Genomic DNA, 71,256 nt, shown 5'->3' on the forward strand with positions numbered 1-71,256 from the left:
AGCAAGTGTTTGTTTGGCTGGAGTATTCGATGGGAATATTGGGGGGGGTGGGGAGAGGGGAATATTATGAAAAACTTGGTTTTGACAAAGTGGAATGGAAGACTAGTGGAAAGGACACATCAAATATAACAGATTCTTATTTGAGAGGATGGGGTAGGGAGGGAATGTATATAGGACAGTAGCAGAAAATTATGAGCAGAAAATTAATTAGTTTGGTTAGAGACATGTTGAGCTGATAAAAGTAGAGGGCATTCAGAAGGGGCCGTCCAGCAAGGAGACGGAGATGAATCAGGGTAAGAACTCACAAGGGAAATGCGGGCACTAAGTTAAGATTTGGATTTGGGACTCAGCAGAATGGTTGTGACAGCTGAAGTCAGGGACATGAATGAGTTTCCTGAGTGACTTGATAGAAGCCGGGACCAAGAATGGCTCTCTCATAGCACAGTATCTTCACCAGAGGAAGAAGACTCAGCAAATAAGACTGACAAGAAGTGGACAGAGGAGAATTTGACAAATGTAATTTTAAAAACACAGAGAACGGGTGAGATTAAAAACTACAGAGAGGTCAAGTAAATTAATAGCATAAAAGATTTTTCTTCTTTAAATTAGGACATCACTGGCCACTTCAAAAAGGGCAGAACCAGGTTTCCCTGGTGGCGCAGTGGTTGAGAACCTGCCTGTCAATGCAGGGGACATGGGTTCGAGCCCTGGTCTGGGAAGATCCCACATGCCGCGGAGCAACTGGGCCCGTGAGCCACAATTACTGAGCTTGCGAGTCTGGAGCCTGTGCTCCGCAACAGGAGAGGCCGTGATAGTGAGAGGCCCGCGCACCGCGATGAAGAGTGGCCCCCGCTTGCCACAACTAGAGAAAGCCCTCGCACAGAAACGAAGACCCAACACAGCCATAAATAAATAAATAAATAAATACATTTTAAAAAAGGGCAGAACTTTTGGAGTGATAGAGGCGGCTAGGTGCTTCACATCCTTATCAACCCTTGGTATCATTGGGGGTTTGTTGGAACTTGATATGTAGGAGTTATTTATATATGCTGGATATACTTTGTCAGGTGTATTACAAACTCTGTGGGTTGCCCTCTGACTCTCTGGTATATTTTGATGGTAGAAGTTCCTAATATTAATGTAGCCCAATTAATCAATTTCCTTTATGCATAATGCTTTTTGTGTCCTATTTACCAGTTCTTTGTCTACCAAGGTCAGGAAGATATTCTCCTCTGCTATCTTCTAGAAGCAAAGGGAGGCCCCAGAAGGACTGCCATACAGCATATCTAGCCAGGAACCAATCAGACTAGAAGAAAAGGAAAAGGGCCCCAAAAGATCTGTCTTCAAGAGGAAAAGAAAATAGTACTAATAGAAGAGAATACCTGACTATGGTTGAACAAACGGAAAACAAAGAGCACTTACAGTCCTGTGGGAAACTTGTCAATTTCAGAAAGAACAAAAAGTTGCACAGGAAAGAAAATGTAATCATAACACACTACTAGTTAGCAGGGAATAAAAGTCCTAAGTTAAACACTGAATATAAATTTAACAACAACAAATAATAGATATCACTATACTAGAAGAATAGAAAGGAGGAGCTAAAAGTAATTCATGGAGTTAAGAGTACAAAATCCTCATCTTCCATAATAGCAAGTTAATAGATAATTAATAAAGTCAATAAATAAAGATGTAACAGAATATGTTTCTCTTTTTTTTTTTTTTTTTTTAAGATGGAGGTAAATACCAAAAGAAACTACTTAAAGAGTTTGGGGAGATCAACTTAGGGGTGAGGTGGAATGGGATAGGAAAATGTCACTTTTCCTTCTGAGCTCTGTATATTATTTGAAATTTTGAACTATGTGTATGTATTAATTGGATAACAAAAGAATTAATTTTTCCAAATGAGGCAGGGTAAAGATAGGGGGTTATGAACTTGAAGCAAATGGAAACAACAATTCAGTGACCTTCTAGACTTTTTCTATCATATGAAATGATTATTTTTTCTTTCTTTAAACATTGTATCTTAGGCTCTAGATTAGATCTTGAAATGAAGGACAACTGAGTCAAAATGATATATATCACAGGCAAACTACTGACCCAGACATTGTAAATCATTTCTAGGAATAGCTAGTAACTCAAATTGAATCCAAAGAACACTTCACACATAAGTACATGACAGAATGAGCTCATTTTTTATTTTAAAAAGGAGGGGTGTTCAACTGTGTATATTTTATGTGTGTGTGTGTGTGTGTACACATCTGGGAAGACTATAAACCCTGACTATAACATATATATACTTTTTATTTAAAATTTTATTCATGATCATATTCTTAATCACAATATATTTAACTGCAAAACAACCTGTCTTAGAATAATACAGTATGAGATGCATGTGACCAACAGTACAAATACAGTAATTATAATACTCAAATCTTAGGTTCATAGACATTTAATGTATTAGATGTGTATGACAATTAAAAAAAAAAAAATCCTGTCTTGAAAACTTTATAGAAGCACTTCTCCTTTCATCAAATATAAGGCTCACATGAGCCTATAACAAAACTTAATACTGTTCATGTGTCAAAGGACAAGGCTAAGCAATAAGTTATTCTTTTAAAAATATCTATGAACCAGAACAATTTTCTTTTTGAGTTTGAGAAGCCAAAGACTATTAAGGAATATTTAAAGGCTGAATAGAATCAACAAAGGTAAATAAGGAGTTTGGGAAGAAAGAAATAGCTCAATATTAACAATGCAGTATATCTGCCAGGTTCCTGTGCTCAGCCAGATCAGTCTGAACATCTTGAAAACATGAATTTTGAGTTTAGTAAAGTGTCATACAGTACCTAGTTACATCAGATACCTGATGAAAGTGCTTTTCTGAAACTGTTTCTTCTCTTTTATATATGGACTTTAAAGAAATCCAAACAAATACTGCAATGCAGTGTTTTGAAAAACATATAAACTGCAGAAATGCCCACAATAATAAATGATATCAGGAGGTACAGTAATTGAAATGTATCAGGAGGTATAGGTACAGTTAATTGAAATGGCGTAGTAATGTGAAATGTTAAAAGGAATGGTAATGTGAAATATAAAAAGGATGACTAGATAATTTCTACTTCCAAACCTGAAGTAAAATTACAGAATGATGAGCTCATTACTTTATGTAGCAACTAGGAATTGCTACCTTTAAAATATTCATTCTTTCAATGCTTATTTTTGGATTGCCTACTATTTAACAGGTACCATGTTTGGTGCTACACTGATGAATAAAACAAGGTTCTCTGCAAAGAAAGAAACCTTGGTCTAGGAAGTACTCATTATATACTTCTTACAAATTTAGTTAAGTATGGTTTTTGGAACTAAAGAAAAAAATTTTTCCAAAAAGTTAACTTTCTAATTAAGAATGCACACGCACATAAATAGTTCAGTCAAAATTTCAGAGGCTCATAAATACTTAGAAACTCTAAATTGCTAATTGACTATTTCAGTTGATGTGATACCTGTCTCATCAACTGCCTGCATATTTTTCCCAAACTACATTCTTAACACGCACAAATTTTTAAAACAACGAAACAAACATTTCAGCCATTCTTGCATACCTACTCTTAGTAAAATACAGAACAAGTTGCAATTTTTAATCTGGACATCGAAGACAATTTAAACCAATCATATTATTCAAGTGAAACAGATGTCCTGAATTTTGTAACACCACCAGCAAACCTGGAGAGATGCAACTGTGACTGAATGTGTGAAGCTGTTAGAATTAATCTTCATCATCTCTTTGAAGAGGTATTATCTGAATTTCTTTGGCTATCCTTTCTCCTATTGTTTTATTGCTTGAAGCAATTATTCTTCGTGACATCAAATCAAATGGTCCACCTAAAATCAAATATGGAACATGGTTATATCCTGTACAAAAATAATTCCTATAAAACTCGCATAGCAATATGTACTATGGTCAATCATAACATTTTAATACCTTCGACTATCTTTAAAAAGATCTATGTTGTCACATAACCATAATGTTTAAGCTTTGATAATACATAAATGAGTTTCTAAGCACCTTCTTATAGTAAATACCGGTTGTGGAGGGAACTGGTATCTCAATCACACTAGGCTGGAAAATGTCATCTTTTCTCTATTTCACCTTTTGTGTGTTCTATTTCTTCTTTTTATTACTCTTATTACCTCTTTAATGTTTGGGAATCTATGGACAGAAAATCTGACTCCAATGCATTTTCACACCACTCTCCTTCCCATTTCCTTAATTCTTTGCTGCCTTTCTCCCAGACCACTGATGAATTATTTTAACCCAGGTTCAATCTTACTTTTAAAAATCTCACCACCAGCACAGAGGAAATATGCAGCCCCTCTAGGCTCAAGGCAGAAAGTGATGGTGGATGAAGTCCATGTTCAACCACCACCATGGTCACCATTCAAAGAACTCTTGGTACAATTCTCAGATTCAGTGACCTTCTAGACTTTTTCTATAGCCTCTGAAGAGTTCCTGATACTCATATTTGAAGAGGCTAAGCCATTTATCATTATTAATCCCATGCTACCATTAGCTTCTTATCCTTGCCTCTATCTCCCAATGTTTGTTATTTTGATTGCATAGAAAATTACATGGCTTTTTTTGCCTTAAGAGCTGAGGTATAATATGTACCAAACATTAAAGGAAAAAACCCATATAGAGAGGAAGGTCCAACAGATACGGAAAGAAAAATGCTTTACCATCCCATAATTTTACCTGTTACATCCAAGAGTACTCCACCAGCTTCAGTCACAATAATGCCAGCACCTGCTACATCCCAGCAGTGAATTCCCATTTCATAATATGCATCTGCAACTCCAGCTGCCACAAGGCACATATTAAGAGCTGCTGTTCCAACACCTCGGATCCTAACAAATAATATTTTAAAAATAAGATAGAAAAAGAAATTATTTCAAATAAGGCATTCCTCCTTAACTTCAGTTTCTTTTAAGTGTTGACTGATGCAACAGTCATGATGCACTATATAAATGACAAAACTAATCCTTATGAAACAATCATTTGTAATATAAACTTTAAAACAAGGATATTTTGGGGAAAAAAACTGAAGAAAATGCTATAATTCTACTATCATGGCATGCATGTATATTCATTGTGGTCTAAACCCAGGGACAAGAGCCCCACAATACACGTAGTTTGTAGAAGGGTGAAAATGTACTCCCGGTCATCCCCAACTGCATGGGCATCAGTACACGTGACCAAAGACATAACAGCACTGGTGGGCTCTGCTTAGATCTAGGCCTGCCTGGAAAGATTATTTCAGGTTTGCTTTCTCACAGTAGCTTTTCCTTGGAAATATATCAAGTTAAGGTAAGTACAGACATTACTTTATTAGCCATTATAATAATAACTGATTCAGGAAAGAATCAACAATAAATGCTAAAATGAGTGGATGAATGATATTTACGTATCAAAGTATCTCCCTATAAGATACATAATAATTACAATGGGAAAGATAGCAAGATCATTACCAAGTGATCAAAGTTAGTATTCAATAATGGGACAAAAAGGTACCACGTGCCTCCTGATATAATGCACTAAGAAGGAAATAACAGTACTTCTGTAGCATTCCTGCCCAAAATGCATAACCCAAATCTAATCATGAGGAAACCCAACAAATTCAAATCAACAGGCATACTATAAAATAATTACCCTACGTTTTTCAAAAATGTCTAGGTCAGAAAAGATAGACTAAGCAACTGCTCCAGATTAAAAGAAATTGATGAGAAATGGCACCTAAACACAGTGTATGATCCTGGATTAGATCTTGGATTAGAATTCTTTCAAAATACGAATTAAGTCACTATATTAGATAATGTATCAAACTTAATTGCCTGATTTTAGTAATTGTGGTTATGTTAGAGAATGTCCCTTTTATCAAAAATATACACACTGAAATGTTTACGAAAAAGAGGTCATCATGTCTGTAAGTTACTACTTTCAAATGGGTTTTCCTCAAGCTTCTTTTTTAGCTGTTTAAACCTCTGAAAATAAAGCAGTCAGGTCTGTTCACTGAGTTCCTTCACTATTTATTTTTAAAGAAATAAGGGGATTCCACATATGAGTGATAGCATATGATATGTGGAATCTAATTTTTAAAAATGGAACAAATGAACTTACTTACAAAACAGAAACAGACTTACAGATATAGAAAACAAGCCATGGTTACCAAAGGGGAGACACAGGGGGGAGGGATAAATCAGGAGCTTGGGATGAACATACACACACTGGGATGAACATACACACACTACTATATGTAAGACAGATAACCAACAAGGACCTACTGTATAGCACAGGAAACTCTACTCAATATTCTGGGATAACCTATATGAGAAAAGAATCTAAAAAAGGATGAATATATGTATATGTATAACTGAATCACTTTGCTGTACACCTGAACTAACAAAACATTGTAAATTAACTATACCCCAATTAAATTAAAATTTTAAAAAAAAGAAATAATGGGAAATTGATGACTAATGTGGTATTTGTTTTGTTTCTTAAAAATAGAAAAAGTATTACACCTGAGTACATCCTTCATGCCAAAGCAATTTTTTTTTTTTAAAAAAGGATCAGAATTACATGATGCCCTTGATTTCAAATACATTTTACTGCCTATATTCTTACTATATATCAAATTTAAGAAAGAACTAGCAACCTCAATAAACTTCCATAGGTGTTTGACTGCTTTCCAAATATATAAACCCAAATTAACTTTAGTGGCTTTTTTTAGTTTATAAATAATGGTGTATTTTCCTCCTTTTCTCAAGGGATATGTGATAGTTCATATCTCATGTCATAGAAAGAAAATACCAAGATCATTCACAAATTATCTCTTGGTATTCTATTCAAATATAGAACCCTAGGCTGGAAGAACAATGCTATAGGCATTGTTCTTCCAGCACAGCATATAGGCTATGCTTCTGTCTACTTTTGATGTATATCAATGGCTCTCGGTCAAGAGGTCTTTTGATCAGAAAGCATATTCTTTTATGGACAAATATTACAAAATATTATTAATTACCAAATAATTGAGGCTGTGGTCTAGATTTTGCATTTGTGTCCTGAATTCTATGTTAGTCTGTTCCTCCTATACAGCTAGGATGGTACAGAGTAAAAAAGACTATCTTCAGAATCACAAAGATTTGAGTTTGCTCCCCTGCTCAGTTGCTTAAAAACTATAATTTTGAAAAAGTTCCTTCTTCAAGTTTTAGCTTTCTTGTCATCAAAATGGAGACACCAACTTACCTTGGCTATGGCTGCAGGGATTAGAAACAACATACGTAAAGCACCTAGCAGAGGGCCTAGCATATAAAAGGGCCTCAAAAAATAGTAGCTATATTTATGAAGAAATGATTCCCTAAAGCATGATACCAGAAAACATCATTAAAGTAAACAAATACAGTGCATTTCATTAAACAAATCCCAAAAAATTACACAAAGGAAATTGACCCATAATGATTTACTTTGCCTCATAAATGTCATTTATAATTAATATATAATTATACTTCAATTTAAAATAAAAAGAGGTGGTATCTCTTGGGACAAAGTGAAGGAAAAGCAGGAGCTAAGAGTGAAAAAATTAAAGATCCTGAGAAATGAAAGAGAAACAAGACATGCCAATCCTCACCTCCCACTACCACTTAACAGAAATTCATAACAGAACCTACACAGAAGGGCAGAACTGACAGGATAAGGAGCTCTGAAACCAGGAACCCGGATCTCAAAGTGAACAGAAATAGAAAAAGTAGACACATCCACACAAATCTACTCTGAAACATCAGACATTGCTAATAAAAGTGGGGTTTTTTTGACTCATAAAGTGTCTCTGCAAAAAATTAAGCACAGAAATGAACAAAACAAAATAAAACAAGGAAAAAATAAAACAAGAGATAACTGAACTCAGAAAAGAAGTGGGAGAAAAAAGACAAAATTCTATCAGGAATGAAGACTAAATCGCAAGGTTCCCTAAAGAGAACTGATGCAAATGAAAACTTAATAAAGGGCAGTGAGGAAAAGCAATAAAAGAAAGAAGTAAAACGGGTTGGAGAGAAAGTGGTTAAAAGGGAAGAAGCAAAGAAGATTTAATGTTCTTGCTGGTGTCTCTGAAGAAGAAAATGAAAACAGCAGAAGTGAAGTAATATTTAAAACTAAAACTCAAGAAAACTTTCCAGGAAAAAAAAAAAAAAAAAAGATATGAATCTACCTGTTATAGGGAGACAACATCCCCGAATGAGCAATTCCAAGATATACCCTTATAAAAGTGTCAGCCATGGAAGATTAAAAGAAAAAAAAATTTTCTCAGAGCCTCCAAGTAAAACATGAAATAATTTAAAAGCCAATAAGATTAAATTGGCATCAGATTTCTCATAACATACAAAGCAAGGCAACAGTGTAATAGCATTTTTTTTTTAATTTGGGTTTTTAATTAATTTATTTATTTTAGTTTTGGCTGTGTTGGGTCTTCGTTGCTGCGCACGGGCTTTCTCTAGCTGCAGTGAGTGGGGGCTACTCTTCGTTGCAGTGCACAGGCTTCTCATTGCGGTGGCTTCTCTTGTTGTGGAGCAGGGGCTCCAGGCACGTGGGCTTCAGTAGTTGTGGCACATGGGCTTAGTTGCTCCACGGCATGTGGGATCTTCCTGGATCAGGGCTCAAACCCGTGTGCCCTGCATTGGCAGGCAGATTCTTAACCACTGCGCCACCAGGGAAGCCCTGTAATAGCATTTTTAAGAAATATACTTCAGGACTTCCCTGGTGGCGCAGTGGTTAAGAATCCGTCTGCCAACACAGGGGACATAGGTTTGATCTGTGATCCGGGAAGATTCACATGCCTTGGAGCAACTAAGCCTGTGTGCCACAACTACTGAGCCTGCACTCTAGAGCTCACGTGCCACAACTACTGAAGCCCGCGCGCCTAGAGCCCGTGCTCTGCAACAAGAGAAGCCACCGCAGTGAGAAGCTCACACACCGCAACGAAGAGTAGCCCCCACTCACCGCAACTAGAGAAAGCCCACGGAGCAATAAATAAATAAATAAATAAATAATAAATTTCTAAAAAAAAAAAAAAAAGAAATGTACTTTATACTTTCTTTCACTAAGGATGTTCTATCCAGCCAAGCTTTCCCTTCACGTTTCAAGACCACAGAAAAACTGTTTGGAATGTGCCAGATCTCATGGAATACTGTGTGCATGTGCCCTTCTCAAGGAATCTACTAAGAGATGAGCTTCATCTAATCTAAAGGTGATTGGTGTTAAATCAAAAACAAACAGAGACCAGCCTTGAAAATTCCCTGAGCAGACAAAACCAGTTTAGTCATGCAAACAAAGCTTAATTTAGCATATTTTGCAAAACTAACTCAACCTGGGTCATTTCTTGCTTATGCTTCTGGAAATGACAAGCAAAACTTAAGTTGTTTCTCAAGGTTGATATGAGGTAGCCACTAATCAATTCCCTATCATTTAAAAAATTCTATCATAGCCAAACACTGTGAAGAATAAATAGTCACTGCTTTCTCACTTTATAAGCTGCTTTATAACAATATATGCCTGAGCCTCATTTCATGTTTTGGTCAGGGTGTTCCTGGTTTACAAACTGTCTTTTTGGTGTGTGAACAATAAACCTTTACTAATCATACTTCAGTGATTCACTGGTTTTAATTCTGTTATTTATGAACTTTTGACACCAGGAAAATTTCATGGAAGGACTGTGAGCATTTTATAAAGTCAAAAACTAAGACCACAGGATGGGACCGTGGGTGAAAGAATATGTAATAATAATATGTCTGACAAAGTAGAAAGAACGCAACTTAAAAAACTGGATGAAAAGGGAGAGAAAAAGGGGAAAGTAGAGTAAAATCACTGAATGTTATATAGGCAACAGGCAGAAGCCAAAACGTTCTGGAGCCTTTACAGAGAGTAAATGGTCAAGTAAGAAAAGAGAATATTAAGAGCATTATAAAGAGTTTTAATATAAAAGAAACCCATTAGAATAAAATTGAACCTTTCATAAATTTCTATTTCTAAAAAGAAAAAAAGCAGAGAGGATACACCAAATAAATACAGTAACTATAACATAATATACAAAGTAATTACAATGTAAGATAATACAACAGAATTGAGACCAAACAAAACGGTCATATCAATAAATGAATAAGCCTAACTTTTTTGTTTTTTTTTTTTTTTAGAGAAATATGCTCACTCTTTTTTTTTTTTTTTTTTTAAAGTATTTGTTTTTATTTATTTATTTATGGCTGTGTTGGGTCTTCGTTTCTGTGCGAGGGCTTTCTCTAGTTGTGGCAAGCGGGGGCCACTCTTCATCGTGGTGCGCGGGCCTCTCACTATTGCGGCCTCTCTTGTTGCGGAGCACAGGCTCCAGGCGCGCAGGCTCAGTAATTGTGGCTCACGGGCCCAGCCGCTCCGCGGCACATGGGATCTTCCCAGACCAGGGCTCGAACCCGTATCCCCTGCATTGGCAGGCAGATTCTCAACCACTGCGCCACCAGGGAAGCCCAGCCTAACTTTTTTATCAAAAGAAAAAAGATTTTCAAATTGATTATAAAGCAAAACTCCACTCTATGCTGCCTTCAAGAGATGCACTTAAAACTCAGTGATTCAAAAGGACTAAAAATAAGAGTGGACAAAGATTTACCAGGCACAATTCTGATGTCAAAGTAGATTTCAAGTCCAAACATCAAAGTACAATACAGAATGTACTTTTTTTTCAGTGCATATGGAAATTCCACAAAAACTGATCATATACTGGGCACAAAGAAGACATAAAGTTCCATAATATATATTTATTACAATGTAATAAAACTGCAAATTAAAAATGAAATTATAAAAGCAAAAAGTCATTTCCTCGTGGAAATTTAAGAACACAACTCTTGGGTGAAAAGGGAAATACAAACAGAAGTAACAAATTTTGTGAAAAATAATTGCAATGAAAACACATCAGAATCTATGGGATACATTTAAAGCAGTGATCAGATAAAAATTCATAGCCTAAATACTTACATCAATAAAAATCAAAGCATAAAAATAAATTCTCTACTTAAAAAGGAACAGAAAAAAAGGAAACAACAAAATGAACAAAAAGAAAGCACAATGATGAAAATAATAAAGCAGAGGAGAAAAACAGTAGACCAGATTAATAAGCAAAATCCTGGTTCTTTGAAAAAACATAAAATAGACAAACCACCAAGTAACTTAATCAAGATGTTTTAAAAAGAAGAAGAAAGCACAAATATACAAAATAAGAAATGATAAGGGGGAAATAACTACTGATACAGAGAGGCCAGAAATAAACTATAAGATTCTACCTTGTGTACCTCTATGCAAATAACTTGAAAACTTAGAGGAGGTGGGTAATTACTTAGGCTGTGGAAATGTTCTGGATTAAAGGTGGCAAAACAGACATGGCAACTAAACATAATACTGACCCTAGACTGAATCTTGCACTGGAGGAAAAAAAATGCTATAAAAGACATTATTAGATCAACTGACAAAGCTATATATGTATGGATGGTAGACTAGATAAAGAGCAAATTCATGAAGTCAATAATTGTACTGTGGTTATAAAAGAGAGCATCCTTATTCTCAGGAAATAACAAACTGAAGTATTTAGGGGTAAAGAGCCATGATCTAAATAATTTACCATGAAATAGTTCAGGGAAAAAAAGGAGTATATTTACACAAACACACACACACACATACACAGAGAGAGAGAGAGAGAGAGAGAGAGAGACAGAGAAAAGAAGGAATGATAAAATGATAATGCAAACAGGGTACAATGTTAACAATAGGTGAATCTGGATAAACTGTATATTACTGTTTCTTGTAGTTTTTTACTTCTGAAAATTTTGTTAAATTTGAAATTATTTTCAAATAAAACTTTTAAAAATTACATTATAAAATTAGAATTACGGTACTGATCCCATGTCTATTAATTAAAAATTTCATTTCTAAAGAAAAATTCATTCCTTAGAATGTCAAATTATCTGTAATGTTAACATAGAATGTTCAACTTTAGGTAGAAAGTGAAAAGAGCTTACCCATGGATGGGAAGGCAAAGAAGCCTTTCCATATTAGAAAGAATAATTCTCACAGTCTCTGGTGTTCTGGAAGAGCCCAGCTCTGTCACCAAGAGTGATTTGGTAACATCTAAAAGAAAATGTTTTAAATAATCATTAGAGTTTATTAATAAGAATTCTGATAAAAAATTTGACACTTGTAACTCAGAACAAATTGGATATTTTTATTCCTCTTCCTAGTTGTATCATATTTGTTTCTTTCTAAGGCTTTAAATATTAAAATTCTTATCAATTTATTATCTCTTTTAGTTATTTTATCATCACTTTTATAACCATCAAAAAGAGTCTAGCTCCTTAGACCACCCCCTCAAAAATACAGAATATAACCAATCTGCCTGCATGCATGATACATTTAGTGGGAAACGAGCAAACACCTTACACATTTTTTTTAAAAGTGGAATTTAGAAATTAAATAATTTATATATAGATTTGAAACAAGACGAAAATTAAAATTAAATGGTAGCACTGTTGGCAGAAATGTAAATTGGTGCAGCCATTATGGAAAACAGTATGGAGGTTCCTCAAAAAACTAAAAATGGAGTTGCTGTATGATCCAGCAATCCTACTCCTGGGCATATATCCAGATAAAACTAGAATTTGAAAAGATACATGCATCCCTATGTTCATGGCAGCACTATTTACAATAGCCAAGAAGCGGAAACAACCTAAATGTCCATCAACAGATTAATGGATAAAGAAGATGTGGTATATACATACAATGGAATATTACTCAGCCATAAAAAAGAATGAAATAATGCCATTTGCAGCTACACGGATGGACCTAGAGATTATGATACTAAGCGAAGTAAATCAGAAAGAGAAAGATACCACATGATATCACTTATATGTGGAATCTAAAACATGACACAAATGAACATATCTACAAAACAGAAACAGACTCAGATATAGAGAATAGACTTGTGGTTGCCAAGGGGGATGGAAGGATTGGGAGTTTGGGACTAGCAGATGCAAACTATTATATACAGAATGCATAAACAACAAGGCTTACTGTACAGCACAGGGAACTATATTCAATATCTTGTGATAAACCATAATGGAAAAGAATATGAAAAAGAATATATATATGTATAACTGAATGTTGGGTTAGTTTCTGCTATACAGCAAAGTGATCCAGTTATACATATATATGTATTCTTTTTCATATTCTTTTCCATTATGGCTTATCACAGGATACTGAATATAGTTTCCTGTGCTATACAGTAGAACCTTGTTGTTTATGCATCCTATATATAATAGTTTTATGCCTCATTTTTAATGATTCCCAACTTGAAGTGCCTTTTCCCCCTCAATTTACTAATAACTGGGCCCAATGGCATCAGAACAAAGGAATTCTACAAAGAATTTGAGATGCAGTGGCTGAAGCAATAAAACATGAATGCCATGAGGGCAGAGAGTCATTTTTACTCATCTTCCTCCCCAGCCCCTGACAAAATGCAAGCCTCCAGTGTCTTCTGCTCCATCACACTTGCTTCCCCTGCTTCCACTACCACATCCAAAATTGTGGTCACAATTAAAAAGTACAGAGAAAACAGACACAATTTATGAATCAGTTAACACTTGGAGAGCTCTACAGGTTAACATTCAAAAACAATAGCATACGAATATATAATATCAGTCACACCAAAAATTAGAGGATAAACCTACCTTCTTGGCGTGAAACCTGTAGTTTTTGACCATTACAAAAGGCACCTTTTCCTTTCCGGCCAGTATACATCTTATCCTCCATGCAACTGTATACGATTCCAAATTCCATCTGCAGGAGGAAAACAAGTTTTCTTTACCAAACCTGAGTATTCTTTCTCATTTCATCCATACTTTTTCTAAGAAAGTAACAAGAAAATCTGGTATACTAATAATGTTTTCAAAGGGCTAAAACGTGGGATATTTAAAATGCTAATTCCCAGCTTAGTCAGAGGAAAGAAGTCATCAGACCTAAACACTTGACTCCTGTCTCATCCATTTCTAAATGTAAGGGCACCCACCTTGACCTCTCTCCTTCCTGCCTCAGATGAAGACAGATCGTTCCTGTTTTCTAGGGTGAATCCTTCCTCCTGTGTTATACTTCTCTGAAAACCTGCCCCATCAACTGATCCCTCCTCTCTTGGACTTTCATCCCGGTACTTCTCGCCAAATTTCTTCCTGCCTCGCAAAACCTTCAAAACATTACCTTCTCCTTTTCTCTTCACTGCCAAAGAGTGGTCTAGACTTTGCATCTCCCATTCTCTTACTACATTACGATTTGGCTTCTTCCCTGATCACGCATCTCCTGCAACTCCTTGCAAAGAGATCATCAAAGCACTCTTGCTGATCAAATGCCTTCTCTGAAGATTTGGAGACTGCTGACCGCCATCAGTTAATCCCATACTCTGTGTTCCTGGCAGTATTCTCCTAGTCCTACCACACTCACTGATCTGTCTTGGTGTCACATTTTCTTATGACCTTCTTCTCTGCCTAACCCCTAAAAGTTGTGTTCCCCAGGGTTTTTCATTCTTCCATTTCCCTTTTAGCTCTCTCGATTCTTACAGGTTTGTTCTTTCCAGTCCACAAATTCAACTACCTCTCTAACTGTGGCTCCCACCAACCCCATCTTCACAGGTCAGAAGCTGTGCTTCAGAACCTAGGCTTGCAGAAACCTCAACTGAGGAGGTCAAATTCACTCACTAGCTGATCACTCATGCCTCATTCCTTTCCCATTAGTCACTTCCTTCCAATTTTATCTTGAAAACACTTCCTGATTTTTGGCATTTCCTCAGCCATTTTCCCCACCTCCATCTGAGTTCAGTATCACCTGCCCCTCTGGTGTGACCTCTACGTTGCTGGAATTATCTGTCACTCTGCACTTTAAAACCTCTACTGGTTTCCTACCACCTAAAAACAAAATCTAAATGTTCTGACATGGACAGGCCACGGTGCCTCACGGCAAGACCACAGCTAACTCACCTCATTGGTTCTGCTCCTGCCATTTCCAGAGTTTTGCTCACAATGAACATCTCACCGTTCCCCACACACATCATGCTCTTCTCCAAACTGTTCTTTCTGATTAAAATGCTTTCCTTTTCTTCTTTATCTGGCAAACCCCTAATTTGCTATGACCCAACTCACATGACCAAATTCTAAGACCCCTTCCATTTAGTATGAAGATTTCCCCAAACCACTCTTGGCAGAATTGGTTACACCCTCTTCATGTTCTCATAGTATTTTTTTTTTTCATAGTTCCACTACATATTACCTTCATCTGTTCACACATGTAACTTTTGCACTGAACTGGGAGTTCAACAGCCCAGGGCTGATTAAACGAGAAATGCTCACCTATCTCCCTTTGAATGTTCTCACTGATTAACACAATCCTGTGCCTAAGATTTCATTTGCACTAATTTGTGTTTTTATTTTCAGAGATTTCTTAACTCTCTTGTGTACATGCTGATCAAATATATCGCAAGCCTCTTGAAGACAGTTATGTAAGATGTTAGTAAACATCATTCGTGTTTTGATCAATCAAATACCCAAACAGCACGGAAATGCAACAGGTAGAGACTGTACTCTACTGGGCTTTTGATACAGCAAGTGTTCAGGTTCCTGAACATAGTCTGCATTTTCTAACCATGTTTGGCCCCTACCACTTCCTGGTGTTTCCCTTCACAATGCCCACTAAAGCATTCCTAGCTCAAAGCACACCTCGCCCATTAAGCATTTTAGACCCTACATCAATGCCTATCTTATCTGACTCTATCATATATATAATGGTGATTAAATACTGAATCATATTTCAGTTACTTGTGTGTATTTTTTCCTTATAAAATCTTCTCAGAAAACATTACATTTTCTTCACTGGAAAAAGTATCATGACAAGTTTAACAGTTCTGGAGTTTACTTCAAAATAATGCAGCTACATAAATTGAATAGAGACAAACCTAAATTTATTACGGAGACACATTTACTCTTTCTCAGAAAATGACAGCAAGGCATTTTAACAACCATAAATTTCAACAACATACCTTTTTATTTACAACAAAGCCAACTGAAACAGCTACAAAAGGAAATCTTTAAAAAAAAAACACACACACATAAATTTATCAAAATAGAACTTATTTTCAACAAACATGTTTTTTCATAATAAAACTGCTTACAAATTTTTTCATATGAACAGTCTTATCCCTCCTCCCCCAGAACTGTGTGTACAGTATGCAACCCTTTGTGTAAATCGTAGGGGATGGGGAGGGTAGAATATACAGATGCATACATACAGGATGCTTCTACAGGCATGAGACATCTCTGAAAGGATTCACAAGAAGCTGATAACAATGGTCACCTCCAGAGATGGGCCCTGAGAGCTGGGCTCAGAAGTGGGAAGGCCACTTGGCACTGTATGCCATTTCATACCGTTTAAATGTAGAATTCCATGAATATAGTTTCAATTTTAACAAAAATGGGATCATACTATACACTGTATTATAATCTTCTCTATGTTATATAATATTATGAGCATCTTTCAACATTAACATTCCATCACATATCGATTCTACATCTTAGCTTTATGGCTTTAACAATTCTATTAGTAAAGATACACACAGCTACGTGGTAACTTCAAATATAACAACTATGTGTCATCCCACCAAACTAGGCTACTCATTTGAACTCTCACTGGCAATTCCATCAGGCTCTCTTCTAAATATCCTGAGTTATATACTTACTTTGTATATATATTCTACATATACTTCTCAGTATATACTGAATTATATACTTACTTTGTGCCAGGCACTAGAGTAAGTTCTTATATAAATGTACAACTCATTGAGTCCCATCAACAAGCAATTCTATGAGGCAGGTACCATTAATGTGCCCATTTTATAGAATGAAAAAAAAAACTGAGGCTTAGAAAGGTTAGGCAACTTGCTCAAGGTCACAAGTTCACACATCCTAAAACCCATGCTCTTTTTAACAGTTTTTTCCTCCTGGATTGAACCCATTCTATATAGACAACAATCCAGTATTGAGTTAGTTATTTCCTTAATTGATCTCAAAGCAGCAATGTTGCTTGCATACAGTTTTATGTGATTTCAACAGTGAGAAAAAGAATGGTGAACAGGGCACTTCCCCGCACAGGGCAAGTCTACAACATTAATAGTTCATCACCTCTTCCATAGCCGATGAACATTATGCATAATACACTTATAAACTACTCTACAAATTACACAATTCTCTAAAGTATATATGTTTGTGAACAAAATATCCAACAGTCCATTCAGTTAACGCACAAACAGGAATTACAATATTTAAAAATTTAAAACATACCCATGTACAAAGTTAGTTGTTCCATCAATAGGGTCAATGATCCACGTAGGGCTGTCAGTTAAAATACTTTTTTCCCCAGCTGCCACAGATTCCTCACCGATGAAACTGAAAACAAAAAAAAATAACAAACTCAGAATCTTTACATTGCTTTCAACAATTTTCAAACCTTAAGCTACCCAGGGTCTACCATAAAACATAACAAAAGTCTGTACACTACACTTTTCTATTGTTTTTCCTGCAGACCGATGAAAGTGAGAAAGTTTTACTTCCCCCAGAACAAAGTCATGTGAAAAAATAACAGAATCCGAAATTCTCAAATGGAATGCCAGGATAAGTGAAGGCACACATGCTGAAAAGTGAATTTGTTGCAGATGAGAACTTACTAAGGGAATGTGGAGGTTTTAAAAATAAGTCCACAGATTCTCTCATACTCCCCTCTTCAAGAGGTAGAGCCTAACACCCTTTGCCTTGAGTGTGAATTTGGACTTAGTGACTCGTTTCTAACCAATAGAACAAAGTGGAAGTGACAACGTGCAACTTGGAAGACTCGTTCACAAAATGGCAGTGAGGTTTCCATCTTATTCACTCTATTTCTTCCTCTGTCCCCTTCTCTCTGTCGCTCTGGGGGGAAGCCGGCCACCATGCTATCAGCTGCTCTGTGGAGAGGCCCAGATGGTAAGGAACTGAGCGGAGCTGCCGCAGACCACCCATGAGGAACTGAAGTCACCAACAATCACATAAGTGAATGGACCCTTCAGCCCCAGTGGAGCCTGAGGTGACCCACAGTTTGACTATAACTTTACGAGACCCTGGCAAGAACAATGCAACCGAGCTACTCCCATATTCCTGACCCTAGAAAACTGTAAGATAATAAATGTTTGCTGTCTAGAGCTGCTAAGTTTTTAGGGTAACTTGCTATACAGCAATAGATAATATACAGAACGTTAAATAAGTCAATGAGAAAGCAAATCACCCACCAAAATTACTGTGTCTACATGCTTTCCTAAAACACGCTACACAGTAAATCTCAGGTGAATTCTGTAAATGGTGTCTGAGTTCACTGGATTTCTTCCTTCCGTTGCTACTTTCTTTTTTATTTATGTCCTTTATTCAATACTGAACAGTCCTAAAAATCATTATCATAATTTTCTTGTATCTCTTCTCCTCTTGGCTATAAACTTTTTCATTGAGAAGACATATATTTAGCTTTAAACATTTTTTTTCTCCTCAGTGACTAAAATACCAGGAATGGCCAATGGCATGATCACGAAGAAGCAGAGAATGACAATGTTAAACCTTTAAAATGATGACAATATTTTGGTTATATTTCTGTGCCTATAAAGAAAGCCCTGATTTTAGTATTTTCTCTCAAACTCCTTAAAGCTACCCTGACTTTAGCACCTAAAAAAGTTTGCAATATAGAGAATAAAACTGAACTTTTAAATCTTGTCTATGCCAGACACTTGTCACGTCAACTTCCCAGCATCCAAACACTCCTCTTACTATAAAGGAATCCAAATAGCCCCTGTTCACTGCTCCCTGGAAGTGTGAGCTTAGGCAAACAACCTGAGTTCAGCTAGCAGATGTTCTTGCCCAGGATTTGTAATCTTGAGCTAACGGGGTAAAAATATCCAAAGTGAGCAGAGTCAGGAGTGAGGCTACCAGCAGCATCTGAAGCAATGGCTCTGAACCCTAACCCTAACCCTAACCCAATCCTAACCAGCTCTGCCTTCCTCCCTGGTTCCCACCTGAGCCCTGCTCTCAGGGCTCCTGAGCTGCCCAACACCCTCCAAATAAATTCCTGTTCAGCTTAAATTAAGTATAGTCAATTACTGAGTCTAAAATCAAAATTTCTGTCTAGTACTATTGACTCCAACCTAGATTTCACTTTTATCACAAGAAATTGAAATAAGAAATACCTGTGAGACGGATACTTTTCCTTTATGGAAGAGATAAGCATTTTTTCAACTTTTTGGTCAGTAGCAGTTACCAAATCAACTGGAGAACTTTTGATCATAATATCCATTTCATTTTTTAGGGCTTCACGAGCCATCTAAAAAAGATTTTTTGGTAAGCAAATAGGAAAAGCGTAAGTCATTTTAAATCAAACTAAAAGATGAAATACAGAAATGGTTTGAAACATTCAATCTGTCTTAAATGATATTCTTAAATATTTCTTACCACAGTGTAAATAAAATAAATCCTTAGGGGTTATGACCTTCTGGCTATAAAATCATAGAATCTTATATCCTATTTCAGATTCACAACTGTCATCACAAAAAGTTTAATGACAAAATTAAAGTATCACTCCACTAAAGTTTAATAAAATGAAAACAAATACAGATGAATCAAAGTACATGTTTTGTTTAACAAGGCAACCACACGCTGGCTGTCCACATCCAACACATCATGGCTGAAAAGATTTCAGTTCATACCTCTCCAGCTTGTCTTGCTAGGGTTACTGCATAATCCATGCATTCCTGCCAAGGATCAGCCATCTTCTGAACAGATTTAACACATACAAAGATACAGCAGTTACAAATCTCTAAAAATCTTAATCATAGACTAGTTCGTTCACAAGAACACCTCAATTTGCAAAATACTTTTATTCAGGATTCACCCTCTACCTGATTCTAGAGTTCAGTTTTTTTCAGTATTCACTCACAGGTCCATTAAGAAACACTTTTTACCTAAATTACTTCACTTCTATTGTAGAAACACTTTCATAACAAAAAGTATTCTATAAAAGTGTCTCCCAAAGTGCCCATACCATACGACATTTTAAAAAACAGCATTGGTCTAGGGAATGGAGAAGAAAGGACACAAGAAATATCTTAAAAGACAGGTGCATGTTTGGGTTAAGAATAAAGTGAAAATTAGAGAAAGAACACAGGGAACACAGACAGTTTTCAGTATCTGCAGTTTTGGCATCCGTGCATTCCACTAACCACAGATAGAAATTAAAGAAGCTTTGAAGGGAAGGAGCAAATGGCACAGGTACTAATTGAATGTCAGGTAGTTCAGTACTTTATACATGTGAATTTATTTTTAATGAGGTTGTAAAGATGAAGAACTTAAAGCTCAGTGATTATAAATAATTTGCCCAAGGTTTTATTAGACAGATGACCCAGTCAGAATTCATTCGAACTCAATTCTGAATGTAAAGTCCACTGCTCTTTCTATCATAACATTCTGAGGAAAGAAAATTCCAGGACTAAAAAAATAACAATAAAGTAAAAAAGGAATTTCCCCAAGTTTCAGAGAGGGAAAAAAAAAACAACACATTTTTGTCTTCTGAACTGTCCAGCTTTCCACTGACTTCTGAAGAGAAGACTAAAATAACTCACCACTGGCTTGACCACACTCTAAAACCTGTACCCAGGACAGTGAAGCTTTTCAAGCTGTCAGACTCAGAAAAATGTGGATCATTTATAAAGCAACCCTAATTTTGCCATCTTTATATTTGAGAATAACTTACAGAGTTTCACCTTGAAGACTGGTCGGAAATCCCAATCATGGTGCTCACAGTATAGGAATGGGGAGGGGAGGAGAGGGAGGGGAAGAGAAGGGAGGACAAGGGACAGATACTTTGAGCTGTTTCTGCTAGTTGCTTCTTCTTCTTGATATGAGCATTTAAATAATTTTAAAAGGAAGCCACTTTTTGAGTTATAGGAGTAACTGCTTAGAGCACTTCAAGAATTGTTTCCAAACTTTTTTTTTTTTCATTCTTACTTACTCCCATTCCTTTCTTCTAGGCTTAAACAGAACTAGATGTTCTCAATAGCCAGAAACTTTGCTTAAGCCATTCATATCTCCCTCTACTAACAGCACTGATATCTCCTACCAATTTTTCCAGGCTCATTTCAAAAGCTACCCTTTCTTCTAGCGATTCTCCACCCAGAAGTCATAATCTGTTTAACCGTTCAAGAGTTATGTGCTGAATATCTATTATATGCTGTGCAATGCATCACAGTGAGGAAAAACAGGCAGAGTTCACACTTACTCTCTAGTGGGTAGTCAGATATTAATCAAAAAAAAAAAAATCACAGACCACATGCAACATCACAAATGTAATAAAGGCTAAGCAGAAGTGCAATGAGAAGCATGTAACAGGGGAACTCTGACCTGGTCATAGGTACCAGATACGGTTTCCCTAAGAACATGGTTCAACCAAGATTTGATGGACAAGAGAATAGGTATTAATTAACTCAACTGCAGGACTCCTGGTATGTGAAGAGCAACCGAAAGGCCTAAGTGTGACAGCTCAGAAATCAAGAGAAATGGGGGAGGGGTGAGGCTGGGGGATAGTAGGGATCATCCCCAGCAAGGCCTTAGAGGTAAGATTTTGATTTGAGAGCCATGAGGAATCATTACATCGTGGCTGCTGAACAGAATGGATTAGAGGGTGGAGGGAAGAGTAGACAGTGGGGATATTTGCTTTGGGAGGTAAAGCTGAGGGCACTTAGCAATAGATTGGATATGGAGTATGAGGGAGAGGAAGAGTCTAATGATGCCCAGATATCTCACATTGGCAACTTAATGGATAATGGTGACATTTACTGAAACAGGGAGCAATAGAAAAGAGTCAAATTTGGGATCTGGGTAGGAGGTGGGGAGAACAAAAGTTTAATTAGTAGATGATGAGGAACCTTTGTGAAACCAAAAGGAGATGTCAATTAGGCAGCTGACTGTATGGATCCTGACCTCAGAGGAGAGGTATGGCCTGCAGATATAAATATGCAAGTCATCTGAGTAGGCAACAACTGAGTCCTGAGTCTGAATGACATTCCTTAGGAGGGAACATGCCGTGAGAAGCTCAGAGGGCACCCAAGCCTGGAAGACCCCATAAAACTTTGTACATCGCTCTTAGGGCACTCAGGAATGTTTTCCTTACATTTCGGTCATTTGTGTGCATGCCTTATCTTTCCAACCAGTTTTGAGTATTATCTCAAAAAGGAACAGATTTTGTTCACCTTCACTTTCTCAAAGACAAACACGTGAAACATTTTCAACTTCTTCTGTCCTGGTTACCACCCTCCCTGCGGTGGGAGCCATGCCACCTTCCGGCCACCTGTCCCCAGCAGCGGGACTGCGGACAGCACGGGATCGGGGGCTTACACCGGGACTGCACGCCCCTGGAAGTATGCCAGGTCTCTCTGAGCTTCTTTGGAATCGGTAAAATGAAAAAGAGGGAATTATTCTACACAAGCTGCCGCAAAGGTTCAGCGAGATCCCGGGGGCGAAACCGCTACACACGCAGGGACCGTTCCTGGTGTCACTCGGCCGTGGCTCAGGACAAAACCGCAGGGGTGAAGGCGCCCCAACTGCGGCCTCTGTCCCTGGCCGCCATCCCGCACCGCTGACCGAGCCCACCCACTCCAAACCACTCCGGAGAGCCGCCCGCGCCCGCAGCGCCCGACAAGCCCGCCCAAGGGCTGGTGCGGGATCGCAGGAAGGAAGGTCTCACCTCGGGATGGAGGGCTTGAGGCTCGCTAGGATACCAGCCGGATCCGACGCTGGGCTCTTCTGGAGGGAGAGGTGGTTCAGGCTGGTTACGCCTCCGACAGGAAGTCCCGCCCCTGCAGCCCCGCCCACGGGGCTCGGCTTCTTCTGGCCCCGCCCCACAACGCAGCACAGCCCTCCAACCCCCAACTCCCTGCCCCACCCCCAGCCCCAAGCTGCGCTGGTGATCGCTTCCTGACCCCTCCCCTTCTGCCTAGTCCTTCCAGATCTGGCCCTTTCTTTTTCGTCTGTGGTTTTTCTGACTTTCTTTCTCCTGCCTGTACATTCTTCTGTAATTTTTAAAAAATTCCTTTCCTCTATTTTGCCCATCCCTTACGTCTTCCATTCCTTCCAATTTTCCTGTTTCCCTTTCTTTGTCCCTGTCTTTTATTCCATACTACTCTTTTGGCAAAACACGAACTGGAGATAGGACTCTAGCTTTGCAACTTTTATTTGTTAAAACTATGCTGGGTAGACCTACACTATATACATATTGTAGGGGTTCATAACGGAGCGTCCCCCAAATGTTCCATTTTTGCATGAGGATTATTTTGAGCTAAAGGCAACTGAGACCTGGTGAGTGCAAGAGAAAATACTCTCCCTCCCTTAACTACCTAGAAGAATTTAAACTGGAAATTTTTCTCAGAAAAGAGTTATTACTGGAGATATGCTTTATCTAAAGGGCCCCATCTATATGGTAGGGCAAATATCTAATTACCAAACATCTGCTTTTCTTCTTATCATCCTCCTGTCCTTGGAAGCCCCAGGCCCCCATCTCATTCCTTAGCTCAGGATGGCATGTAGTCCTCATTTTACTTTTCTGCCTCTGACCCTCTCATGTATGTGGGGTCTGTCTCCCCCTTATGTGTGTGGGATTCTCATATGTATAAAATTAAATTTGATTTTCTCCTGTTGAATCTGTCTCATGTCAATTTAATTCTTAGACCAGCCAGAACTTAGAAGGTTTCCTAGAGGAAAGTTTTCTTCCTCCCCAACAATATACACTATAGTAAACCTATGATAGGTAGACAGACAGACATCTATTGGCCAGAACCAACTGCCCCTATTCTCAATAATTTATTTGGTAACCATGTAGTGAGGACTTACCATGCTTCAGGCGCTTTTGTTTTCATATGCATTATTTTACTTAAAGGTTGCAACAGTTCCATGAGAAGATATGATCAGCTTCATCATACGGACGAGGAAACTGAGGCTCAGGGAAGTTATTTATCCTCAAGTCACACAGCAAGAGCAAAGAGTAGAACACACTGACTCCAAAGTCCATATTCAGGGAATACATGGTACGATAAGCTTGCATCACATGAAATACAAGGACTAGTCTATGGTCCTTAAAATAGTTCCGCTTCTTGAAATTACAGGTCTGGCATCATATAGTCTTACTATTATAATGCAAAAGGCAGTGCACAGGTAAAAGATGTCCTAGCCACAACAGGATCAGGGAAGCAGGTTATTTGGCTCCTTGCATTTGCAGTGATTGGTTCTCTTAGCTTGATCAGAAGACAGGGTATTGTCACCAACGTGTTGCAAATGAGGGTTCTCAAAGATGAATGACATGAAGTGTGGGACCAATTCTCAAACCTCACAAAGAGCCAGAACTTTGTCTCCTTCTAAAGAGTGTTGCTGTAAGTATCTAATTTGAACACCTCAATTTGTCTAGCAAATGATGCTTTTGTTTTCTTGATTAAAAAAAATAAAAAAACTTTAGAAATTAGCTTTTTGGTTCTTCATTGTCAGTCATCTTAAAATAAAAATCTTGCCAACTCTGTGGTGACAAGTGTTGGGTTTTAACCAAATAAAATTTTCCAGGCATTTGCAGAAATGTCATTTGAGTCCTCTTTAAGCCTCGTTTAAATAAACAAAGCTGCTAAAATCGGTGTAATCGAAGTGAAGATAGATAGAATATCTCATTCCTTCAAATTAAAACCATTTCAAGCTTCCTACCTCTAATGAGCAAGAAGTACAATCTTTCTAGGAGCCTCAGCTGCTACTTTACAATTGTCCTCAAGTAACTCAGGGATTTTTCAGTCCAAGGAGGTTGTTCTGCTTTCAAATGCCTGACAAAGTGAAATGAAGAATCCTCTAGTACACAGGGAGGTCTAGCACTCCGATCTGGTTTTGGCAGTGTTGCAAACTGGTCCCACACAATCCAAAAGATTTTTGTCCAGTGCTGTGAGTGATTCAGATGGCTGCAGAGACCTCGGTACCTGGTGCATTGATCTTGGCTTCCCAAAAGAGCACTTTTTAAAGCTATAGTCACATCTGCAGCCGTTGTTCCCAACCCCGAAGACTGTCTGCTGTGCCAAGGTGGTTTGGGGTTATGGAGGGGTCAGTTTCCAGCCTCAGCCACACACTATACCAGGACAAAATCTGCTCCCTGGCATGGTGACCAGATCACCGTTCCAGACTTCCCTAATGGGGAGTTCCCTCTTGGGAGCCTTTGATATCCTTTCCTACCAGCGGACTTGCATCCATGACAGAGGTTCCAATTATGCTAAACCTCAAAATGGAAGAGAGGCAAGATCCAATGCCCTAGACACCTCCCCAGACACCTGACTATTCCTGGAGGGGTTCTGGGAAGGATGGCCTTTGTCAAGCCACAGAGTGCTCTGGTCATCACCTACATGAGTGATAGGTGCCTTGTATTTGCATAATAAAGAGCGACCTTCATGGTGATTCCTTCCCCTGCAATCTTGGGTATCTTGCTAACTTTATTTAGTCTCTGGAGCTGACTTCTTTTAAATGGCAACTCCTTTCACTAAAAAAAAAAAATGCAGATTCCACATACCAAGACTTTCTTAATTAATAATTATTTAGTGGACTTTGATTAAAAATGACAAAAATTTATAAACACAAAATGCAGGTTCCTTATGGGTGGAATCTTCAGGATACCTAACAAGATTTCACGTTTTGACATGACGTAGGTTGGAATTACATATAGAGTTTTTAGTTCTGGAAAAAAATGTATCATAGAATCATCTCTATTAAAGGTTGGAATGAAAGTTTATTTTTTTTTAAATGGCTTATCCCTCTACCTCTGGATCTTTTGTCTAATCAATCATGGCTGTGTAAAATGTGTGAAAGGAAAATCAAAATGGAGTTGGTATTGCTAAGAGAGCTTTCTAAAATGGAGCCAGGAGCCCATCGAGGAGGTGTGACTTATGCACGTTTCAGACCAAATGAAACTTTTGACCACTTATCTTAACACATGCATCCAGAACATTTACCCAATGTTCCAGAAACTCAAGCTATTTATTGGACCCTTACCCTAAAATAACTCCTGACAGCCTTAAGGACAAATATTTCCTTTCTTGAATCAGGATCAGTCATAATTTTTGAACAATCTTGTGGCTTTTGCCTGCATAAGCTCCTGACTCTTTCTCTCCCCTGCAATACTCTTTCAGTTTTACCCGAATCTGTGTCTCCTGTCTCTCTCTGTTTTTTTTTAATTTTAAAATAAATTTTTTTTTTTTTTTTTTTTTTTGGGCCGTGCTGCATGGCATGTGGGATCTTATTTCCTGACCAAGGATTGAACCCAGGCCCCCTTCAGTGTGGAGTCTTAACCACTGGACTGCGAGGGAAGTCCCAAATCTGTGTCTCCTGAATTGCAATTCTTAAGACTTCAAATAAAGCCTTTTGTTCTTTGCAGCCTTGATACTGATTATTGTTGGACAAATGGTTGGTATGAACTCAAGCAATTAGTTAGCCTGCTTTATGCCTCTCATTATTAAACAATAAATAAATGGCTTGAATAACTTCATCCCCATCCAAATTAAACAAATTTTCCTACATAAAAATCTCAATCTCCCATGATACATCTATAAGATAAATAAAATATATTCCAAGTTCCATTTGTACACATTCATCTGCTTTTAAAGTGCAAGATCAAACACGCAGAGAGTAACCATAATAATTATAGAGTTTACTATGTGTTAAGCATTATTCTGAGGACCTTATTAATACTAACTCATTTAATCTTCACAACAATACCATAAGGTAGGTACTATCATTATCCCCACTTTCCACATGAATTTAGGCATAGAGAGATTAAGTAACTTGACCAATGTCACCCAGTTGGTGACAGAGCTGGAACTGCAGACCCCGGCATTATCTGGCCCTAGAGTATATGATATTGACTTTCATAGACATTAATGATTAATTAATTCAATGTTTTACGAGCACCAACTCAATTAAAAGTATTGGTTAAAAACTGTAGGGAATTCAAAGAATAATATGTGGTCCCTGCCCTCAAGAAACTCATATTTTTGTTGTTGCTTTAAGTAGGAAGCAGCAGCTGTGAGTGGTTATTCTTATCAACCTGAAACCATCGCCCTGCCCGTGGTGTTAATGTCCCAGAGTTTTATGCCAGAATTACAGGATTAGGAGTTAAGCAAGATCTTAAACCTCAGTTGAATCTCTTCATTTTACAGATTTGAAAACTGAACTGCAGAGAAGTGTCTTGTTCGAGACCACAAAGTTAAGGATGAAGAGCAACTAGAAAGGCAGTTTCTTGTCTCCCAATCAGTAAAATATGTTCATGAAAATGTACATAAGTCAAATTTATGCAAGCTTAATTATATATTAAACCCCTAAGTGGAGATTTCCATTTAAAGGAGTCAGTAGTAAAGTATTTCATGTAGGCAATTATCATTTTATAAAGTGAATAATAACCATCCATCACAATGCCAAACCAGCGCTTTGATGAGTCTTGGTATTAACATACTGGATTTGGTGAAATAAGAGAAAAAGAACTTTGGTTGTCTTATCAGCTGGCAAACTGAACAAAAATTCCCTAATACTATGATTAAGATGGTGAATAACACTGATAGGAAAATGTTCGAAGTTTTAGGCTCTAGGGACTTATCAGATTAGTATTTCAAACCAACAGTAGATATATCAAGGTCAAAAGTTTAAAATCCGGTAAAATAGTTATAGCAGCTAACACTTGCTGAGCATGTACTCTGTTCTAAGTACATTGTCAATAAGATCTCATTTAATTCCTATGACAGTTTGATGGAGTTTACACTATTATCTCCATTTTTTAGATAAGGAAATGGTACTACAGGATGGTTAAGTAATTTGCCTACAATTAAGGGCCTGGGAAATATGGGAAGCAGAATTATTTAGACTGATAGTTCTCTTTCTTGATGCCCTTACTTTCTTTGGAGAGAAGTGCAAACTGGAACTAGATACTAAAAATTGCTTTTGAAAACTCAACAGTGGTGTAAAAACGAGCATACTATTCATTTGGGCCCTAGTCTGTACTTCAACACTTTATTTGAATAAGCACACAGGAAATATGCTAGATATTATGGGGAGTATCAAAATGAATATTGTTTGCATTATCATATTCTATTGTTTATATTATTATATTGTACTGTTCATACTATTATATTGTACTGTTAATATTCTATTATATTGTTTACATATTATATTATGTTTATAATTTGCATGTTCAAGGATTTACAGCAAAATAGGGAGGATACGATAGGAACACAAATAGCTGTAATGCAAGTACTATGAGCATAAAAAATTGTGATGAGAATTTAGAGGAAATTTCAGTTCCCGGTAGCTAAGGGGGATTAGTCAAAGCTTCATGGCAAGGGTGGTATTTGAGCCAGGTCTGTGAGAGTGGTCAAAATCTAGACAGAGATGACGTGGTCCCCTCAGGTTGCAGGGACAGTGTGAACAAAGGCAGAGTCATGAGTTATCAAGTTATCTGTTGATTGGAGCAAAGACTGCGTGTAAAGAAGTGGGGGGGGAGATAAAACTGGAAAGCTAGGGTGAAGTCAGTGAGCAGAGCGTACAAAATGCCTCCCTAAGGAATACAGACTTTATTCAAGAGGCAAAAAGGTTTGTAGCAGGGAAAGCAGATGATCAAAGTTAGATTTTAGGAAGATTAATCTGCCAGTGCTTGGAGAGTGGACAGAGAGGCCAAAAGCCAGGTAAGAAAGGTTTAGGGAAGCAGCAATCTAGGACAGAACAGAAGTGGTAGTACTGGGAATAGAGAGGAGACTGATAAAAAGATATTACAGGAAACTGGGGCTTCCCTGGTGGCGCAGTGGTTGAGAATCTGCCTGCCAATGCAGGGGACACGGGTTCGAACCCTGGTCTGGGAAGATCCCACATGCCGCGGAGCAACTTGGCCCGTGAGCCACAACTACTGAGCCTGCGCATCTGGAACCTGTGCTCCGCAACAAGAGAGGTCGCGATAGTGAGAGGCCGGCGCACCGCGATGAAGAGTGGCCCCCGCTCGCCGCAACTAGAGAAAGCCCTTGCACAGAAACGAAGACCCAAGACAGCCAAAAATAAATAAATTAATTAAAAGAAAAAAAAAAAAAGAATACTGGTCCACCTCACTTCACCTGGGATGCTTTCTTTAAAAAAACAAAAAAACAAAAAAACTAGGAAATAGTTTGACTATAATGAAAGAAAGAAGAGGGAAGAAAGGAGAAGAGGGGGAAGAGATGACCCTGTGCTTCAGGGTAAATGGTAACGTCTTTAGTGGGAGACGTGGACGACAGGAGGAAATACACTTATGAGAGCAGAAATGCTATATTTAGTTTAAGACATTGATTCCAAAGAGGAATTTACATATTCATTCACTGTGTGAGCATTTACCAAATGCCTATTATGGAAGGGCAGCCCTTCCATAAATACTCGGGATATATCATAATCACTGCAGGAGGACTTTTTTTTTTTTTTTTTTTTTTTTTATTGCTCTTTCCTGTTCAAGACACCATAATAAAGTATTATATTAAAATCCAACTCTATAGAACATTTCCAAGCCAACACAGTTGAAAAGTAGTCTCCTTCCTCTGAATTCCTGTACATTTAACTGTCTGTACTATTCATTGGGTGTTCAGCACATATGATTATATGTATGTATATATTTCTCCCCTAATGTCAAGTTTTCAATCAGATCATAAGTGAGTTGAGAGCAGGCATCATTTCAGATATTCTTTGAATCTCCCACAGTACCTCATTCAGAGTAGGAAAATTCAGTAAAACTTTAACTGTTAGACCAGGGGATTTTTCTTTCTTTTCTCTTCTATGGTAAGGATACATCTTTTCTTAGCCTTGTAGAACAGAAGGATCAGTAAAATTTCACATCCAGAACACATGGCCACTGTGAAAGGAGCCACAGAAGCCAAGTCTGCATTGGACTGTGAAAAAGAAAGCTGAATAACAGCAAGGGCTAAGAAACTATTCAGTACCCCACCTTCGATAGCAACAGTTTTACAAACAGGAAGAGGCAGCATAGAAATTTTAGCAAAAAAGTACCCAAACGACAAACCCAAAGCAGGAACTAAGACACCCAATAGAATCACTTCTAGGTTCACTGTTTTTAGAAACATTAATCCCATTCTGAAAGTCACATAAATCCCTACAAACATTAAAATAAAACTCAGAGGTCTAATGATCCTCTCCAGGAAGTTCGCTTTTTCAGGTAGTCTACGCTTGATGATTATTCCCACTGATATAGGTATAAGTATGAAAAGGAGTGTTGACATAATTTTAGAAACAGGAGTATGCAAAGTACCTGATAACCCTAACATCCTACTATATATGTACGAATTGGCAGGCATCGTTATCAGGGCCAGTAACGTTGATGTGCAAGTCATCAAAATGGCCAAAGTGACATCTCCTTCTAGAAGCAGAGCAAAGAGATAGCTCCCACCCCCTCCTGGGCATGTACAGGTCATTACAAATCCAAAAGCCTGTGCCTCAGGCAATGCCAAAATCTGCGTCAAAAGGAATCCACAAAATGGCATAAGAAAAAACTGTATAACTGCCCCAAGAATTATTGGCAAAGGTCTCTTCCATATTGTTTGAAACACCTGTAATTCAATCTTACAACCAAACGCACATTTATTTAACAGTATCATTGGTAGAAAAAGCATAAGGATATTTCTATCAATAAGGTTTGATGCCTGGAAAAGACTGTCTTGTCTTTGTTTGAGCACTCTGACTTTGACATTCTTTATTTCTTCAATGAGTCTTTCTTGCCTACCTTCAGAATCCCACAATTGAATGGTCAGATTTGTCTCCCCGTCTTCATCTGTCACCAGGTCTATGGTAAAGTTGGTAACATCTGATAAGGTCTTAGTCACATTCACCACTTGGAGCATTTTAGGATCTTCTAGTTGCACAAAGAGGTAGCTGGAGTTTGGCTGTTTATCTCTGTAACTTGACCTTACAACGACAGTTTCTTCAGTCTTTGTGAAAAATAGTATTTCAGTCTTTTCTATGTTCAGAAAACTGAGAAACGACTTCCTTGCTTCTCCAAGAGTCACAGACGACAAAAGCAGGACCATAAAAAGTTTTCTAATCATTTTGAAGGCTTAAATAAATTACATATGCAAAACCATTTAAATAAACTAAAGAACGTTCTTGTACAGGTGTTCCAGTGACGGTCTGAGGTTGTTAGGTAACAGCTGTTCCTGCTAGATCAAAGTCCAGCAGGAGGGACTCTCGTATTTTTCAAACAAATACAGAGCTATCGAATGAGTGACATAACCGGTTTAACCTACTGTTACGAAATGTAAAAGTCATAGCATTTAACAGGTTCAATTTATCACAGCAGAAACCTAATCTTTACTCCTGACTTCCTCATTTCTGCCACTGGAAAAACAGCCTCCTACTTACTTGATTTTAAAACCTTAGTGTCATCTTTTTTTGAGTTCTGTTCCTTCCTAAGGAAAATCTACACTAAAAGCAGACAGGATCCAAAAATTTTAAATAGATGTTGAGGAGGCCTAGAGGTGGGTGTTACTATTTTATTCATTCAGGTCAAAATCAAATAAAAATTTACTGAACTTGTGTACTAGGGCCCTGAGCTAGGAGCTGAGTATACCACGGTAATCAAGCTAGGTGACTCTTCCCTCCTGGAGCTTAGTCTTGGTGGCTCTTTATCATTACTTAGGAAACTGAAGAGCCCATAAATTGGCCTTGCAGCATCCTTAGGCTAGTTAGGGTTTTCCCATAACTCTAAACAGCGATGATATCAGTTAGGCAAAAACTGAAACTGTTTGTGGTGTCCTTAGGTAGAAAAAAAATTTCCTGGATGGTTACCAGATAGCTTGGCAACCTAGGGAGAGCACATAGCCAGATCCATGGCCAAAGGTACAGCCTGGTTGAGGGACCACTGCTGCTGGACACTTGGACCCTGACACAATGGGGCAATGGAAGCCCACTGACTAATTCTAATCTTTTATTCCTTCCTAGTAACACTATTCTTACTCACAGCTAGGGCAAGGATATTCAATTGACCCAGCTTAGGTCATATGCCTGTCTTGGCTGCCAGGAATAAGGAAAAGAGTCAGGCTTTTTGAACTTCAACCCACAGATTCACAAACGCTTTCTGTTTCCCAAACAAGAGGAGGGGCTTCTGAAGCTAAGCAGAAAAAAAAAAAAAAAAGACAAAGAACAACAACAAGAAAACCCCACTACAGTTATCTACTACTGAGCCTACAGATCTAGTAGTCTCTGATCATATAATCATTTCAGCAGATCCTTCCTGTAATCATGACACAATCTGTGTCAAATGGAACAATGACAGTTATACATTAAGTATTTTAGATCATAAAATGTTTGCTCCTCAAAAATTGTCAAAGCAATTTTTATTGGATATTTTTACAAGTTTTTAAAAATTTGACTTATGTAGGTTAATCTTTCAAATAAAATAGACTTTATAGTCCATAAATTTTATTTCCATGTACCACATTGAGAAAAACAAAATACACTACACCAATGTTGAAATAGGTACTGGAACTAATGTTTCTGTGATATTTCAGTTAAGTTCCCAGGGAACTTCCCTGGTTTAAAAAGACAAAAACAAAACAAACATAAGACAAGAACTTTATGAAACCAAAGCTATCTTTACAGTTATGTGACCAAATATCTTAATTCACAATTTTTGTCGCCCAGGTCAAAGAGGTGAGGAATGTAAATTTTACTTTCCTCAGATCCTTCCATCTGTAGCCTTTCCCCTTCTTCAGGTTCTCCAAGGCTTCTTATCTGAAAACTGCCTGGAATAAAATCTGACAAATCTGGGAAAATCTAGTAATTTATTATTCATGTGTATTTACTGGCTGATTATATGAAGCTTAAGCTCATTTGTATCATACTGTAGTTAGATATTTATCTGAATTTAAAACATTTTTCTACTTGTGGGTTTTCTGCTTATAATTCTAGTTGCCTGTGAGCAGGTAGAAAGATTCTAAGGAGGGGTGGGGGACAGCCAACGCTAGAATTATATTAAGCAGACTCAACTGAAAGCCCTAAAAGAAAGCCTGAGAAAGATGTCTGATTTCAGAGTAATTTGGAAACGAGACACTGGGGGGACTTCCTCTCTTGCCCACAATCTTGTTCTCTTTAGAAGACTTCTCAGGCCGGAGCCCCCGTCCATAGAGCCTCCAAGAATGCTGGCACCTGTGTCTCTTACAGACTAGTTTGCTCCACTATCTGGGACCAGATGACATAAGTCCTTCCCTCCATGCTGCTTTGTCTCTTTTCTAATCATTGACAGGACCTCTTCTTTAGTCTCCTTAAGTGTAGCTCAATCTCTGCCCGCCTTACTTCCCTGCTTTTCAACCCGCATTGGTATTTTTTCCGGTATATTTAGCTTCAGTTCAATTCATGAGACATGTGTTGGTCATCTACCATGTGCAAGTAATTATGCAGATGCTAAGGTATTTGTATTAAAACATTCTGGCCCTCGGCCGGACTTACGGGTTGAAACGGGGTGAAGTTGGGAGGTGGTTTCTTTCGCAAGGTGGCGGCGAGCGGCCTCCGCCGGGCTGCTGCTGCGGCCACCACCTCGGTGAAGCCCATTTTCAGTCAGGACATGAACGAGGCCAAGCGGAGGGTGCGCGAGCTCTACCGCGCCTGGTATCGGGAGGTGCCGAACACTGTGCATTTATTCCAGCTAGACATCTCTGTGAAACAGGGACGGGATAAAGTCCGAGAAATGTTTATGAAGAATGCCCACGTCATAGACCCCAGGGCGGTTGATCTTCTGGTCATTAAGGGAAAGATGGAACTGGAAGAAACAAAGTGTGGAAGCAGCGGACACACGTTATGCGGTTTTTCCATGAAACAGAAGCACCAAGGCCAAAGGATTTCCTGTCCAAGTTCTATGTTGGGCACGACCCGTGAAATCACTCAATGGAAAAGTGCATGTTGATATTTAAATATTTTAGAGCACAAATAAACTCAATATATGATGGTCATTTCATGATAGAATTCCATTGGTGAACCAATGAGAAGCTCTACTTCTGCAGTCTCACTTTTTGTCTGAACAAGTTGAACACACCACCTGTTCTTTCCCTTCTCCTGAAGTGTGGTGTTTCTAGTAAATTAGATTCTCTTTTCTCAGAGCCTTGCATGTTGGTAAACAGGAGTGGTGAGGCCATCTGCTCAGAAACTGCCGTTCTGGGTATGATGCTGGATGGCTTTGTTAACTTAGCTGTTTCTACAGCCCCCAGGATTGGATATTTTGGTGTAATGGCACAGATCATCCAAAATCCGCCAGCTCTTGCTATTGGAGGAGGATCCGAGCAGCACTAAGAGGCCCAGAAGCAGAGCTGACAAGCTGGGCTATTTTTCCCTGGGTTCTGAAGAAAATGGCTGCTCAGAGGCCTAACCCCCTATCCGCAACAAGCACTGGTCCTTAAGATGAAATTAACTTCCTTCTCAATCAGGCATCCTGCTAGGGACACAGCTGTTCAATGCACGCACAGAAGTATTCCCTTTGCAAACTGGAATGTAGCTCTGGCGACGAGAATAAATCTTGACCCAGGTTAAAAAAAAACAAAAAAACAAAAAAACAAAAACATTCTGGTATCTGGGAATATATTTAAAGATTATTTCCACTTCTGGTCTTACGGTTTCTGATAAAAGAGCTATTAGAACATAGCTATACTTACTATATATTCATTGGCACTTGCCACACTGCTTTGTATTATAGCTTTAAGTAGGTATACATCTCTTCATTGTATCCACCATGGCAGTTAGAATCAAATCCTTACATTTAGTAGGTATTTGAATAACTAGGTTAATAAATGAATGTATAAGCAGCTGATAGAAGTCAGAAGTTATCTCCATTCACTGCATGAAAATAATATGAAGAAAGAATTAGAGAGGAAATAAACATTGTGAGTTTATTCCTTTAATTAAACCTAAGCCACTATCCCTGTCTATCGCAAAGTAGGAAAGGGACAAATAACAAACAGAAATAACTTCTATTTCTTCTCTATAGTAGTACTTTGTTGAGTATAGATAGAGTACATCAGTCAGGAGCATTAATTTCAATGTGTTGGTAAAATGTAGTTACTTTTGGCATGTGTTTTGCTTTGTTATGTATATAAAGGACTTGTAATGTAGTTTAACTATCCCCTCTTTCTTCTTATCTGTACTATATGATTACAGACAAAATGGTGAATCCTACTGGACGGGGTTTTTTTTATCAGAGATATGCCCCAAAGCACTTAGGTGACAACAAAAAGATAGTTTTCCCTTCCTAGGCCTGAGATTCCTCATCCACAAAATTTGAAGAGTGAGTGAGATGACCTCTAAGTTTCTATGATTCATGTATACACATCAATTTATACATCATAATGTAGGTAGATACTAAGGCCCCATGCTGGTAGGCTTGGCCATGTGTCTTGCTTAAAGCAAAAGTGATGCACGTTATCTTCTAAGAGCCATCTCTTTCTTCTGCCATAAGAATGGCAATGTCCCCAGAAGGGGTCATTCCTTCATATTAGATTCTGGAGTAAAGATAACATAGAGCAGAGTCACAACCAATCAAAGCCGACATTAACCAAATGAGAAATATACCTTTGCTGTTGTTATTACAGCATAACCTAATAAATGTTAATTAGATAAGAGAATTTGCTAAATGTCAGTTCATAGTTAAACTTGAAATCACAAAAATTCAAATCCAATTTAATGGAAGACTGATAATGTACATTATGATATAATGGAAATAAAAAGCAAGTTTCAAAAATAAAAAATACATAGTATTTGTAGTAAAAGAATTTGATTAACATTGAATTTTCCTCATGATTTCTAGCTTGACTCCCTGAATGACTATTCCAAGTAAGAATCAACATTTTGTAAAAACTGTTCTTCATCATTCAAATATTCCAAGGTAATATTTCCACCGTTGTATAAAGGACAATCGTCCTTAGCAATCCAGGTTTCCAAAATATGATCCAAGGGTAAGGCTTCTCCTGAGGTACTGTGACATAACCTCAATTTCTGTTAAGAGAGAGGTACATCATAATGTAATAAACGTGCTTTATAGAGTATTCTAAAACTTTTAGGGAAAAAGTTATAACCTGTTGTTACCTTAGGTGTTAATTTGTTATTGTCATTTTTAAGACTGGCTAAAGAAGCTGCAAAGTCTATGACCCTTCCAATGCTCCACTGCTGGCAAAAGAACATTGGCTTACTCTTCTCTTTGCTCCCCTTAGGTAAGAAAACCTGAAAGTAAATTCTTTCCGTCTGTAAAAATAAAAAGTTAAAATACAGATTATATACATGAAATGGACATCTGTTTTTGTCTGGTGACATTTCTTCCTCTCTTCTCCTGGTCAGAGAAGGATTACCCTCTAATGATACAACTTCTAGTGGGAATACAATCACAGAACCCCAGCATCCACCTAAATGCATGGGCAGAGGATCTAAGACCCTAGTCAGGATGATCCATGCAAAAAGAGGCATGTGACCTACATTAGGCCAATCAAGGTCCTTTCCTGGGATCTTACATTCAAAACCTGGGGGCAGGGAGGAGCAATATTTTTCCAGAGTTTTTTTTTAAGTCTTGCTGAATTAAACCTGAGGTTGCCTGCAGCTATCCTCTATGCCTCTCAGCCATTCCTGAACCAATGTGGAAAAGTTTCCTCAAATGAAAAACAGTGAGTCTAACTCACAGAGAGAAGTCAAGGAAACAGATGGCCTCTTTCAACAGCATTTGAGCCCTGGAATTCAGTCATCCCTTGAGACCAGATCAATGGTCCCCATTATGTGAGAAAAAGAAAAATTGTTTCGAGTAAGCTAGTTGGTTTCTGTCAAGTTTCTGTCACTTACAATTAAAAGATTCCTGAGACATATAACATTTCTTTTCACCTGAAAGACCTCACTACATATTTAGAGATAGTAGGGCTTTCGAAAAAAAAGAAACGTAAAAAAAAAAAAGTTAGACAAGCACCATATCAACAAAAGAGAAAGATTCAGAAATCTGGAGATGGTTCCTCCAGTATTCTATACCCTATATGCTTCTTTTATATTGTACTTTCTTGCAAAATTAACAAATGCAGGAAACAAGAAAAGGAACAAAGGTAGTGGCTTCTGATTTTCCCTTCTTCCTAATATCACTTTAAAGAAGTGCTGGCTTTACAGACCAATTCCTGCTATAGTAAATATTTTAGCATAGCTGGAGGATCCCTGAATTGTAGGGAAAGATCACAATTATTCTAAGAAATAATAGATTCAACACAATTTCTATCTCAGCACTAAGGAATTTAGATTTGTTAGAGACCAGTGGAGTGCATTATTACAGAGAACAAGTATTAAAAGAAAAATAAGAAATCATTGGAAATTCAAGCTTTGGGCCAACTCTGTAACCTCATAGCCCTTGCTCCAAAAACACAGCAACAAGAGCATTAATCTGAAAAGAGAAATTTAAAAAGATACACCCTCACCTAAAAGTAAAAAAATAAATATGTCTGAGGATCCAAAAATGAAACAGAAAGGCAAAGTGACAGTAGGCAGGCTGAGCCACAGGCTTTCAGGGCTCCAGAAGAGGAAGAGGTAGCAAGAGCTCAGCTTTTAGGTTAACGGGAAATAACAGTGCCACATGGTGATGGGGCACCTACGTCCAGCTCACTGATTGAAAGCAGGGGCTTGTGTGGGATGTGCACTCCAGGAAAGGAGGCTTAAGAAGTTACTGCCGAATGTTGATGTAGGCTATTGCTTACAAAAACCGATATATAGGGCTTCCCTGGTGGTGCAGTGGTTGAGAGTCCGCCTGCCAGTGCAGGGGACACAGGTTTGAGCCCTGGTCTGGGAAGATCCCACATGCCGTGGAGCAACTGGGCCCGTGAGCCATAACTACTGAGCCTGCGTGTCTGGAGCCTGTGCTCTGCAACGAGAGAGGCCGCGATAGTGAGAGGCCCGCGCACCGCGATGAAGAGTGACCCCCGCTTGCCGCAACTGGAGAAAGCCCTCGCACAGAAGCGAAGACCCAACACAGCCAAAAATAAATAAATAAATACATTTATTTTTTTAAAAAAACCGATATATAGGGAGGCAGAAAAGCACATACATAACCTCTTGACAGTGAACAAAGCCAAAGCCTTCCAGCTCAGTAAATGGATCTGTAATAATCTGAAAATCTCTGCAGAGCAGAAGCAGAAACTGTCAATCTCAAACTTGGGTTTGGAATAGAGGTCATGGGTAGGTGGGCCTGTGGAAGAAAATGTGAGACTGCTAGCAGGGAGAGGTGAGTGAAAACAGTAAGAGAGACACAGAAAGAAACTCCTACTCAACACGAACATGCAGAAGCTGTACGCCAAAATTTCAAAACAAATCAAAGGTTAACTTATTATGGGCAGGTGAAACTAAATAAACTTGAAAAAGACATTTATAAAAGTTATTTAGGATGTACAAGGAGATAAAGAATAATATTCATAAAAATGGAACAGAAAGTTGTAAAACCGAAACAGGCAGAAATGAAACAGGAAAAGCTATGAAGATCCAATTAGAAATATAAAAACCTAAGAATACAGTCTCTGAAATAAGAAATTCAAGCACAATAAATTTCTATAATCTTCAATGAAAAGGTTTACTTGATTGGAAGATGAATTGAAGCAGTCATCTAGAAGGCAGCACAAATAGACATAAAGATAGAAATCACAAATCTCTAAAATATGTCTAGTAAGAGTTTCAGAAGAGAAGAAAAGGAAGTAATATTCAGAAAGAAAATAATAATTTTCCAAGAGTAAGAGAGAAGTCAGATTTTAAAATGTATCTCAAGGGTCAAGCTGTGTAATTAAAACAAATCCAGGGCTTCCCTGGTGGCGCAGTGGTTGAGAGTCTGCCTGCCAATGCAGGGGACACGGGTTCGAGCCCTGGTCTGGGAAGATCCCACATGCCGCGGAGCAACTGGGCCCGTGAGCCACAATTACTGAGCCTGCGTGTCTGGAGCCTGTGCTCCGCAACAAGAGAGGCCGCGATGGTGAGAGGCCCGCGCACCGCGATGAAGAGTGGCCCCCACTTGCCGCAACTAGAGAAAGCCCTCGCACAGAAACGGAGACCCAACACAGCCATAAATAAATAAATAAATAAATAAGACACTCTCTCTATTTCACTGTCTTTATTAAAAAAAAAAAAAAAAAAAAAAAAACAAATCCAGACCTAGCAACATTGCACTGAAACTGGAAAATATCACAGATAAAATCTTAAAAGCTACACATGCACAAAAAGAAAGACAAATTACCCATAAAGCAACAAGGATAAGATCTACAGCACAAGTTTCCTGAACAATAGACAAAAGAAGCCAATGAATAGTATATTCAGAGTTGAGAGAATCTAACAGATAATCCAGCTCAAGTGAGGGAAAATAAGGGCAGTTTCAGACAAACAAAAGACTGAAAGAGTTTACCAACAAAGACTCTTAACGAATGAACTGCTAAAGAATGGCCTTTAGCCAAAATAAAAGTGAGTCTTAAGGAAAAAAGAAACTCAAAAAATATATTGGTAAATTCAAATAGCAAGTGACTTAAAAATAATCATGTGTGAACAAAGATGATGGGATGGAAGATATTCAACTACATAAAGCATGTCAAACTCTTTGTCTTATTCAAGAGGATACAATACCAAGTAACTTTAGATTTTGAGAGAAGAATTGGTATTTAATTATACACGTTAAAAATTTTAAATGTTAAGCACATGCCTGTTATCACTATTATTACAAAACATTATATTGAAGATTATAGACAATGTAATACAAGAAAACAAAATAACTAGTATAATTATTGAAAAATAAAAACTAAAGCTACTTGTCAGTGGGATGTGATTGTATACCTAGGAAACCAAAGGGAAAAAAAAAACTTCTAAAATAAATAGAAGAATTTGGCGATGTGATTGAATAAGATGAATATACAGAATTCAAGACCTTTTTCTTCTATATTAACAGTAAGTACTAGGAATAGAGATAAAGGGAAATATTCTGTTCACAAAAGAAAGAAAACCCATAAGATAATTAGAGATGAAAATAAGCAAGGAATAATACGACTTAAATGAAGAAAAATATAAAATGTTACAGAAGGCAATAAAACATGATCTAAAAGAGAAGACATAAAGTTCTTAGGAAGACGATGTCATAAAAATGTCATTTCTCTCAAAACTAATATATATCATAAAATGCAAATTCAGAGAATCCTTCAGGAATGATCCTCAGTCAGGACTTGTTAATAGATGCTGCTGGGAAGTTGAATTTTACTTCACCCAACTTCACAGAAATCACTTGATAATGTATCAAGGCGGTTTTGCCTCAGTTACTTGCACCTGGTGGGTAGGGAAGGAGCCAGAAACCCCAGAATCAAAAGGAAGAGGCCAACTGGGTATAAAATCCTCCTGAGAATGGCAAATCAGTCTTCTCATAAATGGCAGATTTCTCACTTCTGGTAGGCACTATTATTCACAGCCAACATCCTTGTGGGAAACTTTGAAAGATATGAGAAGCCACATTTCTGCCTAAAACCATGCTGTGTTCTCTCTTGCTTTTTATAATGATTTCTTTCAGTTTCTCCATTTTGACCTTTAAAGAGGCTACATTCTTTAACAGTATCTGCTGGAGTCTGTCACTTACAACCTTGCCCCATTATGACAACCATGAAAATCCCAAGAGAGATTAAAAAAAAAATTGTATAAGATAATCACAAGGTTCATATGGATGGATAAAGCAAAAAAAAAAAAAAAAAAAGAACTGCTAAGAAAAACTATGGAAAAATATGGATGGGACTTACATTATCATATATTAGAACAGTCTATAAAGTTATTACATCAAATCAACTTGGTATTAACATATGAACAAAAAATAGATGAATGGAATAGGATAGGAAATCCAAAAACCGATCTAGTAAAAATAAATTTTAAACTTATCATGAAGGTGATATTTGGTATTTCAATTCAATAGGACAAAGATGAATTATTTAGTTGGTTGGCAGAAACTAGCTAAACAACTGGAAGAAAATAAAATTGGGTCCTTAGCTTATATCCTATGCTAAAATCAAATTCCAGATCTATTAAAGACAGATGAAAAAAAAAATGAAAACCCTAAGAAAACCAAAACAGAAATGAAAGACAGACCTTAGAAAAATTTAGAACCCTGATATGTCAATGAGATACCTAAGTAAAATCAAGATGTTTGACAGATTTTGAAAAAAGATTCCAAAGCAGATTGATTATAGATAAAGGATTAATATCCATTCTACTCCAAGAGTTTCCATAGTTGACCAAGCAAAATATAAATGAAATAAAAATAAAAATAACAACCTAAAAGAAAAATGATCAAAGGATATGCATGGGCAATTCAAGGAAGAGCAATCATACATGGCCAATGAACATAACAAAAGATGCTCAAACTGAACAGTGGTCAAGGAAGTGCAAAGTAAAGCAATTAGGAAATATCTTTTCACAGCCATTAGACTGGAATACATTTAAAAAGATAAACAACTACTGGAAACCATCGGAGGGGAAAGGTACTCTCATGTATGGCCACAAGAGGCAGTATAGTAATAAACAGGGTAGAATGGCAGGCTCTGACCACGTGAGTGATCTTAACAGCACTTCACTTCAGATTACTAATCTGTGAAATGAGGATAATAATATATTACATGACAGTCATGATTATTAAGGGAGGTAAAAAATCTAGAGCCACAAAACAATGCTTGGCATAGTGCAATCAGTCAATAAAAGTTGACTATTACAATTACTGATGGTAGAAATGTAAATTGTTTCAACTTCTTTGTAAAGCAGCTTGGCAACATCTATTAAGATTTAAAATACACATACCCTTTGACCCAGAAAACATACTCCAGGGAATTTATCTCACAGAAACAGGAAACCAGAAATAGGAAAATTCTTAGCACAGTCGCCAGAACTGGAAACGAAGTGAATGTTCAATAGGAAAATGGTGACATAAGTCACAGTATATCCACACCACTTGGAAAGCTATCCAAGCTTTTAAAGAAAATGATTTAGAACCATACTAGTTCCCTTGGGGGAATTTGTTAGGCATTCATGAGAAGAATATATAAAGATAAAAGGATATATTATCTACCTGAAACAGGCTTTATTCTTATCCATAGGCTTAATCACTATCTGAAATTGTAGTATATATTTAATAGCTGTCTCATCCTACTGGAATATAAACTTCATACGGGCAGGGACTTTGTTTCACCTACTGTTGTATCCCCAGGTTTGTTTTACCTACTGTTGTATCCCCAGGACCTGATATATAGCACGTATTCAAAAAAAGTGCTAACTAAATGAATATCATGCCATTTTTATGAAATAATGACCCTAAAACACTCTTTATGTCTTTGTATGCATATATCAATAGCCATTTTCATTTATGTAAAATTATACACATGTATATGCACACATATACATGGGTGCATATATATATAAATAATATATGTCAGTACATATATGTATAAACACACACAAATACTAATGATACAGGGGAAAAAGTTCTATCTATAGACCTGCATGCTCCATGATAAAGTGTTAGGTGTGTTGAGAACATGGTTTCTGAGGCAGTCTCCCTGGTTTCAATTCACAGCTCTCCACTTACTAGCTGTGTTACTACCAAGTTACTTAACCTTTTTGTGCCTCAGTTTTCTTGTCTAATAGGCAGAGATGATAGTACATATTTCACAAGCCTGCTGCGAGGATTAAATGTGATAGAAGAGGGCCTGGAACAAAGTTAGCGCTATAGAAGTTTTTGCTATTATGTTTTAAGTAATAAAAGAATTGCAAAGTAATGTGAATAGTATTATTGGATACTTTAGAGCAGGTCTTCTCAACTATGTCACTATTGACATTTTAGACCAGAAAATTCTTTTCTGTGGGTGCTGTCCTATACACTGTGGGACATTTAGCAGCATACCTGGCTAGATACCACTAGATACCAGCAGCACCCCCATGCCCAGTTGTGACAACTGAAAGTGTCTCCAGACATTGCCAGATGTCCCCAAGGGGGCAAAACCATCCTCAGTTGAGATGGACATGAGCACAGGAGGGTGTGTTTAGTTTTTTTCCTTTATACAGTTTTTAAAAGTTACCCTTGTTGAAAGTATGAATCTTTATAATTTTAAAAACAAATAAAGAAGTTTTCAAAAAAGAAATATTAAGGATAATCAAAGAAGAAGACTATAATCAATGGTTTCTAAACCAGCAGAATGAAAGGGAATACAGAAAATTCAGTCGATACAAAAAATGACTGGAGAGAAATAAATAATAAAAGGAAAAGGATGATGAGCAAAGAACATAAGATGGAAGAAATACATTCAAATACATGTGATCGTAATAAATATAAATGGGTTCAACTCACCTATAAAAGAAAGATACTATCAAATTGGATTAAAAAAACAAAGTCCAGCTACATGCTGCTTACAAGAAACACCCTAAAAATAAAACAACAAGAAAAGTTGAATATAAAGGCATAAAGACATAATAGTTAACTATTTATCAAAAGAAAGGTAATGAAACAATATTATTATAATTCAAAACTGGATTTAAGGCAAAATTCATAAGGAAGACATAACGATGAAGAAATTCAATGTATCTGATAATACACAACTCAGCAAAACTATTAGAGTTACAGGAATAAAAAACCTGACAAAACCACAGCTACAGTGGGATTTTGATACCATCTATTTCAGAAACTGATAGATCAAGCCAACCAAAAATTAGTAAGCATGCACACACATATACATATGGATAGAGAGAGAATGCAAATGAAATAACAAACAGGACAAAATGTAAATAACTGGTACATTTGGGTAACAAATATGAAAATATTCTTTGTACTATTCTTGCAACTTTTCAGTTTGAAGCTGTATCAAAATAAAGTTACCAAAAAAAAAAAAAAAAATACACCTAACAAGTAGGTTGAAATAAGCAAGTTCATTATTCAGTGTGAGAAGTTAGAAAAAGAACATCAGAGAGAATCTAAACAAAGCAGAAAAAAAGAAATAATAATATAAGAGCAAAATTAGTGAAGCAGGAAGCAAAGAAACAATAGAGAGGTCAATAAAACCAAAACATGATTCTTTGAAAAAACTAAAATATAAATTAAAAAAGTAAACACAAACCTCTAGCAAGACTGTTCAAGGGGAAATCAAAGAAAAGTACGAATGAAAAATATTAAGAATGACCAAAGAAAGACACAATAGAGATTTGGGAACATAAGAAAATAAGTTGAACAACTTTATAACAATAAACTGAAAGATCTACATGAAACAGAAATTTTTAAGAAAGATGTTATTTACCAAAATATATTTCAGAAGACATAGATTATCCAAACAAGCCAAGAACTATTTAATACATTAAAACAGCATTCAAAATTCTCCCCTCAAAAAAAGGCAACGAATCTGAAAGTTATAACAACCATTACCAAACCTTCAAGAACAAATAATACCCAACTATTTCAAAGAACAGAAGAGGGAAAGCTACTCAACTAATTTTATTTTTTGGCTAATAATGTGAAGACAAAACACTAAATAATATATTAGTAAATCAGTTTAGCAGCACATTTTCAAAGAATTATATACCAGAGTCAACTGGTTTATCCCAGAAAATGTGGGTGATTCACAACAAAAAAAATTGATCAATGTAATTTACCACATTGATAAGGAAAAAAAACTCGACATAATCATCTTACTAGATGGAGGAAAAAAAATTATAGCAAAATTTAATACCTATTCTTGATATAAATTCCTAGAAAACTAGGAATAGAAAAATATTGTTAACCTAAGGAAGGCTACTATCAAAAATCTACAGCAAATATAATGTTTAATGACGAAACTTTAGAATAATTTGCATTAAAAGTCAGAAATATGATGAAAATGCCTGCTATCACTCATATTATTCAACATTGTTGTGGCGATTTCAGCCAATGCACTAACACAAACAATAATAATGAGAAGGTGGAAGAGCAAGAGAAAGCAAATTTGAAAAAAAAACAAAAACAACTCATAAAACTGTCATTTGCAGAAGATGTGACTGCACAGAAAACAAGCCAGGAAATCTGTAAACTATGGGAACTATTAGAGTTTATTTGTTGGATGGAAGGACACTATACAACAACTAGGAATAAACAATTAGAAAAATGTTAATTTTAAAAAATTACCATTTAAAATGGCAGCAAAAATTATGAAGAGCCTAAGAATAAACCTAAGAAAAGACATAAAATATGTATGGTAAGCGTTATAGGATGTTCCTTAAAGACAAGAAGACCTAAAAAAAAGTTGGATAGACCATGGAGATGAATGGGAAGAGTGAAATTTTAAAGATGTCAACTGTCTCTAATTTTAAATTCAGTACAATTTCTATCAAAATCACCATTTCACAGAACAGGACAAAGTGATCCTGAAATTTTTACAAAAGAATAAATGGCCAAGAATAGACAGAGTTGAAAGCAAAGAATGAGGTGGAGAGTCTTGTCCTACTTATTATAAAGCTATTATAATTAAGACAGTTTGATATTAATGCAAAGAGAGACAAACAGACCAAAGGAACTGAATTGAGATCCCCAGACTAGTCCCACATATACCAAACAATCTGGTGTATGACAGAAATGTCATTACAAGAATGAACGCTTCAATACCTTATGTTACAATGATAGGTAACCCATTGGGTGGGAGGAGAAGGAAGAAATCTCTGCCTCTACTTACTTACAATTAAATTCCAGATGGAATAAAGAGCTAAACAACAATATAAAATAAAACTTTTAAAGGAAAATGTAAGAAAATAACTTATTTTTAAAAGTACAATCTTAATGAAATCATTAATAAATTTGAGTGTATTAAAATTTAAGAAGTCTGAATTACTAAAGAGATCAAAAGCAAAGTGAAGACAAGCCACAGACTGAGAGATTTGTGCAACATACTTAATCAAAAAAAGATTAGAATTCAGAATATATAGACTCTTATAAACCTTTCTAAAAGTTCCACAACCCAACAGAAAACATGGGCAAAGGATATGAACAAATAATTCACAAAAGGAAGCCCAATATCCAATAAACATACGCAAAGTAGCTGAACCTCACTAGCCACAGGGAAATTCAACTTTAAACCTCACTGAAGTATCATTTCACATCTATCAGACTGGTAACAATGAATAATACCCTACAGTGGCAAGAAACACTGAAACTCTCAGACACTACAAGGAGATAAATCTGTACAACTACTTAAAATAAAAAGTTGACAAGGAGGGGAGAAGGCAAGATGGCGGTGTGGGAAGACGTGGAGTTAGCATCTCCCCACAACTAGGGCACCTGTCAGCCACTGGTGGGGGACTTTAACCCCCAAGGAGATGGGAGGAACCCCAGAGTGAACCGGTAGGATGTAGGGGGACCGAGGTGGGAGGAGAAGTGGAGGCCAGACAAGACCGGCACGCCTGAGGCCAGGAAAATCAGGAGAGGCAGGTGAGAGAGACTCTCCGGGAAGAGCAGGAGAGGAGCAGAGGGTGATCGCCTGGCCCACGGGGGCCGGGGAGCCTGCTGAGCTCCCAAGCCGGTCCCCCCCGCCCCACACACAAAGCCCCATCCAGGCCATGAGGGTCCTGGGGGCATAGGAGGGAGGCTGGGGAGATCAGGAGTGGCAGGCGGGAGGGGCCATCAAGGAGGAGCGGGAGAGGAGCAGAGGGCAATTGTCCTGCCCACTCGGGAACAGGGAGCCTCTGAACTCCCAGGCCGGTCCCCTGCCCTCCAAACCTCCCTCCAGGCCATGTGGGTCCTTGAGGGCATAGGAGGGAGGCCAGGGAGATCAGGAGAGGCAGGTGGAAGGTGCCCTCTGGGAGGAGCAGGAGAGAAACAGAGGGCGACTGCCCCGCCCACTCACCTGCTGAGCTCCCAGGCCGATCCCCTGCTCTCCAAGCCCACTACAGGCTGCGTGGGTCCTTGGGGGCATAGGAGGGAGGCCAGGGAGATCAGGAGAGGCAGGCGGAAGGGGCCCTCCCAGACCCCAGACCGGAGGAGCAGGAGAGGAAAGGAGGGCGTCTGTCCTGCCCACTCGAGCCCAGGAAGCCTGCTGGGCTCCCAGGTGAGGTCCCCTGCTCTCTAAGACCAGGAGTGGGGGGCACGCCTGGGCCCCTTCTGTTCCTTGAGCCTAAGCCCCACCCCCCAAAGCCCCCAGGGCCTTTTCCAGCCCTGTGGGATCTGAGCATTGGCCCCGCCCACCACCCAAACCTCATCCTTGCTTAGGCCCCACTCTCCACAGCCAAGGCCTTCGCCCCTCCTTTTTTCTTTTTTCTTTTTTTTTCTTTTCCCTCCTCTTTTTTACTACTGTGGTACTGATGTACCTTCCAGTTGTTGATTCATCTATATTTTTATTTTTACATTCTTTCTAACATATCTGTTAGTTTCCTAATCTAATTTTATTTTTTACTTTGTTATTGTTCTCTCTTTTTTTTTTTGCCAACACACGTGGCTTGTGGGAGCTTGATTTGCAAGCACGGGGTTGGGCGGAAGCTCCTGCAGTGGGAGCTCCGAGTCTGGACCACTGGACTAACAGAGAACCTCAGACCTCAGGGAATATTCATCGGAGTGAGGGCTCACAGAGTTCCTCATCTCAGCACCAAGACCCAGCTCTATCCAATAGCCTACAAACTCCAGTGTTGGAAGCCTCAGACCAAACAACCAGTAAAACTGGAACACAATCCCACTCATTAAAAAAAAAACATGAGATAGCAAAAAAATACATCACAGATGAAGGAGCAAGGTAAAAACCTACAAGACCAAATAAATGAAGAAAAAACAGGCAATCTACCTGAAAAAGAATTCAGAGTAATGATAGTAAAGATGATCCAGAATCTCGGAAATAGAATGGAAGCACGGATTGAGAAAATACAAGAACTGTTTAACAAAGATCTAGAAGAACTAAAGAACGAACAAACAGAGATGAATAACACAATAACTAAAGTGAAAAATACACTAGAAGGAATCAATAACAGAATAACAGAGGCAGAAGAACAAATAAGTGAGCTGGAAGACAAAATGGTGAAAATAACTGCCGAGGAGCAGAATAAAGAAAAAAGAATGAAAAGAATTGAAGACAATCTCAGAGACCTCTGGGACAATACTAAACACACCAACATTCAAATTATAGGGGCCCCAGAAGACGAAGAGAAAAAGAAAGGGTCTGAGAAAGTATTCAAGGAGATTATAGTGGAAAACTTCCCTAACATGGGAAATGATATAGTCACCCAAGTCCAGGAAGCACAGAGTCCCATATAGGACAAACCCTAAGAAAAACACACCAAGACACATATTAATCAAACTAACAAAAATTAAATTGAAAGAAAAAATACTAAAAGTAGCAAGGGAAAAACAAAAAATAACATACAAAGGAATCCCCATAAGGTTATCAGCTGAGTTTTCAGTGGAAACTCTGCAGGCCAGAAGGGAGTGGCAGGATATAATTAAAATGATGAAAGAGAAAAACCTACAACAAAGATTACTCTACCCAGCAAGGATCTCATTCAGATTCAATGGAGAAGTCAAAAGCTTTTCAGACAAACAAAAGTTAAGAGAATTCAGCACCACCAAACCAGCTTTACAACAAATGCTAAAGAAACTTCTCTAAGCGGGAAACACAAGAGAAGAAAAGCACCCACAAAAACAAACCCAAAACAATTAAGAAAATGGTAATAGGTACATACATATCGATAAGAATCTTAAATGTAAATGGATTAAATGCCCCAACCAAAAGACACAAACTGGCTGAATGGATGCAAAAACAAGACCCATATATATGCTGTCTACAAGAGACCCACTTCAGACCTAGGAACACATACAGACTGAAAGTGAAGGGATGGAAAAAGATATTCCATGCAAATGGAATTCAAAAGAAAGCTGGAGTAGCAATACTCGTATCAGATAAAATAGACCTTAAAATAAAGACTGAGAGATAAGGAGGCACACTACCTAATTATCAAAGGATCAATCCAAGATGAAGATATAACAATTATAAATGTTTATGCACCCAACACAGAAGCACCTCAATACAAAGGCAAATGCTACAACCATGAAAGGAGAAATTGACAGTAACACAACAATAGTACGGGACTTCAACACCCCACTTACACCAATGGACAGATCACCCAAACAGAAAATAAATAAGGAAACACAAGCTTTAAATGACACAATAGACCAGATGGATCTAATTGATATTTACAGAACATTCCACTCAAAAGTGGCAAAATACACTTTCTTCTCAACTGCACATGGAATATTCTCCAGGATAGATCACATCTTGGGTCACAAATCAAGCCTCGGAAAATTTAAGAAAACTGAAATCGTAACAAGCATCTTTTCTGACTACAATGCTATTATGACACTGGGAATCAATTATAGCAAAAAAACTGTAAAAAACATAAATACATGGAGGCTAAACAGTGTGCTACTAAATAACCAAGAGATCACTGAAGAAAAAATTAAAAAATACATAGAAACAAATGACAACAAAAACACAATGACCCAAAACCTACGTGACACAGCAAAAGCAGTTCTAAGAGGGAAGTTTATAGCAATTCAATCTCACCTCAAGAAACAAGAAAAATCTCAAATAAACAATCTAACCCTACACTTAAAACAGCTAGAGAAAGAAGAACAAAGAAAACCCAAAGTCAGTAGAAGAAAAGAAATCATAAAGATCAGAGCAGAAATAAATGAAATAGAAATGAAGAAAACAATAGCAAGATCAATAGAACTAAAAGCTGGTTCTTTGAGAAGATAATCAAAATTGATAAACCCTTAGCCAGACTCATCAAGAAAAAGAGAGAGAGGACGCAAATCAATAAAATTAGAAATGAAAAAGGAGAAATCACAACTGACAGTGCAGAAATACAAAGGATTATAAGAGACTACAACAAACAACTATATGCCAATAAAATGGACAACCATGAAGAAATGGACAAATTCCTGGAAAGGTACAATTTTCGAAGACTGAACCAGGAAGAATTAGAAAATATAAACAGACCTATCACAAGTAATGAAATTGAAACCATAATTAAAAATCTTCCAACAGGGCTTCCCTGGTGGAGCAGTGGTTAAGAATCCACCTGCCAGTGCAGGGGACACGGGTTCAAACCCTGGTCCGGGAAGATCCCACATGCCACAGAGCAACTAAGCCCGTGCGCCACAACTACTGAGCCTGTGCTCTAGAGCCCGCGAGCCACAACTACTGAGGCTGCATGCTGCAACTACTGAAGCCCACATGCCTAGAGCCTGTACTCTGCAACAAGAGAAGCCACCGAAATGAGAAGCCTGCGCACTGCAACGAAAAGTAGCCCCCAGTCGCCGCAACTAGAGAAAGCCCACACACAGTAACAAAGACCCAACACAGCCAAAAAATAAATTAATTAAATAAATAAATAAATAAATAAATAAAATCTTCCAACAAAGAAAAGTCCAGGACCAGATGGCTTCACAGGCGAATTCTATCAAACATTTAGAGAAGAGCTAATAACACCCATCCTTCTCAAACTCTTCCAAAAAATTGCAGAGGGAGAAACACTTCCAAATTCATTCTACGAAGCCACCATCACCCTAATACCAAAACCAGAAAAAGATATCACAAAAAAAGAAAATTAGAGACCAATATCACTGATGAACATGGATGCAAAAATCCTGAACAAAATACTAGCAAACAGAATCCAACAGCACATTAAAAGGATCATACACCATGATCAAGTGGGATTTATCCCAAGGATGCAAGGATTCTTCAATATACGCAAATCATGCAATGTGATACACCACATTAACAAATTAAGGAATAAAAACCGTATGATCATCTCAGTAGATGCAGAAAAAGCTTTTGACAAAATTCAACACCCGCTTATTATAAAAACTCTCCAGAAAATGGGCATAGAGGGAAACTACCTCAACATAATAAAGGCCATGTATGACAAACCCACAGCAAGCAGCATACTCAATGGTGAAAAACTGAAAGCATTCCCACTAGGATCAGGAACAAGACAAGGATGTCACTCTTGCCACTCTTATTCAACATAGTTTTGGAAGTCCTAGCCACAGCAACCAGAGAAGAAAAAGAAATAAAAGGAATACAAACTGGAAAAGAAGAAGTAAAACTGTCACTATTTGCCAATGACATGATACTATACATAGAAAATCCTAAAGATGCCACCAGAAAACTACTAGAACTAATCAGTGAATTTGGTAAGGTTGCAGGATACAAAATTAATGCACAGAAATCTCTGGCATTCCTATACACCAACAATGAAAAATCAGAAAGAGAAAGTAAGGAAACACTGATATTTACCATTGCACAAAAAGAATAAAATACCTAGGAATAAACCTGCCTAAGGAGGCGAAAGACCTGTACTCAGAAAACTATAAAACACTGACGAAAGAAATCAAAGATGACATAAACAGATGGAGAAATACACCATGTTCTTGGATTGGAAGAATCACTATTGTGAAAATGACTATAGTATCCAAAGCAATCTACAGATTCAGTGCAACCCCTATCAAACTACTAATGGTATTCTTCACAGAATTAGAACAAAAAAATCTTACAATTCGTATGGAAACACAAAAGACCCTGAAGAGCCAAAGCAATCCTGAAAAAGAAAAACAGATTTGGAGGAATCAGACTCCCTGACTTCAAACTATACCACAAAGCTATAGTAATCAACACAGTATGGTACTGGCACAAAAACAGAAATTTACATGAATGGTACAGGACAGAATGCCCAGAGATAAACCCACGCACATATGGGCACCTAATTTACGACAAAGGAGGCAAGAACATACAATGGAGAAAAGACAGCCTCTCAGTAAGTGGTGCTGGGAAAACTGGACAGCTACACGTAAAAGAATGAAATTAGACCACTCCCTAACACCATACACAAAAATAAACTCCAAATGGATTAAAGACTTAAATGTAAGGCCAGACACTATAAAACTTTTAGAGGAAAACATAGGAAAAACACTGACATAAACCACAGCAAGATCTTTTTTGATTCACCTCTTAGAGTAAAAGAGATAAAAACAAAAATAAACAAATGGGACTTAATTAAACTTAAAAGTTTTTGCACAGTAAAGGAAACCAACAAGAAGACAAAAAGACAACCCTCAGAATGGGAGAACATGTTTGCAAATGAATCAACAGACAAAGGATTAATCTCCAAAATATACAAAGAGCTCATGGAGTTCAACATCAAAAAAACAAACAATCCAGTTAAAAAATGGGCGGAAGACCTAAATAGACATTTCACCAAGGAGGACATACAGATGGCCAAGAGGCACATAAAAAGATGCTCAACATCACTAATTATTAGAGAAATGCAAATCAAAACTAGAATGAGATATCACCTCACACTGGTCAGCATGGCCATTATCAAAAAAGCTAGAAACAATAAATGCTGGAAAGAGTGTGGTGAAAAGGGAACCCTCCTACACTGTTGGTGAGAATGTAAATTGATACAACCACTATGGAAAACAGTACGGAGGTTCCTTAAAAAACTAAAAATAGAACTACCATATGACCCAGCAATCCCACTACTGGGCATATACCCTGTGAAAACCATAATTCAAAAAGAGACATACACCACAATGTTCATTGCAGCACTATTTACAATAGCCAGGACATGGAACCAACCTAAATGTCCATCGACAGATGAATGGATAAAGAAGATGTGGCACGTACATACAATGGAATATTACTCAGCCATAAAAAGAAACAAAATTGAGTTATGTGTAGTGAGGTGGATGGACCCAGAGTCTGTCATACAGAGCGAAGTAAGTCAGAAAGAGATAAACAAATACCGTATGCTAACACATATATACGGGCTCTAAAAAAAAAAAATGGTACTGATGAACCTAGTTGCAGGGCAGGAATAAAGAGCCAGACATAGAGTATGGACTTGATGACACAGGGCGGGAGGGCGAAGCTGGGGTGATGTGAGAGTAGGATTGACATATATACACTACCGAATGTAAAATAGTTGGCTGGTGGGAAGCAGCAGCATAGCACAGGGAGATCGGCTCGGTGCTTTGCGATGACCTAGAGGGGTGGGATAGGGAGGATCGGAAGGAGGCTCAAGAGGGAGGGGATATGGGGACATGTGTATGCATATGGCTGATTCGCTTTATTGTGTAACAGAAACTAACTCGGTATTGTGAAGCACTTATACTCCAATAAATATCTATTAAAAAAAAAAAATAAGTTGAAAATATCTAGTAAAGCTGAAGATGAGCAAACCCCATGATCCAGCTTTTCTATTTCTAGGTATGTTCCCTAGAGTAGCATTTTTCAATTTGATGGTCTCAATCCTTCAGGGGCTACAAAATCAACAATCTTTAAAGTAGAATAAAAAATATCAGAAAATACACATACACATAAGGTATACACATACACATCAGTTACTTACTGAAACTGTGTTAAGGTATGTATGTATGTACATATGTACTGAATTGTTACAGAAAATGTAACTGGCAATATGGAGTTTTAAAGAAGCTGCCCTAGAGAAATGTTCCTACAAGTACACGTGGATGTTCACTTTTGAACAGTTTATAATAGCAAACAACTTGGAAAAGAAATCTGAATTGTGTTCACTAAAAGGATGGATAAATGGATATTCATACTACAGAAAAATGTGAGCTATCAAAATGAATGAATAAGACTCAACATATCAGCATGGATAAAGTTTTAAAAAATGATACCAAGGGTAAAAGAAAAAAGTTGAAGAAGGATACATATGGTTTACTGCTGTTTCTATAAAGTGAAAAAAACTCATAAAACTATGTATTATTTATGCAGACTTATACCATGTAATAGTAGAAATGATACATATAAGGTTCTCATACTTAATGAGAGGGAAGAGTAAAAAGGGAGCTCCAACTATATTTAGAACATTTTGTATTCTAAAATCTCTAAGACCAACCTGTGGCAATGATTTATCTCCATTAGCACGCATCTTTAATTTCATTAATGCTACCTTTGCAGCTGTTTCACTATTTTTTGCACCTTTGCGCCGTTTACTTGCTGTCTCTCCTGTCTTGGAATCTAAGAAATAAGTGTAAGCATATAAGCAAATAAGAACTTTTACAATTTCCAGAGTTTTATTTTTATTATTATTTATTAACTATGGTCCTGAAATGTACATGAATTACATATAATAGAGATATATAGAGACCACATTCATTTTATAGGTATGATCAATGGAAAAATACCACTGAGTTGACCTAAGTGATTTCCACAACAAAAACTCAAGTTATGTGCCTCTTTCCAGCTTAAATCTATTTAATACAGAGCAATCACGAACACTTCTACAGAGAATTTTAAGATTTGGTTATAGAAGATTTTAAATTGACTAATTTAATTTAATTTAAAGTAATATCCTTAATATAAAATGAAAATTCAGCTGAACTAACATGGTAGCAGACAGACTGGTCTAAATCACAGATACATTCTTTCCTCATATGTCAGAATATCAGCAGCAGTCATAGGATAGCTGACTGGGCTTAAACTTTAGTCTTTAAAGAATGTAAACCACTACTTTAGCCTCATGAATACAATTTTTAGCCAGGATGGTTAACCAGCTGATATAAATGGTCCAGCAAAAGAGAACATCTGGTAGGGTATTTCCATAGAATTTCCAAATTTTCATTGGAAAGCCTTGTGAGAAGTACTGTCATAAGAATGTCATCAAAATCTATAGCAAGTTATAACCATCAGGGTTGCTAACAACACCTTCCATAACCGGCAAGCTGACACGAGAAGCAGGGCTCTGGAACTCATATAGAGTATAGAGCAGTAGGGAAACAACAAAACAAGCTTTCTAGATACTTGCCAATAATGTCTTTAACAAGTTTCTGAGTGGCAGCCATACGAGACTTAGGGATTTCCAGTTCTTCACATTCATGATCTGACTGATGACGATGTCTATGAGCAACAGAAGAGTGACACTAGTTCATGTATTTGCATATGACTTAAACAGATATGCAGAGTTTGAATGGTCTCAGTGATCACCTCAGGCAAAAATTCTTCTCACAATAAGGGCACATAACTGGCACAAGCTCTCTTTCAGCACAGTCCTTGAATGAGCATGGGTAAGCTGTATGTGTATCTGACTTCAGTCTCTCAATTACAGTCACCTGAAAATGTAAAATGGGGCACATGGCATCATATTTCACATTTAAAGCAAATCAACAAATCTATCCTGGATATCCATATCATTTTTGCTTAAACTTATAAGAGAAACTCACACACTCTCACATAGATTATAAAAATTGTTCGTGTGAGAAATGATTACTGTGCTGACTGCTCTACATTTTCAAAGTTTTCCTACTGTGGTGTATTTATCTTCTAAGTCAAGTTAAAATGACTACTCAGTAACTCTCCATAATTTTAGTCTTCTACTTTGTAACATACTACACAAAGATGCCTCCATAATAGTATGCTTAGGTAATCAGCTCATCACTCCTCAAATGGCAAGTCATATCTACTTTCTATACTGGTTTTAGAGGCTTAAATACATGTAAAAGAACACTTAAAATTATATGTTTTTCCGTGATACAGAGGGTTTAAGACAGTTTTCACAACGATATACTATTCTTTTTTTTTTTAAATAAATTTATTTATTTATTTATTTTTGTCTGCGTTGGGTCTTCATTGCTGCGCACGGGCTTTCTCTAGCTGTGGCAAGCAGGGGCTACTCTTCGTTGCGGTGCACAGGTTTCTCATTGCAGTGGCTTCTCCTGTTGCAGAGCATGGGGTCTAGTTGCATGGGTTTCAGTAGTTGTGGCATGCAGGCTCAGTAGTTGTGGCTCGTGGGCTCTAGAGCACAGGCTCAGTAGTTGTGGTGCACAGGCTTAGTTGCTCCACAGCATGAGGGAATCTTCCCGGACTAGGGCTCGAACCCGTGTCCCCTGCATTGGCAGGTGGATTCTTAACCACTGTGCCACCAGGGAAGTCCCACACAACGATATACTTTATTTTCTATTTAATACTGTATTACTAGCAAATATTACATCAGAGGAAAAAGAGCTTTTATGAGATAAAAAAAAATCCAGATCACTCAGGCTATTTTGAGTATTAAGTAACTAGGTTTCTAGAACTGAATGAACTCAGTTGACCCTTGCACAACTCAGGGGCTGAGGTACAAACCCTCCATGCAGTTGAAAATCCAAGTATAACTACAGTCAGCTCTTCGTATCTGCAGTTCTGCACCTGCAGATCCAATGCATTGTATAGTACATATCTAGTGAAAAAAATCCACGTATAAGGGGACCCACACAGTTCAAACCTATGTTGTTCAAGGGTCAACTGTAATTGCTTGAAATCTATAACCAAAGGGCATTCCTCTACATAAATGATAGTTACATCTTGTTGGAATTAACTTCTTAACTATTTTTTCAAATTTATTCCAATGGTCTAAAGGTAGAAGATTTTTATTTCACCTTTAAATTAATAAGATCTAATTGAGAGACATTCTATGAGACATTCATAAAAATCAAATCATATAAGAAAAAGGAAAACACGGGGAAGATTTACAAGCTGTATAACAAACATCAATATGTTTACTATATGACTCTATATGAGTATTTCCTTCCAAGTAATCCTGAATAATACCAATATGTTACTTAACTTTTATTTCCCTCAAATAAATCACCAAAACTTCAAAGGGCCAGATTTTGACTGAAGCTCATTTAACCTTAATTTTCTATAATCAAGAGACTCGGTAAAGTGTTTGGTAAATGGTGGGCAGGAATAAATATCAACCACGAAATGTGAGGTAAATGCTTCTTTCCAAATGGAGTAAATTGAGTTTAACTTTCTGCTGATCTCTGATCCAAGGGAGGTGGAACAACTTCTCTGATTACAAATTTGAGAAAATTACATTAGGCTCAGCTTTCTCTTTTTTTCCTTGGAAGCCTAACCTGGTGCAGCATTGCTGTGACTGGTGGGCAAATCCACCTAATTCTGGATTTCCTTTGCAGACCCTTTTGGCTCTACACTAAGCTGTATCATTCAACTTATTCTTTATCAGTAATAAAGATGATATTTTGGCTTCTATTTAACAGCCCTTTTTAATCTCTTGATTTGGTCTGAATTAGGGTAGGGAGATCTTGCTGGACTACAGGTTTGCTCCTGGTGACCTAAGGCTGATGGAGTCAGAACAATGTATTACCCCAGAGTCCTAACACCAGGCACCAGTGAAAATGAACAAAACAGTGAAGCAAGCTGGAGGGAGTATATGATGAGGATGTTAATTCCATTATGTATCTATAAATATAGAGCCTAAAGCTATAAGCAGGCTACGTAAACAGAACTGAAGTACAAAGGAATAAGAATTATAAGAACAAAAATTTATAAATACCAAGTAGACTAGTTTATGTTAAAACATACTGAGAAAAATAATATAAATAAGGTAAGACCCTCTTATATAATCAGTTTAGTCTGCCAAATTTTCATCTGTGGTACATTGGGATTAAATTGAATCAAATTCTGAAAGTACATAAATACAAACATGTTTTACTGGGAGATATTAACATACCTCAGTACAGCTATGTGACTCCCTGCTCCTGTGTTCAAGGCTTAAACAACAACAAAAAAAAGTGTTTCTTTAAATGTAATCAAATAATGTACTTAAAGATAACTGCAGTAATTTGAGATATTTTAATGGTTAGTATCCTTAAGATTAACTACACTCACACTACATTAACAACTCTGCCTATAAGAATAAACTGAAATGACAGATAAATAAAAGATAGAGCATCTATAGTCTCAAAAGTTTTAAAACCCAACTACTATTCAACTTCAATATGAGTACAAAAATTCACCACTCTTTATTACCTTTACTTTGAGTGCTTTAAGGTGTGTGAAAATGCAAAGACCCTTTTGATTCTTTTATTTCTCAAAAATAATCAGTAATAAAATGTCAAAGGAGTGTTCTAGTTCTGAATGACTTAAAAATATGCATTATTTTTATTTACTTCTAATAAATCTTTCTGAACCATCTTCTGAAAAGAATTTATTCTTACAGTGCTCTATTTAATAAATTAAATACCTGATACTTGAAAGTTTAATTGAAAAGAAAATGCATTTTCCAAAATTCTTGTTTGTTCCCAGGTTTTACTTTGCATGTGATGTGTGTGCAAAGGACGTACAGTACTCAATTTAAGAAATATAAAGGTTGGGCTCTTTTCATTTTATTAATTAAAATAAAGACTAATAATCACAAACTGGAGTTTTTTACCATATTCTTTATATTGTGGATATGTTCTCTCCTTGTGATTAAAAGACATATATATAACTTTTACATAAAAATCACACACATCACCCCATTTCTGGAAAGTTTAAAGACTAGCCACATATATGTACAAGTAATCAGAGTCTATGACTAGTCTATTTGCTTTTTTTTCCCCAAGTGATTACTATAATGAATATCAGATATCAGTGGCTAAAGTAAAAACTATTTTAAATCATTCTACTTTTTAGAAATAAATCTCATATTATAAACACTAAAATTACTCCCAAATCCAGCATAAAAAACTTTACTTACCAAAACATCCCTGAACAACCATCACATACAAATGGAAGAAAATCTAAAATTGAGGGGAAATGTTATATGTTCTGGTCAGTAACTGATTTTGATTTAGTTTTCTTAAGTAAAAAGAATCTTAAAGTACTGGACTATGGCTATAGGAGAACTTTCCTTTTTGAACAATATCCTAGTGCAGCAAGCAGTGGTTAAACAAAAGCCATCACAACCTCAAGCACTTTGAAAGTAACTGGATTATCAGAAGATAAATGTTACTTGCTGTAGCATGCTAAACCAGAAAAAAAAAAAGAAGTCCTGTGAGTTTTCTGTTTGTTTCCCAGATTTACTAGGTGGTGTTTCTGAGGACTGTATACTGCAAAAATCCTGCATTTGAAGTGACAATCCTAGGTTTCAATTTTGATTCCACTGCTTACTAACCTAGCAATGCTAGGCAAGTTACTTAACAGTAGAGCTTTGGATTATATACATACATATTGGATATATATATATTTGATATATAGTATACAGTGTATGTATGTGTATGTATACAAAACCAAAGCTCTATTATTAGGTAATATGCATCAAAATAGACATAGATATAAGTATATTGTGTTTGTGTGCATATGTATATATGTGTGTGTGTGCATGTATCTATGCTATATGCCACACCTACCTCACAGGGTAATTGTAAAAAACAAATGAGATACATGTAAAAGATAAGAATAGTAAGATAATACCTGTAATTAACAAGAATAATTATAGCAATTAACTTGTTTTGAATACACTCAACTCTGAGAAAAATCCTGTGGTGACTAGGTAGAGATGTGTTCAAAGAAATTCCAGAAATTCAATGGATGGATTGATTGATACTGCAAACTTTAGTCCTGAATTGTTTCTTTCCTTGCTGTTGAGGAACAACTAAGTTAGGACTAAGTAACAACTAAGTTAGGAAATGAATTTTTGGAAAGCACATGAAAGTATCCATTCTTAGATGTGACAATTGACCATAAATCACTGAATACAATCATTTCTTCTCTAAATTGTTTTCCGTGTACCTCATATTAAATTACAGTATACAGCCAAGTGAGGCTGGCTATATCTAATCACACCACTTTTACAAAATGAAAACAAAAAGCACTGCACTTTAGAGAAAGTTACTATTGCTCCCAAAACATCTCATCCTACAGAGTATCTTAACCCAAAAGAAAAAGAAGAGGTCCTGTTATAACCCAAAGGGACCGCTGGATGTTTCTGCTTGTGGGACAAGAGGGCCCAAATATCGTTCTTCCTTCACCTGAAAAGTGAACTTAATGCATTTTCACTGTTGTCCTGAAAGCATGATACTGTAAGCATCTGTTTCATACCCAGAAGGTAGGTATACATTTGTCAAAAAGAGAAGGAAACCGAAGTATATAATACTTTACAAAACTTTTATGTCTCCTTCAAATCGGAAAAATGTACATGCTCACTATTTTGAGACTTTGGTGACCAACTAAATATCAGACACAAACCAAGAGAATCCAGGGGTAAGAGTTAAGATCAAGATAATTTCCTAACACTTGACACCATCCTTCTATTCATGCAGAAGCTAAATGAAATTTAGGATACTCACTTAACGTATTCTAAATCTTAACTGCTCTCCACTAGTCCAAAAGAGCTAGACCCTGGCCTCATTTCAGGTACTTACACTTTAAGAGACACCTGAAGTTGGAAAGGAAGATGAACTATGTCACAAATGGTAGGTATTATGGACTTGCTAGAGATAATCAGGTATACCAGAATTACATAACTTACAGTCAAAACCCAACTGGCTAAGCTTCCCTATGAAAGATCTGCAAGGAAACATTGGTTCTTGCCTGCTGAATGGCTGAAGGTGGCAGCCAGTGGTGAAAGATACAAATCAGAGTGCTGAAAGTAACAATAACCTAGCAGGGATTGTGTCCTTTTGCCCACCACACACAACAGGTATCATTTATCAACTGCAGCACTCCCACTAATTCTGGGCTAAACCCCAGAGTCCTTCTCAACAGTGATCGGGTGGCTACCTGCTGCCAATGACTATAGCTGCAATGGGAGATAAAATCTATTTTGTCACCCAATGTAGTATGAGCCAGATGTGGTGGCATCCATTTGGATTGAAAGCCAGGTACCAAAGACTGAGCATTCTGTGTGGCTCTAGTGCTTCAGGACATACCTGCTGCAGATGTTTCTAAGGCCTGTACCACACTACCACTGGCGATTATATTGGGCTATGTGTTATCACAAGGTCTCTCAGTTCAGCAGAGAGAGAACATCACCTTATTAATGCTCTAAAAAGCAGCTAACTATCCTGAAAGCTTTTCTGTGGAAAGGGCTATATTTTATACCCTTATGTGGTCCCAGCACCAAAAGAGGTGCTCAGTAAATGTTTACTGAATCAGTGATAATCAGAATCAAAGAATGACAGAGCTGAGAGAGAGTAATGATCATCTGGAGGAAAAGCTAAGGGCCTTCTCACTATAAGCTCGTCTCCTGAGCAGCCCGCGAAAATGAGGTTAAAAACTGATCTCACCCAACTCCTTACTCTGACAGATAAGTAATAGATAAGCAAACAAAAAGTCTGGGAGAGAAGTGGCTTGCCCGAGGTCGCAGTGGCAGGTTCAGAAGGGAACTCTCCCGATTCCCAGACCGAAGCGTCCTCCCTACCCGTGCTCATCAGAAAGGAGTGGGCGCGAAGCGACTTCTTGGCAAGGCGCACTCGAAAATCAAAGTTCACACTGCAAGGTATGTTTTTGGGAATCGCACGGTTCCACTCCAAGGAGACCATAAGCCTCTTCCAAAGGCTCAAGGGCAACAAAAAACATGGGCATCAGGGGCATCAACACATGTCACGGCAGACCGCCCCCCCCAAGGGACACGCCCGCCCTGCCTCCTCAGACTCCGCCTCGCCCCACGGCCTTCCCTCCCGCGACCAGAGCTAGGGGCTCCTGAATCACCTCGCTGCCGGCACTGCTCCACCTGGCAGTGCCGCCCAATGTCCAGCTCCGCCATCTCCCAGCGCCGCGAGAGACGGGCACAGCCGCGGCACGGCGGGACGAGGTCGCTCGCGCGGTGCCTGCTGGGAATGGGGTGGGCCCAGGGGCGGAGCCCGCAGGTGGGGCGGGGCGCGTATTGAAAGCGATCGGGCTGCTCCGAGTGCCCCGAGTTCTGAATGTTTGCTCTCTGGGTCGCCTAGTGAGGCGGCAGGAGGAAAAGGTGGTTTCTCTGTTCGGTTTTCCCTCGGGCGGAAGTCCTGTCGCCCAGTCCTTAGGAAAATATCCAACTGCCTTTATGGAAGATTGCGTGCGTGCGTTCGCTCCTCCGTGCTGCAATCGGAGTCCCGGACGGCCTCACAAGGATTTTTTTTTTTTTTTTTTTTTTTAGGATTTTTTTTTTTTGAATTAACATAACTCCATAGCTCTAGGAAGCACAGTTTGGAACAAGTATTTGCAGGAATCAAGTGAAGTAGACCGACCCTGGTTCAATTCCTCACTCGTCCTACACCCGTGTTACTTGATTATACAAATGCTCCTTGCAAAGGAGTCAGGGTTTTTAAAAAGTGGACGTTTCCTTTTCTGCCCTGCCCTACTTTTTACATTCTAGTAGGAAAAAAAAAGTCTCTAGCTCTTGAAGTCCTGAGTATGCACTGAGCCGCATAGGGTCCCTCAGTTGAGAGCACAGACTCATTTAACACACATCCTGAAGAAAGCTTGTGGTGATTCCATTGGGATGTAGGGAGGTAGGGAGCTTATGTGCTTGACGAGCCACTCCAAAGATACTGAGAAAGGAGAGGCTCTTCTAAGTGGGGTGCAAATGGATGCCATTCCACTGACGTGACACTAGACACGACTCAGAGTGGATGAGTGACAATCAAAGCTGTACTGAGAGGAATTGTAAAAATATCCAGTGCCTCCTATATAAATTTAAATATTTCCCAATCAATATTCATTGAGGAAGAGGGAAGGGTGGGGTTGGGAAAGAGGTATCCTTACTTCAAGATTTGCTCTTGAATAAATCTATTTAAAATTTTCATCTCAGACTTTGCTTGGGTCTCTGGAGAAACTTTAGATTTTAGAACTGGAAGTAACAGAAGATATCTAGCTATCCCAGCCTTTTTTTTTTTTTTTTTTTTTTCTCTTTGAAGATGAGAAGACAGGTTTATAGAAGTTAAATAATTTGCCCAAATTAGTGGAAGAGCCAGGACTAAAATCCAAGTATCAAAGACTTCTGGTGTTCTTGAATTTAAGAATCAGTGGCTTATCTAGATTTTGCATGTTTCTTTTAGCTGATTGTATCAACCAATGGCAGGTTTTCTAGAATTTTACTGTTAAAATGTTCTAGATAGGTGGCAAATATTTATTTTTCAGTCCAATCTTAATGGAAATGTTTTTATTTTTTCAGTTCACTAGCTTGGGAGTATAGGAAGCATTAAATGATTCAGATAGCCAACATCACAGTTGCTAACTCTTCCATCTCTGTTTAGTCTCCTTTGCTGATTTCTCCTCTAGGTGCTACTTAAACATGCCTGTTTCCCTGTAATTTTGTGCTTGGTCCATTTATCAATTTGCATCCTCATTCAAGTGAAATTCCCATGGTTCCAATGATCCCATAACCATATTCTCTGCCCTGAGAACTTGCTCCCAAACTGGAGGTTTCTAGTTCCATATTTATAATTCTAAACTGGAATGCTTTCTTACCATATCATCCCCTCTCTAACAAGGGAAGTCTGCCACATTAGAAACCTTGGATTCATTTTCCACCTCTCCTTTCTTACTTCTCTCATGGAAGTAGCCATTAAATGCTCTCAATTATGTCTCAAAAATGTCTCTCAAACCTGTACTCTTCAATTTCTTGAGTAATTTCCTCCCAAAAAACTAACTTCCTTGCCCTAAGATCTTCCATTGGGTCTCCATTATTCACAAGATTTTTTAGCTTAGTTGGGACAAACTTAACTGGTAAAGCTCTTCACAGTTTCCAGCCTCAGCAATAACTGCTTCCCCTCAGCTCCCTACTTCCCAATCGTTTCCATAAAATACCTCTGGCTTTCTCAGATGTTCATACTTTGGCACATGCCTTTCCTTTTCCTTTGAATCTTTTCTATACCAGAGTTTTCCAAACTTTCTTGAGACTAACAATCAGGTAAAGTGCTTGTTAATAAATACAGCTATTTACATCTTCCCTGGGTCTGATTTAGAGAGTCTGGGATGGGTCCTGGGAAGCTACGTTTTTAACAAGTGCCATCACATTCATTCTTATCATTGGATCAGTTTAGCAAACAGGTTTCACTCTTATTCCACCTTCAGAGTGTAATTCTGTTAACCTTTCACCTGGGAAAGCCTTCAGAACGCACAGGCAAAATTCAATCCTCCAGGACATCAGCCACCTGCTAAAGTAGCACCTGCTACACACTTTTCTTACTAGCACTAACCAGGCAAGATTATAATTTACCTGACCAAAAAAACTTCAGTGGCTTCTATTAGCTACAAAATAAATTCTGCACTCAAGTCAGTTTAGCAAATCTTTTGAGCATCTATTATATATCAGATATTATTCTAGGTTTGATACAGAATTGACTAAAAGACCCAATCTCAAGGAGCTCACATGGTCTAGGAAGGAATGACTCTGCTTGGCATTTGAAGTCTTTCAAATCTTGGCTCAACCCAACTTTCTTTCACTCTTTATCTTTCGAAGGCCTCTTCATCATGGGTGCTCCTCTGAGCCTCAGTCACTTCACAATTGCTGTTCTTTCTACTTGGCATGCTCTTCCCTTTCCCATTCGATCTGGTTAATTTCCGCTTTTTTTTTTTTTTTTAGCTGTCCCCTTAAGTATCTTTTCCTCAGGAAATTCTTCTTTGTTCTTCCTGACTAGGACAAATCCTGCTATTATGACATTCACTTTGTATCTCCTTCAAGGCATTTGTCCCAGACTTGATTTTCTACTTGTTTGTATGATTATTTGATTAATGTTTGTCTCTCCCTCTAAACTGTAAGCTCTGTGAGAACAGGGGCCTGGGTTGTGGTTATATAGATATTCACTGTATAACTTTTTGTTAATCTGTCTCTATATGTTTATGTACCTTTCTGTAGATTTGTTATAACCTTGAGTATCAATTTATCTTGCACACCATATTCGAAATCAAATCTTGCATATTCTAAATTCAAACTTATCAATAACAGCTAAAATTTCTTGATTATTTTATTATGTACCAGGCACTTAAACGAATCATTTAATCTTCACAACACTTTAAGATATATGCTATTATTATCCCCATTTCATTGAATGGCTTATAAAAAAATTACTCACCTCCTGCCTCCCTGTCTCCAGCATCTAAAACTACTCTCCTTCTCCCCACTGACCTCTTAAATAATTGTAATTACCAGCTATCCTCCTCCTCAACCTCATGGACTAGTCTCTTAGTCTGGGATGCTGTCTCTTTTTCCCAAACTTACTTGGTTTTATCCTCCTCACCTTCGGCTCTCAAAAGAGATTCTAGGACCTGCCCCAGATCAGATCAGCTCCTTTGTTAAATGTACTGGTTTCCTATTGTTGCTCTAACAAATTACCACAAATTTATTATCTTACAGTACTGGAGGTCAGAAGTCCTAAAACCAATGTGTTGACATGGCTGTGTTCCTTCTGCAGGATCTTGGGAAGAATCTAATTCTCTAATTATTTTTTCCAGCTTCTAAAGGCTGCTTGCATTCCTTAGCTTATGATCCCTTCCTCCTTCTTCAAGGCCAGCAATGTGTCCTCCTCAAATATCTCTCTTTTCCTGTCCTTCTCCACTTCTCCCTTCTCTTACTCTGACCCTTATGCCCTTCCTCTGTTAAGGACCCTTGTGATTACATTGGACCTTCCTGGATATTTCAGGATACTCTCCCCATCTCAAGATCCTTAACTACTAACACTTGCAAAGTCCCTTTGGCCATATAAGGTGACATACACGTTTCAGGGTTTAGGATGTGGACAACTTTGAGGGGGGAATTATTCTACCTACCCCAATATACATTCTTATATTTCCTAGAATTGTTCAGTGCTTGACACATGGTAAGGCCTCAAAAAATATCTGTCCACTGAATCAACAAATGAACACGTCTACATTGACATTCAGCTGCACCAGAAGCTTTATAATCTTAATCAGTATTAATAAAAATAGAATCTTCAGAACAAGGAACATGAACGTGGTAGCTTGTTTCACTCTGCTCGACTGGTCAAAAACACCTGGGATACCGTGCTTGGTTCTGAGTACCACACTTCAAGTGTGAAAGAGGCAATCTAGGGCACATTTAAAGGAAGGCAACAGAATTGTGAAGAACAAAAAACAGTGTTATGTGAAACTCAGAGCCTTTATAATGTTTAGGGCTTAATCAGTAGAGTTGAGGAAGGGTGTGAACAAAGAAAAACCCATCACCAAAACTACCATCACCACTATTATTATAACAGCCAATGTGTGCATCTGTGTGTGTATGTTTGTGCATTACATGTCTGCATTTTGGAAAGCATCATCTTTTTTTAGCAACGGTTTGTCTCAGAAGGAGTTTTCACTGGTAATTATTCTTTAGAGAAGTAATTTTAGTTGTCCTGATAAACATACATAAAATTATTTTGAAATGATGTCTTCAATTGTGTTTTGGGACAAATTGGGTATTCACATATAATTGACTAACTATAGAAGTTTTTTGGATGTGCAATAACGGCTACTATTAGCACGACTCCTTGAAATTCTCACCAATGAAAAGGAATCAAATATTTAAAAATATGAATTCATTTCTAGAGAGTACATTTTTAATATGAGAAAGTGATTACTTCCTTCTAAAGTGCTGGGTGCAACATCTGTCCAAAGTTCTTTCCTTTGCCCCAGTAAGACAGCCAGAGATTTTGTGAGAACCTTTGCATACTGGTTTCAGACTTAAAACTTAGAAGTATAGGTGTCTCTTCTGTATCAGAATCATGACAAAGATGACTAGATCTAGGAAATGCATTTCCAAATATTTTCATATTTTATACCGTCATTTGAATATTTTATCACTTATGTTGTATTTCTTCATTCATCCATTCATTTATTCAACAAATATTGATAGAGTGCCTACGATGTGCCAGGGTCTGTTCTAGGAACTGGGAATATAATGGTGAGTAAAAGAAATAAAAATCTCATTTCTCATGGGGAGCATTCTAGTGGGGAGGGGCAAGAAACATAGGCAGAATAACAAGTCCAAGACAGCACATGATAGATGGTGGTAAATGCTATGAAGAAAAATAAAGTTGGGAAAGGGAATAAGGGTTCTGTAGGAGTAGGAGGGTGAGGGGAGAGGGTTGCAATTTTAAACAGAGTGGAGTGAGAAAGTGATACTTAGATAGAGTCCTAAAAAAGGTGAAGGAGTGAACAAAATGGATGTCTGGTTTCTGGGCAGAGCAGCCAGCGCAAAGGCTCTTCAGTGCGAGTGTGCCTGCTGCATTCTAGCTGGAGTGGGAAGACCAGTGTGGCTGGAGCAGAGTGGACCGGGGGGAATGGTAATGAAACAGAGCAGGACCCTACGGCCCTTGCTCCCCATGTCCTCTGCCTGCCTTTTGTCTGTGGAAAAAACTTTAGCCAAAGAATAAGTTTAATCAGAGAAGTGAGAAAATACAGAAACAAAGGCAAACAGTCAAAGGAGACCAAATAATAATAGTTTAGTCATTAAGCAAATTCAAGGACTTTTAGTTCCTCCTCAGGGCTATACATAACATTCTGAGCCCTATCCTTTGAGCTGTCTTATAGATATTGAAACCCTCACCAGGTGGAGAAGTTAACTACATGATGACCAGACTGTGGCCGTGGCATCAGCTGCCACAATTCCGAGAACTGCCTTCAAGAAATGGAAACAAACCAACCCTGGAACTGAAGATTAACTGTACTTAAAACAAGATGACGCTGGTCAGACCCCTGCTGACCAATTTCAAAATGACTGTCAGAGCTGACTGTGCTGTTTCTGCATGTAGCCCCTTCCTTTCACCTATAAAAGCTCTTACCCACTGATTGTCAGTGGGGGGATGTCGGCCTTTGGACAGGAGTCCGCCTTCCGCCCGGTTGCCAGCATCCAAAATAAAGCAAACCAACCTTGCCTCTTTATTGGCTTTTGAGGGGAGAGTAGCCAGACCCCATTTTCAGTTACAGTAGGATGTGTGAACAGGGAGGTATACTGGTGAAGTGAGCGTGTGGTTGGCAGCACTTCATGTCAGAGCTTGAAGGTGTTTGTGAAGACCTTGGTTTTTTATTGGAGTGAGGTGGGAAGTCAATGGAAGGTTCTGAGCCACGCTCACTCTGGCTGCTGTGTAGGGAGACAGCAGCAAGGTCAAGGTGATCATAGGGAGGTCAGTCAGAAGTCTACTGCAGTTATTTAGCTGAGAGATGAGAGTGGCTCAGAGCAGCGTGTTCGCAGGGTTGGTGGTGGCGAGTGGCCAGGTTTTTGTACGTGGGGCTCGCTGATGGATTGGATGTGGGGTGAGAGAAGAGAGATGTCAGGGATGACGCCAAGGTTTTGGGCTTGGGTGAAAGGAAGGCTACAGTTATCACCTGAGAGGGGAAGGAGCTGGATTGGAGACAATTTATATGTTCCTCCATTAGGTACAAAATCTCACCTGAGTGCACTCAGGCATAATGAAGTTCTGGAGGTAAATGAAGACGTTAAGAATCAACTTTGGGAAAGCTATGCAATAAGGATGGTGTTGAGGTAAACGGGTTACGTCTCCTTTTATATATATTAAGTGGCTGGTGTAGAAAACGCTTTACAGCCAAATCTGATAACCCTTAAATTCTTTAATTTCTTTCTAATCAGGGATGGACAGAGATATGAGAAAACATGGATAAAGAGCTATGCAGGCAAAACTCAGTCGCGGGTACCAGAGACCTTCATTATGAATTAGGGCAATAAAACTTTTATTTTTGCAAAGTTATTGTTTTCCATAATGGCTACTTTTGTATTCATTATTGTGATTGAGTGTTATATACAATGAATATTTGGTTCTAAGAAACAAACAAAAAAACTGCTGATGGAAAGAATGTGTACATGCTTGTTGAGCTGTTTAATAAATAACTATTTGATGATGATTCTGCAGTATGTTTAAAGGGTAATTCTTCTTCTTTGGAGAGTTCATCTGGCATTCTAGAAATGGATGTAATTTTAAGGGGTAACCAAAATGTATCAATTAGCCTGACATCTAGGTCTTTTTAACAGATCTTTAAATTTCCAATTTCCTTTGCCATCTTAACCGTGGTAAATCATCCTAACAAGATCATTCTTTTGAACAACAGCCTCCTTATTAACTGAGATCAATTGAGATTAGAAAATGAAAAACACACTAGATGCTGAGAACTCTTTATGAAACCACATTTGTAAGACGAGTATTGAATGAAGATTAATGTGTTATTTTCAGCTTCTATATCATTGATTTAAATATTTATTCTCTATGTCCCACTGCTGGATTAAACACTAATATATATTTGGATGGTGTGCTTTTTTGCAAGTATTATCTTTTCCCTATTGAGATTATATATTAATGGAAGGGAATGATTTTTAATTCAAAGGTAGCTTGCTTTGCACACCACATGTGTTTTTGAAAGTGCTACACATCAAATTGAGTAGAACAGATTTTCCACTGAATTATAAATTAATGATTAACTCCTTTGTTCTAATTTCTTATTGATTTTCATTTGCTCTTTGGATAAAATACAAGATCCTTAGCACGTCGTGTGGCCCCTTTGTGATCTGGACTCAGCCTACTTTTAAAGACAACTTCACAGCACTCTGCTCTTCTGTCTCCAGATACCCTGGTCTTCTTTCAAACCCTAATACTTCAGACTTAAGATTCTTGCACACACTGTCTAAAATGTTCATTCTCTAACACTACCTGCTTTATTTTTTCCATATGGTACATTACTTTCTTAATTATTTGTCTGTCATTCCCTAACTAGAAAGTAGCCTCCAAAAAATGCATGGATTTTAGTTTCTCTTTCCTCACTGCTGAATCTCTAGCATCTAGAACTGTGCTGAGCAACTCCTCATTATACATTTCAGTCCCTTTGTTCCACTTGTTCAACGTTCTCTCAACAACAAAACAGTGGTCAGTGAACCAGAGGGAATGTTTTTCTATACTAGACAGGTTCTTATTTAAACATACCCCTCCATGAATTCAGTAATGCTCGTAGGATCCCTTAAAGCTGATGCCTCATACCAGCCTCTTTACCCCCACATGTTATTTCATGAAACAAATACTTTATGAGTTTCTCCTCTGGACAAAACTACACAGGAGGGAAAGGTCATGTAAACAGTAGAAAGACCAGAAGCTTTAAAACAGAAAGATCTCTTACACTTTGACTGCCTGCGTGAGCTTGGCTGAGTTACCAGTTGAGCCGTGGGTTCTCCGTCTGTCAAAGAGAAACAGCGATACCTATCTTGTGTGGTTGATGTAGGGATTATTAATAATGCATGTAGTGTGCTTGCCATATAATAGGTGCTCAAAATATGGCACCTGTTACTACTATAACTATAAGGTAAGCTCCTAGAGGGCAGACTACACTTGCATTCCCAGAACCTTATGTATAGAATACTCTCAGTAAAGGTTGGTTAAACTGACCCGCAGAATATGTGCTACTTCTCCACTCTCAACGGGTTTTAAATCTAAGCAAGAAAATAAGTTCCAAAACAGATTCATGAAATATTTAGATAATAACAAAATATAATACCTATTGTAGTGTACTACATACAAGATTAGAGCAAAATATGTGCTACAGGCCATAAGTGCTTTGGATGGCCAGGCAGGAAACGGTAAGAGGTGGCTGGCTGTAGTTATTGGGAAATGATAAGTTCCCATGTCTGTGTGCGTAAGATATAGACCAGTAAGCCTCCTATAAAAATATTCAATTTCTTTGTCACTAGCTCTACCAATGTTGGATAAAATGGTAGAAAGCATCAACCTGATGCTTCTGGGTTAATATGATGGCAGACAAAATTGCGTTATTGATCTTGAGTAGCAAGCTGTATCTGTCATAGTAATGGATGTTTTTTCCCCCTTTAACAATCAGTGGTTAGCTAATGATCACAAATGGGTTCTGATGACGGTGGGTAATGTTGCTCAAATAGGGCTGTATTATGTGGAGTACATCCTAGCCCTGGAAAACTAGAACATAGACTCAATCCCATATTCCACTTCTTTGCAGCATGCTCTGTACAGGTTTTCAGTTGAATTGCATCATCCGTAATCATTACTTATTGTGGTCCTTTTATCTTAACCAAACTCTTTGCTTGCAGCTCTAATAGATGGGACTGAGATAGTGAGAATGAACAAAATAATGCTGCTTTTCTCTAAGACATTGTCTCCTTTTTGTTACTTAGGTGTCTCTGTAAAGGTATTTGACATAGATCCAAACACAGGCACCCCATTAAAGGCTTTGGTACACTAGCAATCATACT

General features: G+C 37.8%; 3 protein-coding genes and 1 pseudogene across 7 annotated transcripts; 1 reads left to right on the forward strand and 3 right to left on the reverse strand.

Annotated features, from left to right (window-relative positions):
* Nucleotides 1–2,169: 2,169 nt before the first annotated feature.
* Nucleotides 2,170–23,014, reverse strand: IMPA1 (inositol monophosphatase 1). Of its 2 annotated transcripts, none has more exons than XM_068525784.1 (9): nt 22,928–23,014; nt 19,896–19,961; nt 19,380–19,513; nt 17,461–17,565; nt 16,164–16,209; nt 13,813–13,921; nt 12,109–12,217; nt 4,757–4,908; nt 2,170–3,885 (listed from the first exon to the last, which is right to left on the reverse strand). In XM_068525784.1, exons 2-9 carry the CDS (start codon nt 19,956–19,958, stop codon nt 3,770–3,772), a joined length of 834 nt encoding a protein of 277 aa, XP_068381885.1. In that variant the 5' UTR covers nt 19,959–19,961; nt 22,928–23,014; the 3' UTR covers nt 2,170–3,769. The 2 variants fall into 2 exon arrangements, with proteins under 2 accessions (XP_068381885.1, XP_068381884.1); XM_068525783.1 differs by having other exon boundaries at nt 19,896–19,958; nt 22,928–23,009.
* Nucleotides 23,015–29,680: 6,666 nt separating this feature from the next.
* SLC10A5 (solute carrier family 10 member 5) lies at nt 29,681–33,855 on the reverse strand. The gene has a single exon (XM_068525467.1). It carries the CDS (start codon nt 31,314–31,316, stop codon nt 30,000–30,002), a length of 1,317 nt encoding a protein of 438 aa, XP_068381568.1. The 5' UTR covers nt 31,317–33,855; the 3' UTR covers nt 29,681–29,999.
* On the forward strand, nt 33,722–34,214 carry LOC137751025 (NADH dehydrogenase [ubiquinone] 1 alpha subcomplex subunit 6 pseudogene; annotated as a pseudogene).
* A 1,701-nt stretch (nt 34,215–35,915) lies between these two features.
* ZFAND1 (zinc finger AN1-type containing 1) lies at nt 35,916–61,891 on the reverse strand. 4 transcript variants are annotated; one of them, XM_068525468.1, is made up of 8 exons: nt 61,764–61,891; nt 58,810–58,852; nt 57,802–57,841; nt 55,275–55,399; nt 55,096–55,187; nt 54,187–54,308; nt 36,337–36,492; nt 35,916–36,246 (listed from the first exon to the last, which is right to left on the reverse strand). In XM_068525468.1, the coding sequence occupies exons 1-8, from the start codon at nt 61,816–61,818 to the stop codon at nt 36,076–36,078; spliced, it is 804 nt and encodes a 267-aa protein (XP_068381569.1). In that variant the 5' UTR covers nt 61,819–61,891; the 3' UTR covers nt 35,916–36,075. The 4 variants fall into 4 exon arrangements, with proteins under 4 accessions (XP_068381569.1, XP_068381571.1, XP_068381572.1 ...); XM_068525470.1 differs by lacking the exon at nt 55,275–55,399 and having other exon boundaries at nt 61,764–61,866; XM_068525471.1 differs by lacking the exon at nt 58,810–58,852 and having other exon boundaries at nt 61,764–61,817.
* Between the last annotated feature and the right edge of the window lie 9,365 nt (nt 61,892–71,256).

Source organism: Eschrichtius robustus, chromosome 17 (genome assembly GCF_028021215.1).
Source record: "Eschrichtius robustus isolate mEscRob2 chromosome 17, mEscRob2.pri, whole genome shotgun sequence".
Taxonomy (NCBI): domain Eukaryota; kingdom Metazoa; phylum Chordata; class Mammalia; order Artiodactyla; family Eschrichtiidae; genus Eschrichtius; species Eschrichtius robustus.

Coding starts and splice junctions, on each gene's coding strand:
- IMPA1 (XM_068525784.1), bottom strand. CDS start 19,958: ATGGCTGATCCTTGGCAGGAATGCATGGATTATGCAGTAACCCTAGCA. Junction 19,514..19,895: donor TAGCAAGACAAGCTGGAGAG/GTATGAACTGAA, acceptor AATCTTTTTTAG/ATGGCTCGTGAAGCCCTAAA. Junction 3,886..4,756: donor AGTACTCTTGGATGTAACAG/GTAAAATTATGG, acceptor ATTTGATTTTAG/GTGGACCATTTGATTTGATG.
- SLC10A5 (XM_068525467.1), bottom strand. CDS start 31,316: ATGATTAGAAAACTTTTTATGGTCCTGCTTTTGTCGTCTGTGACTCTT.
- ZFAND1 (XM_068525468.1), bottom strand. CDS start 61,818: ATGGCGGAGCTGGACATTGGGCGGCACTGCCAGGTGGAGCAGTGCCGG. Junction 58,853..61,763: donor GGAGCAGTGCCGGCAGCGAG/GTGATTCAGGAG, acceptor CCTCAATTTTAG/ATTTTCTTCCATTTGTATGT. Junction 36,247..36,336: donor ATAACAAATTAACACCTAAG/GTAACAACAGGT, acceptor CTCTCTTAACAG/AAATTGAGGTTATGTCACAG.